Source organism: Platalea leucorodia (assembly GCF_965183815.1).
Source record: "Platalea leucorodia genome assembly, chromosome: 1".
In the NCBI taxonomy this organism is placed as follows: domain Eukaryota; kingdom Metazoa; phylum Chordata; class Aves; order Pelecaniformes; family Threskiornithidae; genus Platalea; species Platalea leucorodia.
The window spans coordinates 82,493,070-82,565,158 of NC_138823.1; the positions used below are offsets into that span (position 1 = coordinate 82,493,070).

The 72,089-nt window shown below is 41.0% G+C and overlaps 1 protein-coding gene across 1 annotated transcript; it reads right to left on the bottom strand.

Annotated features, from left to right (window-relative positions):
* Positions 1-21,708: 21,708 nt before the first annotated feature.
* MARCHF11 (membrane associated ring-CH-type finger 11) lies at positions 21,709-56,042 on the bottom strand (the record flags this gene model as incomplete). Its single annotated transcript, XM_082321940.1, has 4 exons — positions 21,709-22,031; positions 29,172-29,364; positions 54,443-54,598; positions 55,737-56,042. The coding sequence occupies 4 exons, from the start codon at positions 56,040-56,042 to the stop codon at positions 21,709-21,711; spliced, it is 978 nt and encodes a 325-aa protein (XP_082178066.1).
* Between the last annotated feature and the right edge of the window lie 16,047 nt (positions 56,043-72,089).

The window sequence follows — 72,089 nt, forward strand, 5'->3', positions numbered from 1 at the left end:
GAAATGGGATCGAAACGTTGTCAGATTTTACAGGTTCCTTCAGAATGGGGTCTTTTCCTGACCAAAAAACCCCACGGTTACTCGACAACTCTGCTTACATACTTTTAATATCTTTTCAAGTCCCCCTGTGATCCTGATCCCCTGTTAGGCCAGCAGCGAGCTGCCGGTCCCACTCTACACTTCCCCACGATCCTGGCTTCTCCTGGAATTTGCTAATAAAACCAGCTCATTTAATACAAATGTCCCGGAGTGAAAAAAAAAAAAAAAAAATCACAATCTGATAAGACCGAGAGAATGAGCAGCTGAAACCTGACTCTGCAGAAGACTGGCTTTCCCTCCCGGCGTGGGGTTCAGCCAACGCACAGGGCGGCTGCGCTGCCGCTTGCTTGAGCACGGGCTCCATCTGCGGGAAAAGGACCAGCATCCTTGCCAAAGAGATGTTACATCCTTGTAAGAAGAAGGGGAAAACCCTCAGGGTTTCTCCTTCTCCAAATGCATTGTGAATTACTGTTTTGCTAAAATGCATTGCCTGCAAAACCCACACAGAAAAATTAACTCTCTGAATCCATGTTCCAGCAGCAAGGAAAGCAAGCTATGTGCTGCTGAAGTGGTGATGCTGATGGGTAAGGATTTGCTTTTTCCGATGTTAAATTACTACAGCTTTAGGGCTTGCCTGGAACCGGTACCAGTACAGGTTGTCTGAACTTTTCATGCACGAGAGCAAACCAGGAATGGTCCTGTAAGTGTCTGTCTGTGTCTGTGTGTGTATGTGTGCATGCACGCAGCTCCCGCTCCATCTACATTCTCACTCTCTTTTTTTTTTTTTTTTTTTTTTTAGTTTGCTGTTGCCACACATGCAAAGCATGGGCATTTGGCCTTGTACCTGTCCGAAGGAACACATCTTCTGTAGGTGTCCCCTGCCGTGGCTGAGTCTGTCCAATGTCGCCCAGCAGCAGCAGCAGCTGGTGTTCCTGGATAGTTTTACAGTGGGAGAGCAGCTTCATGCTGATGCTCCTGGAAATGCCTAGCAGGGTGAACATTTTCTCAGAGCTCTTGGTCACGACAATCCAGCAGGCACTTCCCTATTACTTTTGTTATTACCTCATGTAATTTGTCTGTGAGTTGTCATCTTCAGAGTTTATATGTGGCTAAGTGCAATCCCTCTGTTCAGCAAGGGAGAAACGTGGCTCACTGATAGCTGGGGTCCCTTCTGCTGTTAGGAAAAGGACGGTGTTTTATTTCTGAGGACAGAGACTTCCACTCCATAGCTGTTGTCTGTTATTTCTGTCATCAGCTAGTGCATTGTCCCATGCCTTACCATGCTGGATCGTCTTAGTGGGATTTATTTTTTTTCTTTAGGAGGTCCAAACTCAGTTGTTGTTAATAAAAGAGAGAGGAGGTTTTGTTCAAGGACCCCACACACGGACTTGCATTTTGCAGTCCAGGCTTTGCAGGATACCCACCTGGCTTGTGAAAATGCTTCCTTTGGGCCTTAGAGGCTATGAATCCATATCAATGATCTCTTCACATGAGAATCTTCCTATAGCTTGGCAAACAGCTTAGCATGAGCCCAAGGTCCAGGGACTCCAGGTGAAACAAGAAACGCTGCTGTAAATTTGCTCTGTCTCAGTCTGTGTAACTTTCATGCAGAAAAACAACACACCTATCAAGTCAGTAAATGTCCTTATACCCACAGGCAGCAAAATCCAGAGCTAGCATGACTGAATATGCACAGAGTGTTCAGTTTTCAGAACACATCCTCTCCTACCCGGGGCTGTGCCAGCTGAGTCGTGCCCAGGCGGACTCCCTGCCCGTTTTCTAGGAGGCTGTGCTGCTCCTCTTCCTCATTCAGCTCTTCGCTGGCCGGCCTGGTGATGCTACACGTGGCCTCCTGCCAGCCGCTGGTGGGTCAGGGAGCAGGATCCCACGTGTACGTGGAGGGGCCGAGCCAGCGTTTGGCATCGGGGTGCACGCTAAGGCCTGCAGCACGCGTCGTGTTTCCATCCAGATATTTCTCTGAGCATATTGGTGGCTTGCCCAGGAGCTGGATGTTGAACCAAGGCTTCCCAGGCCTTTGTTTCAAGAGGATTTTTCTTCCTTTAAGTAGACAGTGTATTTCTACCCAAAATTTAAATAAAAATCTGGTAAGTAGCCATGGTTAAGGCATAAAAGTGGTAGCTTTTTACCTGAAGCATTAGCTGGAAGCTCTTGTGCTTTAACAGCAATCCTTTTAACTCCATGGATTATTACAGCTGACAAAACAGTGTCTCCTAATTATTAGCCATACGCAATTCCCTCTGACTTTAATAGGAAAAGGTCTTTCCTTGCTGTAGTAGGTCAGTTTCTGAATTATTATTCTTTTCTGGTTTAAGTTTTCTTATGAGACTCATCACAGAAGAGGTAGGAAATACTTTTACTGCTGTCCCTCTGTATAGATAACTGCTTGCTTACGTTGTAAAACATAAAGGCTATAACCATTAGCAGCGTCACTGCACCATTTCCCCCCTAGTGTTACCAAAGTAAACATTTCCATAATAGGTATCACGAAAGCTCCCTAGGGAAGAAAAGTATGTATTGTAATGTGGGAAGGTTTCCTTTGCTTGCTTTCAGCACTGTTAACACCATGTCCTTGCCCTGCTCTGATTAATTGCCCTGCTTTTATCGTGATTGGCACATTTACCATTAGGCTGGCCAGCTGCCAAGCGAAGTTCAATCACAGTGGACAAGCGCAAACTGCCTTTGTGATTTTATATTTCTAACTGATCATCCCAAGAAGATATAAGGCCCAAATCTCACAGTGCTGCTTATTCTGGGCAGAAAAAAACCTCCTTCCCACGCAATGAATAGTACTGGCTTAATTAGCCTAACTCGAATAGAGTATTGCACAACAGCAGAATTGAAAACTGAATCAAATTTATTTTCTTTTTTTATAAGAACAAATTGTATGCAATTTGGATAGCAGGATTGCTTATGCACCCAGTATTCAATTACATCTGGCTCTAGAGGAGAAAACACTTATTGGACAAATTGGATATCGCTTTGCCTACTTCTGAAATGCGCACATCGATATCGATGCATAACAGGAAGGTGGGACACAGGGGAGAGGGAGTGAGGAGCTGGTTTTCTTACAGGGCTTTGCATCACTGCTTATCACTGCACTTGTGCAATGGAGAGAGCAGACACAACTGTCATCCAGAAGTGTCATTTGAAAAACAAGCAAAAAACCCAAACATCCTCCTCTTTTTTTGGTGGTGGGGAATGAATTCTGTGTCTTGACTGAGATAATCCTGCTGTGATTTGAGAAAGTCTCAATCCATGACGTCAGGTTCCAACCCCTGTATTATGCAGCAGCTCAGCACACATGTGCTTTCTTTTACTTTATGGACCATCTCACCTGGTGCTGCTTCGCTATGTCGCTCCTATGATTTTTCTCACTGCCGCTAGTGACCTAATTCTTCTTTTCAGGCAAAATGACTGGGGAATGCATAGGATATTGTAGTTTATTGAAGTTAGATATTTTTCAGATTTCAGGGATAAACAGATGCGTGCATGTACACTGGGAGCCCAGTCAGGATTTCATGAGGAACCCCTTGGTCATCAAGTAATCCGATCTGCTTGAAGACTGCAAAGCCTGGACTTCGATTTAGAAATAATACCAGCAAAGAGAGCTCCTTTGTGGAAAATTACCCATTCCCCTATCATCTGTAGCAAAATTTATATTTTAACACTAGCTAGTGTTCAAATGTCTATATAAAACAGCTGGTTTACAGGGGCAAGGGAGGAAGGCTGCAGCACATCTGCTCTTAGGACATTGTTGTCTCTTGCTGTCTACTAGTTTCCCTTTTCCTCTACTAAAACGCAAGCTCTGTAGCGACAAATCAGTTTCTGAGCACTGTGCATGAAAGAAGAATAGACTTTCAATGCCAGAACAGCAACTACAGTTTAAGTCCAATAATTTTGATTTCTAGAGAATTAAGTAGGTTGAAACAGCCTAAAAAGTACAGTACAGTTGACATAGCAGAAGTATTTCACTGTCCCAAAGCAGCTGCTATACAAGTGGCTGGATTTTTACAATTTTTGCTTGGTAAAAGTTGTTAAGGCCTGAGCTCATTGCAACAGGGACAGCTGTTGCTCTCCTTGACACTTAGAGATAGCTGACATGGTTTTTACCAGGTAAGCCAGATGAGAGTATTTTCTGGGTTAAATAAGCCAGAGTTGTACCCTGCTTGTTACTAGCGAAAGTCACTTTTTTTCTTTTTTGGTACATGCCACCATTATGATCTTCTAGATTGAGATGTTTTAATCCTTTAGCTCCCTCCAAAAACAATAGCCAACCATTACTGGTGGATTTGCAGTGTGCACATGGAAACTTGTATGAGGTGCTTCTGTTCTTCTTTTCTCGTGGTCAGAGTCAGTGTCTGGCTCTGAGCTCAGGTTCCTAGAGGTGTATTTCTCTATTACTTGGTCCTCTTTAAATAAAACTTGCATTTAAATATACTGTGATTTAATAAAGGCTCTCCAGAAAAATCTAACCTTTCCTCTGTAATGTTTCTCTCTTCTGCTCTAATTTCTCCTTTAAACAGCAGCATGCAATTCACTGGCATTAATCTGTGGACTTTACACTGCAGAAGAGGACAAATAAGTGACTGCTCACAAATAAGTAGTTTTCCCCTTTTCCAGATGCCATCAAGGCTAATTTATCTAACTTGCAGATGAGACCAAGGAAAGATTAGATTGTAAAAGTGAGAATAGATTCTCTTTTATACAAGCAGAAAAAAACCATTTAATATCATAGCACACTTCTGCTCTGTGGGTTGTAGCTTTCTCAGTGTTCTGGGTTAAAATAGCATGATCGCTTGCTTTTGTACAACAGCAGCATCCTCGGCTTTAGTTTTGCAGCGGAAACATCTACATCATTGTCGATGCTGAGACAGTACATACAGCATAAGTCTAAGACTAATAGCCCAGAGCAAGCGTGACTGTAGAGAAACAACATATTAAAGTAGAGGAGGAAACGTTGCATAGAGGAGGCAAAGTGCTAATGTTTCTATGATTAATAATCACCTACTGCCTGTTCCACTTTACCAAATGCTACTGAAAATAATGATGTACCTTCAGCATAATGAATTTCCCTCAGCTCATCTGAAAATCTCTTTATCTGGGTATTTTGGCTGTCATCCACTTTGGCTGAGTAGAACTGTTTCGTCATTGTGAAACCACTTGAGAATTTGAGTTGAACAGGACGAAAGGAAAAAACAAAAATCTGAAAGAGCAAATGGCAGCTCAGTTTGAAAGAGAGTTCATGTAAGCAGAGAGGCCCAGGCTAGCAAAAGCTAAAATGCTACAGGGTCTTAAGTTTCTTTATACAATCTACATGACCATTTTTTTCAGAAATATGCCTTTTCTTTTATAAAGGAAGGCTCTATAAAAATCCTGGGGGTTTTCTCTTTACCAAATCTGGCCTTAAAATCTTAATCACTGGCTTTATATTTTCTTTTTAAACTTAGTATACAGCTACAGTTTATATTGTAGGGAAATATATTCAAACCTAAAGCCATACTAAGATGAATTAAGGTTTCGGGTTGACTCTAGTGGCCTGGAAACTTGTGATTCTAGCCAAAACTGCATCCTCAACTCATCCTGTTCTGCTCAAGCACCTGGCCTCTACGGTTTTGCACTGCCATTTCTCTGCCTTCATTTCTGAGAGACATAGGAGAGAGGTCGTACGCTTTCCCGCAGGTCTGAGCTCTCATGCCGTGCCTGGCCAAGCTCTGGAGGGCACTGGGGCCTCACTGGTGGTGGGCTGCCTGGCTGGCAATACACACACACATACCCCTACACTTTTCCCCCTGGATCAAAATGATGGTGTTTGAATACATGCAGCAGAACCAGAGTTTCAATACTTCCATGTGTTTCTGTAAATATTTTCCTGGAAACAGTAAGTCTGGCTCACTGAATCTGCATATGTTTTTCTACACTGCATCTTTACTTATCGAATTAATTGAATTCAAGCCAGTATCAAATAATGGATTCATATTTAGTACGAGTTTAACATTATCCTGGAGATTTAGAGTGAGTATGCTGTTACATTACATTACATATTACATTTACATAGGCTTTAAAAGGCCCTGCTGGAGAGCAGAGAGTCCTTGTGATATGCTATGTATCCATAGTGAGGAAGCAGTATATTAAATTTAAAAATCTAAGAATCTAAAATCTAACCTAACTACATAAAGGATGAGGGGGATCCAGGCACAGAGAAGCAAAGTGAGTAAAAAGTTATCAGCAGAACTGGGATGAAAATGTAGGTTCCTGTTTGCCAGTGTCCCTTTCCATCAATAACTCTGTTTGTCCTGTACTACCTTGGCCACTTAACAACTGAACTGAAGTGACTTTGGGCTTTATTTGTGATTTCTTCAACCAGTTAATGGTTCACACTGTCAACATGCTCGAGGTTTTTTTAAATATGTAAATACCAACCTTACTAGAAAGTTAAGGATGGAATGATATTTTTTTAAAAAAGAGTCATCAGGTGATGGGCATCAAATGACTTTCAGATATGAAAGGAAGTACATCCTAAACAAATTGTAACCAAAAGGAATGTAAACCAGAAAAGGCATTCTTGTATTTTTTCAAGGAAAGATAATTCCACGCCCACCCCCCAATTTTCTGCTTTCTTTCAGCTGATTCAAATTTAAAGTGAGAGAAGTTTCTGAGTTTAAGGAGGATAGCCAAGAAGCTAGATAGCATCATGTACACCAAGGGCTTAAGAGTTTTCACATGCTTTCTTGCATCATACCCAGAAGTTATTGGATAAGCTGTGTTATGGGACATGGAGAAAATTGTATGCGTGGCAAAAAGCCAGTGAATGCAACACTGCAACAGGGATATTGCCTCTAAAAATTGCCCAGTTCTTTATATGTAGTGAAGTATTCAAGAAGATGCACTATAGTAGGCTTAAATATTAATATTTCACTTTACCATAAGATACAATTTCTAAAACTGGGTGTACTGATCATCCCAAGTGTCTATTTTAAATCATCTACTGTCAATGCATTTTTCACCCTGGCTCTACTTTTAGCAGTCCTTTCCAGCTCTGTGGTGTTGACATCTGGGAATCTTTATAACAAGATCTACAAATACCCAGGATCAATAATGCGTTTCTTCTGGGCAATGTTCTTATCTAGAAAGATATGTAGGGAGTATTATTCACCATGGGGTTAGTACACATTTCTCAGTTGCGAACAAACTGTAGGTAAAGAGATCATCAGACAACAAAAATGAAGTTACAACTGGTCCTAAAGATGAATCACCCTGCCTTCTAAAGGATTAATTTTATCATACATGAAGAAGAAACAAAGAAAATAATGGGAAAGGAAAAAAAAAGGCAATACAGAAATACTAAATGAAAATTTAAAAGGACTGGGAATCCTACAAGTTTGGAAGCTCCCACATTTGGGCTGCTTTGTGGCCTACTCAAAAAAATGGATGTTCTGCTGGTGTGAAAAATTCTGTGTTTTTCAGGTAGCTCTGTATTTTAATACACACTACAGATTGGAGGGCTAGGCCCACACAATAAATCAGGTTTGTAGCCTGGTAGTTCTCAGAAAACCTCACTTCAAAATCAATTTTCATGTGTGTAAAAGCATGTGATTTAGTAGCTTGCATCTGTTTCCCATGGAAAAATCCTTTTTATAATGGAATGCCTAAGGAAGCTTCATTTCCTTGTTGAGAACATACTCAAAACTAGACAAGCAAATGTTTTATACAGTGTTAAGGTAGCAATGAATTGGAGAATCCATAGAAAACAGTTCCTGAAATATCTGAATTAGTTTTGCAATAAATAGTTTTTCAAAAGATTTGTCTTGACATTGGGTTTTTTTTTGCAGCTGATATTACTCGGATGGGCACACTAGTTGCATGCATCCTTTTCATGGCCTTGCCACCTCCAGGGCAAAAATGGAAAGCTTTGCAGCATGTTCAAGACTTCTCAGCAAAAGAGAGAGTTGCATCCCGGCCTCCTATGGCATGGAGGAGTCAACTAATGACGGAGCTGCCAAGTGTCCTTCTGTCATGCTCAATCTGGCAGAGAGACTTTGAGAGTGTTTACGTCCTTTGGCCCTACATGTGAGGGAGGGAGACGAATAGCAACCTGCAGGTTGTGGTGGGAATTATGGATAAGCTTTGCTGTGTTGCTGTTGGTAAGTAAGTGATGCGATTTGGGGAGCTGTCAGTGTGTAAAGGGACCTCTCTGGCAGCGACCAAGGTAGCTCACCACTCTTATATGATGGCTGAACTGAAATATTTTAGACTTGTATTAAAACAACAAGACAGACTTAGCTACCTGCTGTGGCAGTATTTAGGCACCTGAGATAATTAGACTCTCTCAAAGCTCATTATGAGCAAATCAGGTTACCGTCACCATGGATGAGGCTCAAGATTTAGTACTGGGACCAGGGACTCTCCTACAAACCCGAACCCCACAGCAGGCAGACTCACCGTGGGAGTGCACTGTCCCCTGGGCCAGGCAGCCACCAAGTCTGGGATGAAGCTGAAAAATTAAAAGGTTCTCGTAAGTGGAGGAGAGGAAAGGGGAAAGCAGGCTTGTGCTAGCTGTTAGGAAGTTGCTTGCGAGTAGTAGTGGAGAAGTTAGAAGAGGAGATATATAAGAACAAAATGCTAGAAAGAGAAAAAGAAACAGTTATAAAAAATAACATGATGTATAAATCACAATATATGCAGCTAGAAAATGAAAACAGGTTCTTAAAATCAGAACTGTGGCCTCACACCACAGCCAATTCTCATGTGCATAGGGATCATTTACCATGGTCTACTCAAACAGACCCTGTTAAAGTGATGGCTGCTATGTGTACCAAGGACAATGGATAGTCAGGAATTGTCTGTCTTTAACCTGATTCTCTTGATCTTCCTCATGGTGATGATTCAGGTGATCCAGGACATCAGGAGGCCACTGTGATGGCCACATGGATGGGCCACCTCTGGGATGCCCCATGGACTTGACTGTGCCACTTCCGCTCTCGTGCTTGGTGTAAAGCCAATCACTACCTTTAGGGTCAGGAAGGAAATTTCCCCAGGTCACAGTGGCTGGGACAAGGCAGGTTTTTCACCATCCTTTGCAGCACAGAGCAGTAACTGCCTGCCGCCGTCACTTGGGTCCACCTTCTTCAAGTCACTCTCATCTAGGTGGGCTCCTTGTGCCCTGCTCCCATCTTGCCTCTCTACACCTCCTGCATCTGCCTGGGAAGAGATTTTTCTCTTTTTTATATTGTATTTTTATGTCAATAAAAATTGGTTTAAATTTGATTTGAACTGTATCAGTTAAGAGTTTTTTCATTCTAAGAGATTTGCACTGTCAATGTAAAACAGTATCCAAGCTTAGACATAAGACTCCAGCCGGCAGTGCCAAAATGTCATATGTCCATGCAAGCATTACCACTGGAGGTGGGGGAAGCAGCTGAAGCGCTACCATGAATGTCAGGAGAATTAATTTCTTGCACTCTGATGCCAGAGGAGGAGGATGGGACACCATAAACCCATGCGCTGTAAGCGTAGCAGCACGTTGCTCCTCAGGAGAGCCTCTCCGCTCTCAGTGCGGGTAGTGAGGGAGCTGAGCCCAGGGTTAGGAGGTTGGGTGTCAAGCAGGGCTGTCTGCTATGTTCATCAGGGTCCATCTCATTCAGCCCTTTTCCTGGCAATCAAGAGGCCTCAAACAATGGGAGAATTCATGTCCTCCCACGGGTCACTGGCAGAGGCTTGTTCCTGCCTTCTTACACATTTTGCTTTCAATAAAGGAGGAGTGGAAGGTAAATCAAGTTTTCCATTTTGGACAGCTGCAGGATGTCTTTTAAAGGGAAGCAATTCTGCAGCTGAGACCAACACCCTGCACGCAGCAATGCCTTTTGCTCCTGCCAGGATTATCTCCACAGGATAAAATTTCCCCTGAACTTGAGGAGGGAAATGGTCAGTGAACAGCAAAAGATCCTAGTGGTGTGGCTAAGCCAAATACCCCAAAGGCATCTCCATCTGACAACTGCCAGCTCTGCATGCTTCAGCATTTTTGAGCCCTGGCATGCCAATGAGGCACTGGGACAAGAGAAAGAAAATGTAAGAGGGGTTAGCAGAACAGAGTTGGGCACAGACACTGTGCCAGCAGTGAACTATAGCTGAGACGTGATGCCAGGCCTCTATTCCCACATTACACTGAACATATGGTATGTCCTATAGTGAATGCTGGCCATTGCTTTCCTCACCCAGAAGTGAAAGAAAGAGCAGGCAGTATCCAAGACCCACGAATGCAGGCACTCGGGAGATAGATAGTTGTGACACTTTGCAAACAGATTCAAAGAAAATAGCTGATCAATGCCATTTCGCTGCCTGTTTCCACTCAGGACTAATCCCAATCTACTGCAGCCTTGCCTGAAGTGGCTTCTGCTAGGACAATGTTGTGTCTCTCCTGCTGTCCCCGTACCTCTGCCAGACATGGCCTCTCCTTCTCTGCACATAGACTCGTTTCCAGGCAGGAGTTTGGTTAGTGCCACCTGTGTTTTCTGGAAAGCTGCAATAGAAGAGGTGAAGCTCTTTCCCCTCCCACTGGAGACAGTCAGCCGAAGGGGCAGGCTCTGCTGGTCGCAGAGCAGGGCAGTGAGGTGTGAGGGGGTCCCAGGCGCAGGGGGGAAGGCCAGCAGCAGAAGAGCTGACCTGTGCATGGAGGGAGTGAGGGAATATTTGAGCATCCTTAGGCTTGGAGTCGCTAACAAGGTAAGAAAGCAGTCCATCCACTGCCAGGGAGCTGTGTGACCTTCCTGGCAGGGCGTGCCTGGCTCTGGCTAGTGGTGGTGCAATGATATCCAGCCATGTCCTGAGGACTGGGCTTTACATGCAGTCCCTCTCCTGAGGGACTCATCCTCACAGGCTGTTTTTTGAATTCACAGAATGCAGCAGTAAAAGGACGCAGCAATGTAGCCATCACCACCCCTTCTTGCCGCTGCTGGAGGGCAGTACATAATGAAGGGCTTGGGCAGGAAAGGGAACAACTTCTATCCCCAAGAAATCTGGTTACAATAACTTTCCTTTTTCCTTCTGGTGGGGCTAGTGTGTTTTTTCCACCCATGGGGCATGATGAACAAGGCATCTTGATGAGAAGGGAAAGGCAGAACAGGGAGACATAGCAAAAGAACGAAGACTTGTTCAGCTGAACTGTGCAACGGGTGGTCATGTTTTCTGTGCACATAACGGGACGGCTGCTGCCCTCTAAAAGTTTTCGTAGGGCTCGGGGCGTCTCAGCTCTTGAGGTTGCAGTGGCATGAGCAGAGCCCATGTCAGCTGGGGAAACAGGGGCAACTGCTGACACACAGCTCCTTAACTACAGGGTTTAGCCCATCTGGATGATGCTTGGGAGGAGACTGTCTGACCTCTGCCCCTTCCACCAACAGGGTGAAGGCTCGAGAGCTGAATGCTAGTTTGACCTAAGTGGTGAGTTTAAAGCTGTCCTGTCATGCAAAGCATACACCTTTCAGTGTGTGAGGCATGGTGTGTCTGGGGCTTTTCTTGAGTGATGGGTTAGAAACTGTCACAAAAAACATGTCAATTTGGGAAGAGGACAGGAAAACGAATTTAACCCTATGAATGACTGGAAATGGTGGATTGGTCATTAGGGGTTGTTACTTACCATGAAATTGTGTTTGCATTTTTTAAAAACTTAAACAACATGAAACATACCTTTCTCCACTGGAGTAAATGGGTGTTTTATTCAATATGTAAACCCCAAATTAACGTCCTGCGAAGGTGATAAACACTTGATGTGAGGATAAATGTTGAACGGGTCTCTTAGAAACTCTTGTTTCATGGACAAATGCCAAATTGTCATTAGCGGCAAATTGGGATGTGGATAAATTACCTTAACATCCAGGAGTGAGTGATAGCCCACATGTGTTTACTGGGAACGAATGCCCCACCCCAGTGTGTGCTGAATGTGAGGTGCTAGCTTGAAATTTCTTGCTAATATCTGCCCATATACAGAAAGTTTCCATTTCAAAGTGTAAAAGCTTCTATAGATACTTTTCTAAAGTTCATTAACACAAACTGAATCTTTATGGGACAAGAAACAGCAAAGTCTAACAAGAAACACTACCCAGATGGAGCCAGTCTGTGCCTGGATGATAGCTTTTCTTATCCTGTTAGGTCGGCGTGGGAAGCTATGTATGAGGGGACAAAACATGTTATATTAAAATTATTTGGGCCTTTTTTTTGAGTTGCACTTGGGGGAAGGAAGGGACGCCTTTCTCCGGGACAGCTCTGCTGGCAGGGGTGTCCGAAGCGGAGCAGAAAGGCGAAGAGGGGCTGAGCCCGCTGCAGGCGTGCAGGCGGGGACTTGCCAGAGGCCCCTGCCTGCAGCAGAGAGCGGAGGCAAAGCCAGCCCCGGCGGTGATGGAGCCCGCTGAGGTTTCCCAAGGACTGGGTCTGTTCCCAGGCAGCTGGTAGGCAGCGCTGCACTAGGTGAAGCCTTACTGCAGGGGCGTGGGGAAGCGGGGGGACATCGCTCACATTCAGTTTGTCTCCTACAGCGGAGGTCAGTTTTCCCCTCTTTAAAGGCTTAGCTGCTCCAGTTCAGCTTTTTGAATTCTAGCAAAATTTGGATGAGGAGCATGTGGTGACTTTGATATGATCCCTTAGAAAAAAACAAGTTCCTTGGGTTTGGCTGCATTTTTTCCCCCCTTTTTCAAAACTGGCAGGACAAAAGTTGCAAACAAGGGAGGGGACAAGTACTCTTTCCTCGAGAATTAGTGGTGGTCAGGCCTAGAAAATGGGACCTGTGGACTAATTATTCAACATAATTTTTCCTTTCACAAGTTTGGCTACTCCTCTTCCAGCCTCACATGTAGGACAAAGCAAGGTTTTGGGCCAGGAAGGAACTGTGGAAGCTGGAGGAAGTTCTCCAGGTCACCAAGCCACCGCTGTCCAAGCCCCTTTCATTTACCTTAACTTTTGCTCTTGTGGCGACCTCGGCGGCTTTTCTGGTCTCTGCCCATGGCTGATCCTGAATTCTGGCACTCAGATGGACTTGCCAGCACAGACCTGATTCAACACTATTTGCTTGGACTGCTGTTAAAAGAAGTTCTGTGGTTGGCTCCAGCAAGCTGCTTCATGTTGAAAATGTCATTTTGGTGAGGCTTTTACAAATTTTCAGCCAGCTAATACACCGTTTATCCTTCAGAGGACAGCCTCTCAAGCCCACTGCCAACATCTTCTGAACTAAGGGAGCAAATGGTGACAAATCAGGGTCAAATTCAGCTGGAGTTAGCACATGTGGAGATGTCAGGGGAAAGGATTGTTTTAGTCTGTCAGGCGAGAACTCATTAAGTAGGGGGACGACCATGGGTTTTTACATGCCTGCAGGATACTTGACTGGCCACAGCAGGGAGAATTTATGCTACCGATTGCTATTTTTCTGTTATCTGCAGGTGATCTTTGAAAGGTGTTTATGCTTCTCAGTGACCCGTCTCCTAGTGTTTCCTTTTTATTTTTTGCCATATGACTGGTTTTAATGTATGCATCACCTTTAATTCAGACTGTGGTTGCAGTCTACAGTGCATTATAAATATCTCTTCTTATATCCAGGAGAAATGTCAGTACCCATCTGACAAATTTCTGAATGTAGAAAGATCTGAAACCTCACTTCTGATTTTAATAAAATGAAATACAAGTATTCCCAGTTTTTAAAGATTTCTCTGGTGTCCTCTCTCATCCCTGAACACTGCTTTATCTCCTCTTACACAATAGCTAAGAGGTGATTCTAGGAACTGTTTTTTTGAAAAAACCCGGGACACTAGGGTTTTTTGAAGTTGTTATGAGGTTTATGAAAATGAATTCTTTCATGTAAGGCAAACAAGAAAGATGAAATGTTTTAAAGAGCATCTTCATTTCTCTTCAGAAAACCTGCTAACAGTGCCTGTTTTTCAAGCATTAGAAAATTGTCATCTTTCTTAGTACATAATTATTGGAGTCACAGATCTGACAGATAATAACAAACTGTTTTCAAATTTAGTCCACTGGAAATCTTCGGTTCTCTTTAAAACACCTGTTAAGGTTTCAGAGGGAGAAATACGCTTCTGAGCATCGTAGCCCCTGCTTGTATTGTCCTGTGCTGGCATAGGTAGATTTGAGGTAGATTTCAATATTGGTAATCATTCCTTGGGTATGTCATTTACAGAATAATGATGCAATAAACTAGAGATATTATGTAATTAAAAAAACCCAAAACATTATCAAGCAACTAGTATGAAATGTCACCAACCAAATCACATATATTCTTTCCTCAAAGTTTCTGTTGCAGTGGAGCCCAAGTTGCAAAGCAATTCTTGAGCAGCTAACAGCAGTTTGCTTTGCAAACATGATGGGTTCAATGGTGCCTTATGAATGGAGTCAAAAAATTCCTGTGAAAGTGTTGTGGCTTGGTCTGGAGTGTAATCAGACTGGCAGAGCTCAGTAAGCGTGCTGCCTATTCCATCGCAGTGCTGTTTGAACTGCTAAATTTTATTTACACACCAGAGCAGGCTAATACTGATGATACGCAGTTTCAATATGTGAAAAGGTTTGCTCTAAATATTACATGACTTGTTTTAACAATAAGTTGAATTTTAAATATAATTCCAGAGCAAAGAAATGAGAATGCAGGGAGCTATTCTGTAGAGCTCCCATCAGATTAGTCTTCTGTGGTCAAGAAACTGTTTATGAAGCAGCTTTATTTTGTATAATTGTTTCTATGTTTTTAAAGTAAAAATGGGCTTTCCGTTAGTTTTCTTGTTGATATTCAAAAGGGTTCTTGAGTGTCTCCAGTCCAGGGACCTCTGCTGAGTTTGAGTCCCTAAACTACATGCCTACAATAGTAATCTAAGTGTTATAAAACTGCATTTTTTTTTTACTTTAAACACTTTAAAACCTTATATGTACAGCAGTGACTGGAAATGGCTTTGTCATTGAGAGCCCTGGAAATCTGTGTTTTACCACTTACAGTTTTTGGCTACTGATCTTTAGTTTAAGCAGCAAACACCACTCTCCTTGAATGAGCACAGTCTGATTCCTTGCTTTCCTGATTTCCTTGCTTTCAAGTTGATAAGAATGCATGGGCCATTTCAAGCAGAATTCTTGCTGTTTCTCCTGGGTCCCAACAGGGAAACTCCAAAGTTGCCCTTGCACTGCCTGTAGGCCATTGTTTTACTGACAGTGGGGACTAATGCAAGGAAAACAGAAAAAATCTGACTTTCCAGAGGTGGTGGTGCAAAACCTTCAGTTTGTGCTACACCTTGATTCTCTCCCACTTGCAGTTTTAATAGTCAAACAGGATGGTGACTGAAATACAGGTTTTTACAAGAGGTCAGATTTCCAGTGTTGTTTGTTACTCTGTCTGAAACTTCAGGCAAGACCTCACCTCACATCGTAATCTGGCTCTGTGGTTGGGTCAACAGTGTTTTTTTGGTGTCCATTACATACATGCTTTTTACATAACTTGATTAACTGCAAACAAGTTTAGTTGTTTGGAGGAGACATGGAATTCTTCAGAAGAGGGGATGTATGCATTTTGTGTACGTAGAAATGAGCATGGAGAGGGAAGGGTATTAATCCCAGTCTTCTGCCACCACTAGTAATAACATCTTAATTACTTTCATAAAGTCATCAAACTCCCTCTGAAACAGGTTGGATGTTTTGTTGTTGCTGTTTTTATTGGGAAGCTCTTCCAGTAATTCACTGTGGCACTCTCAGGAAAGACAGGCAGGGAAGAAGAGGAGGGGGGACACTCCCAGTTCGAAGGAGCAGCTGGGATGTATGGAGCTCTCCTGTGGGATGGACAAGGATCAGGTGAGGGCTCATGGGTCAGATCCAAAGGGAGGCCAGGGAAGGCGGCAGCGTGGTGGGGAGCATGTTACCAACCACAGACTAAGGGTGAGGGAGTGGACGTCTGCCTCAGATCCCTTGAGGAAGCCTGGGGAGGGCAGAGCCTGGTGCTCCTGGGGGCCATGAACCTCCCTGTCACCTGCTGGAAGGGCAGCACAGCAGGACACACGCAGTCGCGGAGATTTCTGGAGGGTGTCAGGGACAACTTCTTGTTGGGGTCTGGTTGGGCCAGCCCAGGGGTTGCACTGATGGATCTGCTGTCCCTGCCAAGGAGGCACCGGCAGGGGACGTGGTGACCCATGGTAGCGTTGGCCATGGTGAGTGTGAAAGAGGGGAGATGAAGATCCTGAGGGGAGGGAAGGAGGAGAGTCACAGAGCCCAGATGTGGGGCACCAGGCAAGCAGCCTGAGGCTTGTCCAGGGAGCGGACAGCTGGGCTCATAGGGGAGCAGCTCTGAAGGGTGAAGGAGATGAGGGAACTCCCAGGTCTGTACAGGCCGCGTCCTCCAGATACGAGAATGGACCATCCTGATACCCAGGAAAACAAACAGGTGTATCAAGATTCTGGCTTCGCTAAATCAAGACCTCATCGCACAGCTCCACTGCAAAACGGCCACATACAGGAGGTGGAAGCAGGGTCAGACTTCAAAGGAAGGCTTTAGAAATATTGCCCAGGCATGCAGGGATGGGGTTATGAAAGCCAAAGCTCGGCTTGAACTGCCAGGGACATCAAGGGCAAGATGAAGAGCTTCAGCTTCTACATGAGTAGTAAAAGGCCAAACAAGGAAATGTGGGCTCGCTGCTTAGTGAGGTGAGTGATTTTGTGGCACTGGATACAGAGAAGACCAGTGTCCCTAATGCCTTCTTTGCGTCCGTCTTCACCACCAAGTTCTCACAGCCTTCAGTGCTTAGTTAAAGGGCTCAAGGAGGATAGTAACATTGACCAGTGGGTAAAGACTGAATCAGGGATTGTGTGCAAGAACTTGTAGAGATCAAGGAGGTCCCTGGCAACTGCACAGAGCAGCAAATGTCTCACCCACCTTCAAGAAAAGCCCAAAGGACAACCTAGAGACCTACAGGCTGGTTGGCTTCACTTTAGTCCCTGGGGAAATTATGGAGCAAGTCCTCCTGGAGCCCATTTCTGGGCACATGCAAGAAGAGGAAGGTTGTTGGGAACAGTGAGCCTGACTATTGAAGGTTAATCATACCTGGCCCACCTGTTTGCCTTCTGTGTTCAAAGGACTGCATTTGTGGTTGAGGGGAGAGCAGCGGATGCTATTTGCCTCGATCCCAGCAAGGCTTTCCACACCCTCTGGCACAATAGTCGTCTTTCAAAGTCAGGACATTGAGGTCTGAATGGCTGGACAATTTGATTGCAAAAAAGCTGGCTGGATAGTTGGGTCCAGAAGGTGGTGGTTAATGGGACCTACACTGCCTGTAGACCAGTAACAGGTGGAGTAACGCAAGGGTCTGTGCTGGGCCCTGTCCCATTTGACATCTTTATCAGTAACCTGGAGGAGGTGACAGACAGTTCTAGTCTCAAGTTTGCAGATGATGCCAGATTGCAGGGACACACAGGTGGGTCAGGGCTGCCATCCGGAGGGACTTAGCCAGGCTGGAGGAATAGACCAGAGGGAAACTCATGAAATTCATCAAGGACACATGCCAAGTGCTGTCCCTAGGCAGGAAGAACCGGTGCAAAGACACAGGCTGGTCCATGCCTGCCTGGGAGCAGCTCTGCGGGAAGGGACCTGGGGACCTTTGCAGACACAAACTGAGCATGAACCAGGAGTGTGCCCTGGCTGCAGGGACGGCCAACAGCGCCCTGGGCAACCCAGTGCAGAAAAGACATGGAGCAAGTTTATCAGAAGACCCCCAAGCTGGCTGAGGGCCAGAGTGCTTTTTCTGTGAGGGGAGGCTGAGGGATCAAGTCTTGCTCAGCCTGGAGAAGAGATGGCTTCAGGGGAGGCCTAACAGCAGCCTGCCAGCACCTGCGAGGGGCTTATCAAGAAGGCAGAGCCATCCACTTTACAGTGGGGCGTTATGGGAGGATGAGAGACAACAGGCATAAGTTGGAACAAGAGGTAGGATAGAACGAAATACTTTTTCACTCTGGGGACAGTCAAGAACTGGAGCTGGTTGCCCAGAGAGGATATAAAATTTCCATCCTTGCAGAATTTTAAGACCTGACTGCTTAAAACCCTGAGAAACCTGGTCTGACCTCAGAATTGACTCTGGAGCTTGGACCAGATGTCCTTCCACAGGCCCTTCCAACTTGAATTGTTGTCTGTGATTCATTATATGAATATTTTAAAACTACCTTGAACTTCCAGCTAAATTTATTTGTGATCTATTTGTGTCCTTGAGTTCTTCTGCTTCTTAGGCTGGTTCTTTGCCTAAAATAAATTTTATTCTACAACATATTAACTGAGAACAATAACATTCACTCTCAACTTTTGTTAAGCAGAACTAGCCACGCTCTTCTAACTTCCTCATGTGAAATAGAGTCCCTACTCCTTTTTCATCCTAATATCCCCTCTCTGCACCTGTTCTGATTTGAATTCATCTGTCTTGCATGTAGGTGATCACAGCACTGCAGTACTGCACAAATCCAAATACAAAGTCAACGAAGAAATACTCATATCCTGCACTAGGCACTCTTGCTACTGAAAACACTCCACAGCACAATACAGCCATAGATTTAATTCAATTTTTTTCTCACAGCTGCACCCTGCCCATACAAATCCTGTCACTGTTTATCATTTCCCGATCTTGCTTTATATATATAGAAACACGGAAATGCAGACATATGCAGAATTATTGTGCCATAGAAATGATTAATGACGACAAATCCTACTATTAAAAAGGCTTTTCTGATATTTGCCCTAAACAATTCTCTCACCACTAATTTTCATTACTCTTAATTGGACCATTTTTTTCACTTGGAAGCTGTTAAGTGTTATAGACCCAGATGTCTTTCAAGTATTTGTACACAGGAATCTTGTCCTCTTTTAAATCACATCTATTGATCTTTTCTGGTGAGTCATTTTTTTCCAGCACCCTAATTATTTGGATGTGAATGAAAAAGATTTCTTTACAACCAAATGTTTTCATATAGCACTCAATTTTTGTTTTTAGGATCCTGTAAAAAGATCACTGAATAAAAATAAAAGAATAAAAATATTCTTTAAAACCGAGAGATCACAAGTACCTAAAAGGTGTGAAACATAACCTTTTAAGTACATTGACCACAGATACCTTATTCTCCTTGTATTACAAGTGCTTTTGAGATACTAACTCTGATTCCAATTTGGTCATGTGGATTTGTGGTCCTTCTGGGAAAGCAGGCTTTATTTAAGTAGTAATTAAAAACAAGAAATTCCCAGCGATACAGCAGGTTTCCCCAGTTATAGTTTCTCTCATCTTCTGTTTCTCCACAAACTCCTCCTTTGGGAAATTGTCTAAAGCTAATCTGGAAGTGAATTCTCATAGCTTCTCAATGAGATTGCCAGTCGTGTGATGGTAATTTGCCATGCAAGAGAGAAATTACCTTTTTTTTGAGATACCATTTTGTTGTTCATGGCTTATATACTGCTTTTCACATTAATTGTTTAAAGAGCAGTAAGTCATCTGGAGATTTAGTAAGTGTAAATTTGAGCTTGTGAGAGTGTAACGCAGAATGCTGGGCCCTCTGTAGAGTTCATTGGCTAAATGTTTATGAATATGTAAGGAGTTCTTAGCTCCAGTGCTTAAATTATTTCTATCTCCCTTCCAAGTGTAGTTGCAGAAGCCTCCTGTGTCTGGTCTTGGCACGTGAGCTTCTTGTAAAGGGAAAGCATGCGCTGATTCCAGCAGCATCCTGTTGATCCGTGAGAGGGAATTTTCCAGCCCCAGCTCTCCAGCTACTGCACAAAATGACTCTTACAATTTTTCTGCCATTGGTCGCCACTTATTGTGAAACAGAAAAATGTTTAAGTCTGTACTGGGTGCAGGGGTCCAGGTGGGAGTGGGAGCTGCAGGGGCGGCCTCTGTGAGGAGAGAGACAGCCAGTCCCAAGCAGAGATTCCCCTGTGACCCTGGAGAGGTCCTGGTGGAGCAGGTATCTCCTGCAGCCCATGGAGAGGACCATGCTGGAGCAGATATCCACACTGCAGCCCCTGGAGGACCCTACACAACTGCAGGTGGACGGGCCCTGAAGGAAATGTGGCCCGTGGAGAGCCCACGCTGGATCAGGTTTATCCTGAAGGACTGCAGCCCCTGGGAAGGCCCCGGGCTGGAGCAGGGAGAAGTGTGAGGAGGAAGGAGCAGCAGAGAGGAGCTGCTATGGGCTGACTGCAGCCCCCCATTCCCCATCCCCCTGTGCCGCTCGGGGGGAGGAGGACAAGAAGTTGGAAGTGAAGGGGTGAAGCTGAGCCTGGGAAGAAGGAGGGTGGGGTAGAAGGAAGGTGGTTTAGCTTTTGTCTTTGTTTCTCACCATCCAACTCTATTTTAATTGGCAATAAATTAATTTTCCCCGTGTTGTCTCTTTTTTGCTCATGACGGTAATTGGTAAGTGATGCCCTTGTCTTTATCTTGACTCACAAGCTTTTTCATTTTATTTTCTCCCCCTGTCCTGTTGAGGAGGGGGAGAGAGCAGCTGGATGGGGATCTGACAGCCAGCCAAGGTCAACCCACTACAAACTGTTTTAAGTAAGCTAGAGCTCTCAGAATAATTTCAGCCCTACTTTTTCATCTTGATCTTCAACAGACTTAATTTTTAACTTGGAAATTATTTCCATTTCCATTTGATTAAATGACATTAGAATTTTTGCCATGAGACAAAAACAGAGATGCAAACTTCACGGCATTGATTAGCTATCATGATAAAGATGACTATTGGCTCATTTTTAATACCATGATTCGTTACCTGGCAAAATTAAGGCTCTGAATTATTTCTATTTCAGTTTCCATTAGGATTTATTATTATTCCAGAAGTTGTAATGTACATTTCTTCTTTTTTTTCCAAAAATATGGGATGTCAATGCCCTATAGTTAGGATGGTACTAGAAATTCACAGGCTGCTAAATTCAGCACCACTGCTTGGAAGGTAATCTCATTTCTGTGCACAGGCACAGCACCAGCACTCTGCAGATCTTAGAGACTGGAGAGGAAGTGCAAGACTCTTCCCCTGCTGGTGTCATACTTGTGTCTGACATCTTGCACATCCATGTGGGAAAGCTAAAAGAAGAGTTGGCATCTTCCCTCATGTTTTGTAGAACACCGACTGGACTTCTGCTTGAAGGCAAGGGACAATATATCCTTTGCTTACTTTCATACACGTGAACTGAGCTACAAACAACAACAAAATAAAGACAGAAAAGGAAGAATACTTTACTTGTGTCAACACTCTTTTTCTTTTTGTAAGAAGGTTGTTCAGTTTAATCCTCATGAAAGTGGGAAAAATAACAGTAGTGGATTAAAGGCAGAGTTTAAGAAAATACATTTAAATATTTTTTTACTTAAAAATGAGCTTCCTCATCATTCAAAGACCTAAGAGTTAAACTATATTGTATACACCTCAAGTACAAATTGACAAAAGATCTAATAAACCAGACTATATAAAAAGCAAGAGACTTTTTTTTTTTCAGAAAAATGTATTTGTGTTTTAGCTGATCATATAAAAAGCATTAAATTTTTAAAAAATGTGTATATATTTTTTCAAGTGTTAATGGTTTCACCATTCATTGTAACTACATTCCAAAGTCCTGTAACATCAGGGCACATTAGCTTTATCTGTGTAGCACAGTGAGCATCATGTTTACACTGAGGTCACTCTCATCACTACTTCCCCAGAGCCATTATCTTCTGATGAATCTTCCTGAGGTCTCATGCGGTTGAACAGATGTAACAATACATAGCCACATTGAAATCTTGGTGAGGTTAACTGTGTTGGATGAACTAAACTTCTGTTTCTAAATGCAGTCAGCGGTAACCACAATGTCCTTCCTGCTGAGGGTTCTCCTCGATTGCTCTCTTCTATGTCTGTGGCTTTATCATAATTTAACACATCCCAGTGTAGATTCACAGCCCTCCAGCGCTTAAACACTCGATAAACAGATGCACCTTCGTGTACTATCAGCCCTGAAATTAAGAAAAAAAAATTAGTTTGTACAAAATGTCACTGGATACCATTTTGAGAGCAAATACAGATGTAACACATTGTAATGAATCTGGCAATTGCCAGAGCCTATTAAATTACTTGTAACTGATAATTCAAATAAATTGTACATATGCATTATGACTGGTTATTCATGTGTTTAAGATTGAGAGAAGGGAATATGCAGAAGAAATAAAATTGCTCTGAATGAAAGCTCAACATAACAAATACTGGAATAATCTGAGCATGCCTAACTAAATAAAGTATTTAGGCTTAAGTAAAGCAACATAAAAGAACCTTACTGGCAGATTTGTAAATTGACCGTTTATTCTAGTGTTAACCTTGTTCATGGTAAGTACTATTTACTGAGATTTGTAATCGTTTAAGTAGATCTTTAACTAAGTTAGACCTGTAATGAACAGGAACGTCTTAAATTTGTTTAAGTGTTTTGCAGAATTCAGAAGACACAAACAAATTTAATTGTTTTCACATTCTTAGTTCAACTTGGGAACACAGAAGATTTATGAAAACCTGAAACAGCTGCAACTATAATGACTTTCCTGTCTTGCTTCAGTAGAGCAAGAAGAAATTAAATGTTATTATTAACTATGATGAGCATGGCAAGGATGATAGGCTTTCTTCTTTCTCTTCAAAATTCAGTAGACAAAAGTTGAGAAACATCTTTTTTGTTGAGACCCAGGAAATCTTTTAAAAGGTCCTTCAAGGAAAATACAGAATATCTAGAGTCCTCAACAGACCAATCTGCTTATGAGCTTCCACATAATTAGTATTTATGCTTATTGTATGCATGCAAGCACTTTATTTACTTAAATGAAACTCTTCATTTTTTGGATGTATGTATATATGTATATGTATTTATACACACACTTAAGTATTTCTAATATGGATTTACTGGGGAGACACATGGGGCTTCAGCCTTCTTATTAGGTTTTCCCTCTGTTCCTCAACCAGCCTGGTAACTTACATAGCTGGGAGCAATGTCACGTTTCGTCTGACTCTCTGCTTTGGGAGGAGAGCATTCTGCCTAGCCAAATGCATTTATAAATTTTTTGTCCAGTGTGTTTCTTGCCTAAAATTTTCCTATACATGGGCACATCTATAATATGATCTGCGGTGTCACAGGCTATAGTCCTTTATCCCAAGAGATTGTGTATCACCTGTTCCTATACAACGAAATTGTGATTTAAGTGTCTGAGGTCTCCTCGTGGGGTTAACTGATACCAGAAAGGAGACATTCAAAGAAAGATGACACAAGCAGAAAGGACGATAAAAACATTTATATGAACAGCAAACCTCAGATTCAAGTGCAATGATTTCAAGATAGCAATGCCTGCTCTTAACGTATTTTTAAAGATCATTACACTGAAAGATGGAGAAACAAAAAGATTGCTTTCAGAAGGACATGATAGCAATTGTAGCATCTCTGTAAGGCTTTCAAGTTGCCTAGAATTCGTTGAAGCATCCAATACAGCAAAACTAACACAATATAAACTTAATTAGATGTTAAATATTCTAAATGTATTTTGTATCAGCACAGCATTTTAGTGGAAAATTTTCTTGATTGCAAGATGTCTACCTTATCTCAGATATATATAGTGCAACTGTCACAAAAATTTAGCAGCCATGTTAATATAAATGCACCTTCATGACTGGCTATATTGTCTTAAAAAGGATAAATGTGTTCGATCACGTACAAAATCTACAAACCAAATAAGCCATGGTTTTATTGCTGTGACAAAGATGCCCCAACTTTTTTTTCTGTTGCATTTCCTCTAGAATGATAAGGCAGATGAGCATAATTTTCCCTCTACCTGTCACTGGATCATAGTACTCTTTGGCCCAATTTCCCTCAAGACTGTGATGAAGCAAAACTGAGAGAACCTATTTAAACCAATGTAAACATTTTTGATACCTGCCTGCTCTCTATTCGAACCTGAACAACGTATTTCAGAATAGAGAAGGAAGCAGTTGAGAAAGGATCATTGAGGCACATGAAGTACATTTAAACAGTCAAATATATCCTCCCAAAATTATGACAGAAAAATTCATAGGATTTCTTCTTTTAAGGAGCTCTTTTTTTACTGTTTTTGAGCTTTTAGGATTTACTGAAATTATGTTTTCAAAGTTTTCTCAACAATGGCAAGGAAGAGAAGTTTTCTTTAAAATGAAAGCTGTTATTCACATGTGCTCTAAAAAAGGTAAGGAACAAAGGATCAAATATTGCAGAGCTTGAATTAAAGTTGTCACATTTGGTAATGATGAAGGAGAAAAGGAGTTCTTTCATAATTCCTCCCATAAAAAGCTTTAGTTCCCATCTGATAAAACTACAGATTGAAAAACACCTATGTAGAAGAGGCAAAAGAATTCCAACAGATCTTTTGTCTCTTTGAAAGATATTTTCCAGGGGCTGGGGGAAAAAAATTCTCGGCACCAACAGTTCCAAGATCACAAACAAGGGAAAATCTGTGTAAGGTTTAAATGCTGGAGATGTTCCAGTTTCAAAGAAGTTCTGATGCTCAAAATATAAGTAGTTAGTCACTAAAGTGAAGCGGTAAGAAAATGGCAATGAATCTTCTTTTTCTTAAGAGTTCCACAGCAATGAATGAGGATACGAGAGAGAAAACAAGGATAAATCCATGAATAATATTGACTTGTTCCAAATACTGTGGTTTCAACAGCACAGAGGACATAGTTGCACAGTCCTAGGGAAAAAAAAAAATGACTTGTTTGACCCAGATGATCCCAAGAAAAAGTGTTAAAATTCACTACTGTTAGCTGTTCTGATGTTCTGTCCAAATATTACCTACAAGGAAGAGAGTTTTGGGATGACGGACCTGGCAAAATGTCCTAAAGTCTCTAAAAGGACTTTACCTTCAGGATTTATTTGTAAGATGTTGCGATTGTAGTGGGATCCAGACAATAGGATTATGGGGAGATCATAATTTTCTTTTCTTTTATTGCCGAGTACTATGAGATTCTTTCACTCTATCCAAAGGATTTCTTACCCTGAGTCACAAGAACACTTGAAATTTTTCATACTGAATGTCTTTACAAGAAGGTAACTCCTCTTAGTTCAGATGTGGTATTAGGTTCCAATATCGCCTTATTTATCACACTAGTCTTCGTTATAATCATGTAGGAATGGTCCTCCCAGAAACATCATAAACTTTTACCAGGGAATAAAAGAACCTTTTCAGAAACAGACTTTACCACTGGACAAAATGCTATCTCTTAATCCTATTCTAGGGTCCACAGATAGAAACAAATGCAATAAAGTGCTTAAAGCATTAAAGTGAAACATGTCCACTCTGAAAGTAGCAATAAAACTCTCTCAAAACTATTTAGAATTAGTGAAAGACTGACTTTCTGAGTAAAGAAATATTAAGTGCAGCTAGATGCGCTCATTATAAATAACTTCAATCTGTACATTTTTACAACTGAGGGAGTGACATGAAAGCTGCTAGGCATCAAGTTCCTTGGTGGGGAAGAAAGAGGCTTTCAGAGGGTTAGTCACACCTCACGTTGGCTCCCATCTCTTACTCCCTTGCCATAGCACTGGTACCGCTCCTGTTTCTGGGGCAATGTTACAGTTGCTTTTCATGCTCTAAAGGAGCTGCACTGTTGTCCTGGGATTGCAAGTGAGCTGTTACTATTTGTGAGAGGTTTTGTTCATGTTAGAACCATTTGTGACCAGTAGTTATGATTATATTCCAGTGAAAATAAACAAATTTATATGACCTCACTGTTATGAGAAATAATTGCCCGGTCTACGAAGCAGAATGGCAAAGACTTGGTGTATTGTCCTTCAGTGGCTAGATAAGGGTTTTATTAATTCTTTCCTTTCATATTAACTCGTGAACTCATTCCCTTTGGTAATCCCTACACGGATGGTCTGATCTTAGCACTATCACTGCAGTAGCTCTGGGTTTCACAGGCAGTAGTTCTACTTGATTAAAATGTTCAAGGTTTGCCTTAGGAAAACTTCTACCATCAGCAAGTTTCAAGAGAGAACACCTTTACACCCAGCTTAGATGCACAAATGTACAAACTAGTGACTTGTAGGATAGAAATTAACACTGAGAAGTAAAAAAAGATGATCCTGTTAGGAATAAACTAGAATTCTAGAAAAATTCAGAGTGGAACAAGAAAAACAATGGGTACCAATAAAATATGTATGCTGGCATGAACAGAACATTATATTGGTGATATGTAACCATTGGGATATTTCTTTTGGTAAGAAGATAATCAAGACCAAAAATTAAAATACAAGTTACATGTCATTTACTTGATAAGAAGGTGGGTGGTGTGCTACCTATGGTATATAAATCACTCATTGGGAAAACAAATTAAGATATGCACGTTTTCAAAGATGTCATATAAATATGTCATTACCTTTGGGAAAACTGCTTTTAAAAATGATGGCAATAAAACATTTCAAAAAGTACAAATATTTACACTTCACAAATGACCAAAAATATTCATATTGTTTATGCAGAGCTATAGGGAGGCATAACCAAAGGCAACTGGAGTAAGTCTTGGTTATACCACCAGTAACTCAAGCACTTGTCTTGAAATACATGCTGCACAGGAAAACCCATCTGTCTGCATAGATTTTTCATTGAAATAAAGAGAGATTCCAGTGGGAGTATAGGTATTCACTCACTGCAAATCCTGTTGAAATCTAAGAGAATGCCATGGATGACTAAACACAAATGAGAGGAGATAGTAAGTGAGAACTGTGGCTGGCTGTAAGCATCACAAGCTTTATGATAGAAGAGTTTATATATAATATGCAATGGTAAAATCATATGTTAATGCCTTTAGGAAGTCATCAGCATAATGGACAGTGTTGGGTTTTTTAAAAATCATTCATGAGTTATAATTATATCCATCTTTTAGAGAACTTTATTTGAATGTTTTAGATCAAAACTATCAATCTAAAATCCCCCACTTTATGATGAAAGAAAAAGATAAAATTGAATATGTTTGAATTACTAATAAATATTTTCAAGAGTTACAAGAACTCCTGGTCTTACAAGCTTACAGAATGCAGATTACTTGAAATTATATGCAGAATAAGTGGGCTGAATGAATCTGGATCATCAGAATTCTGCAATTACCAAACCTCCTTCATACAGCTTTCTGAATTTCCAGATATAGTTTAGTAAACTGTTAAGTCATATCTGCACCAAACTTCATAATTACAAAACAGTGTCCAAATATGTTTAATTATAGGTTGTTTTACATAAAAATTTCCATGTATTATTTATGATAGGACTATAAAATATGCATTTATGTAATTACAGGCAAGTCAGTTTATCTGGTGGGTGAAGACAGCTGCACGCCATCCCCTTTGCTCCTGTGTGGTGCCAGCTAGGCTAGGACCTCCGTAGCCATGCGAGGCACTTGTTAGTTCAGTAGCTTCCAGCCCAGAGGGAGGCTTGAGCCCGGCTGGCTTGAAAGGCAGCTACATAACTGCATGTACCAATCTATTGCAGGCTCACCTTAAAATAGTTTACTTCTACATATAAATACACTAATATTTCTGATCACCCACAGATGTTCTCAGTTGATTTTGAGATTAATTTGGTTTAGGTGTTTTAACAGTCAAACAAATTGAAAGAAATGGAAATAGTTTGAAATAACAGGTTATTCCAACCAGTTGATGCATACCAAAGTAATTTTTTTACAATTGTAATCATTGTAAAAAAAAACAGAATTCCATATAAATTAAAAGTTCAGAATGCCTGGAGCACATTTTGTCTTCACTTACTGTTTTTTTTTTTTTAAAAAGCAAAAACCTCAATATTGAGTGTTAAGCTGGAAAAAGCGGTATTCAGGAATCAGCATGTAAAAGGACATGTAGCTGAGCCCTTTTTTTTTTTCATTTAAAAGCTGAGCACTTGTCCAGGATATTAGAGACCTAGTTTCTGTTCATTTTTCTGTCTGAGAAGATTTGGGTTCACAGAAGAAAGCCTCTGTTCTAAAATATTCCAGAGTGGGCTCCTCTTTGAAAAATTACAAAATAAACAGAACTGCTGATCCAGCCGAAATATAAATACTCTTACAGTAATGGGATGGTTTCAATAAAAGATGATATGGCTTTATGGTTGGAGCAAAAGCCTTGACATTAGGAATCACTCTGTTTCTTTGCACCTTATTGAGCAGAATTCAGCACTGTCCTTCTGAATTCCCATATATGAGATTGGGATAACATCAACATTTATCACTCAGAAATCTCAAAGCAAACATCAGATAGCATTTGACTTCTGGATTTTCTTGGAATTGTGATTGTAAGAATGTGGTTTAATGTTTACTGCAATTATGAAATTTTCTCTGCAAATAATCGTAGCTATTCTAACAATCAATTCAAGGTTGTTTTATCAAATACTAAAGGGATTTCTATTTAATATTTCTGGGTCCAGTGTATTTTCAGAAATTTTAAAACTGGTCAAAATAGCTTTGCAGTAAATTGCATTTTCTTTTATAAGATTTCAGCTAGAGTTAAATGACTTGAGACTTTTTAATAGTATAGTAAGTTATTATAGTTAGCACTGTTAGAGTGTTTCATAACTGTTTACGATGTACAAAGAACTCACGTCTGTCTTCTCTGTTCTCTTCTATGACTAGCACAGTGACCTATATAAGTCTGTGCAACTTTATTTTGGATATGCAGTTTGATGAGATCCTCAGGGGCTTCTTCTGCGCTTCCTGATGGTACAATCTAATGCAAAGTGGCATCAGTAGAAGACGTGACAGCACACAATTTTACTAATTATTTTAATAATGTCTTTGTTATTTTCATGTATTTTGGTTCTTCCTGAACTTTGCTAGCCATCTGTTTTTTCAAGAAATTGAAACTGATCCTGTTCTCACCACTAAGATCTTGGGGAGACACTTTGATGAATCTGAGAGTAAAGTTTCTTTGGTTCTTTCCTCTTTGCAGTATTTGTAACACTGTAAAAAGCAGTATTTGCCAAAGGTACCAGCTGCGAATAAATCTGCAAAGAACTGGAGTGATCGATTAGAGTGACCAATTAGAAAAATAGATATAGTCACAGTCTTAAACCACAGTCTGTGCTGTTTAAAGATTTTGAGCTTACCTATGCACACTAGATCCATAAAACCATACATTCCATAGCAGATTTGAAAAAGGATGTCCTTTCTTTGCCATACTGCATAAGGGCTGAAGGCTGACCATAGAAGCCAAGTCACACTTGCTACTAAGAACAGAGATCCTAGGATTACAGCAACCATCTGCACTTTCTCAACCAGTGTTATAGTAATGCTTTGCCACTAAAAGAGAAACAAAGTTGTATAAGATAAAAACGTTATTTTCTGTGATTGTACATTCAACTCCACTTTTTTCCTGAAATCAGAAATTATTTGAATATTTATACATATCTTCATAGATCTTTACTAATATCCTCAGTACTGACATTTTATATATATTTTTTTTTACCTATTTCACTTTCAGTTAAAGTGAAACTAATAGTTGCTTCCCCATCCCCTCCATCATCACCATCTAGCTGTGAACTTCAGAAGAGTTAATAGTTTTATTTCTGTTTTGAATACATAGGCAAAAACAGATTTAGTCTTAGGAATGGAAGTCAGCCTTTCATATTTGTAGGCTAATGAAGAGAATAAAAAAATGTTAGGAAGACAATCTTAAGTATGTTTTATGTTAGTGTGACAAGTTGAAAGGGACGACTTTCCTTTCCATCCCGCCCTCCTCAAGTCTGAAGCCACTTTCCACTTTCCTGCTGCTCATCAAAGAATTTCCAGGCTATCCCCAGACATACCATGGGAGTTGGGTTAACGAGTGTTAACATTACAAAGAGACACCTGCAGCCTAGTATGGAAGCAACCTGAAGCCTCAGGAGGAGCCCTGAATAGAGGGAGCATGAATATTTCTTTTCAGTGCACCTCAATTATGTCCGCCTTTCCAAGGAAGGCTGTATCCTCTGTATGTGAGGTGACTCAGATTTATAGTGTGACAAGGTTTAAATATAAAAGAGTATGCTTACTGAATTCTGTCAAGATAAGAATAGAAATAAAATTTTGTTAAAACAACGAGTCACAAAAGCAAAACACAGCACGAGGAAAAAAGCATTCTAAATTACCCCTAGCCATAATCGTCTAAATTAGCTTGGCAGCCTCCCCAGTCTAGCCCCATCACCTCTTCCAGAGCTAGTATGCCGACTCTGTAGACTGCCACCTTTCCTGTTCCTAACTTTGAACATACCTGCCCCCTTAAACAGTTGCAATAGGGAACAAGTGGAGAAAGAGCTACTGAAGTAAGGGCTCTATTACCTCTTTTCCCATCTGGCAATAATTTTTCCGTTTTATTGTTACTTTATGAAAGCTTTCTCTTTTTACCAGCAGTTGGGTACCCAGTACTGTATGATCGTAGGATGCTAGAATAATTCAGGTGGCAAGGGAGGTCTCTAGTTCAACTTCCTGCTCAAAACAGGGTCAGGGATGAGATCAGACCAGGTTGCTCAGGGCTTTATTCAGTAATACCTTGAAAACCTTCAAGCGTGGAGACCGTTCAGCCTCTCTGGGCAACCTGTTCCACTTTTGACTGTCCTCAGGTTGAAAAATGTTTTTCTTAAAAAAAACATTTTTCTTATATCCAGGCTGATCCTCTTTTGTTCCAACTTATGCTCTCTTCCTCCCATCAAGTACCACTGTGAAGAGCCTGGGTGAGCAATGAGGTCCTCTGCCCCTTTATTCTCTTTCAGCTTTTTCCATTAACTTTTCTGTTGTTGCCTAATTGGCACATCTGGCACTGCATGCCTTCTCTTGTTGCAGCCTTCTGAATATAATAGCACAAAAAGATAGCTGTATAACAATTTGTAAATTGTCTGTCTTGAAATACTATCCTTTTATAATGAACTTATTAAACTCATACTAGCTATTTCATTGAAGTTCAGGGTTTGGAATGGGGCTATTCGTATTAAATAATACCGTTTTTACGGTAAAGCAACTATGGATACTCATTTCCTTTGTTAGGAATTTTTTTTATAAGGTCAAGGAAGGTCATTAACAAATGATGCATGACAGAATGGTGTGAGCTTCTCATGACTCAGATATTACTTGAATACAGGATTTAAATGTCAGGACTGGAATTCATAGAAGTCTCTTTAGACTCCATAAGGATATGTTCAATAAAATTATTTTTCATTTCTCAGCTGAATCTACATAGTGTGACTTGGCAGAAAACTGTCAAAAATGCTATTGGTTATGTATCTCTTTCTATCTTCTTTCATTATCAGTGTGAGACAGACCTGTAATAACTTTGTTCAGAATCTCTGAAATCAAAATACATTTACATGAAGTAAAGCTTTAACTGTCACAAAATATTAAACTGTCAAATTCACGGAAGAAGCTGGCAATAAATGGAAAAAAACTGTTATATCACTGAAATAAACAGCAGATCTTTCACAGTGCTATTTCAGCAATGCAGAAGTTCCTAAACTTACTTTAGCTTATTTGGCTTTTCTTTTTTTTTTTAACTTAGATTACTCATAATTATTCTGCAAAGATAGCACTGAACAGAAGGAAAAATAGTCCAAACATTTGGGATAAGTAATGTAGCATGCAGTATAGATATAAAGCCCATTCCTTATTCTGGTGGTGTCTGACAACCAATTTCTATTCCTATCTCCCTCTCCCAACCAGAATCAACTACTCCTACCATCTTTTTCCATCTCATGAGGGCTTTTGTTAGCTTACCCAAACTTCTTCTTTCTAGAAAAACTTGACCTTGAAAAGTCCTAAGAAACATAGATATGATCCTCATCTCTTCCTAGCATCCTCTCAAGAATGTATTCTAGTTATTTTGCTATTCTCCTGATAAGATGAATTGTCTGTCAAGAATGCAAGCAACTGCATCTCTCAACCTCGATAAATTCAGTAATTCCAAAGATTCAGCATATGAGCATGCTACCAACCAGGAAAAGGAGCCACCCCAGTTACTGAGAAAATGCTCAAGCATTCCACGTGCTGTAGTTCCTAACTCCTTCGCCTTTAAAAATCAAAAAACAGTTACAAAACAAAGCAAAACAAGAACCAACAAAACAAAGCAACCAAGAACCCTGAAAGGGGGTTGGATGTTTTCTTCTATTACTCATCTACTTTGGCCCTTGTGGTATTCACTGCCTGTCTTCTACAAAAGAAACTGTAGTCCTCCACCTTCCACAATATGAAGGCCAGCAATAGCCAAGCAATTTAAACATTTTAGGGAAGTTACCTCCCTATTAGTGTAATCTGTATATTAAACTAATTGATGAGATCCCACAACAGACAGAGGAGGAAGGGGTGTATGCATAAGATGGAACACATTCAAGAGGCCCAGAAAGTTTTATGCGAAACTGCTAACTTTCCTCCTAGTGCTAGGCAGTCTGCCATAAGAATCCAATGCTGCAAGAGTGATAGAGTGGGATCGATTGGTATTAAGCTCTAACATGTGATCAGTTTGGGAACCTTGGTTTCTGTATACATTTCCCCATCTTGCCCCCCTCCAATCAGTCTTGATTCAGAACAGTCTGAGATTGCCTTTTGGGAAATGAATGTCTTGACTTTTTTCCCATACATTTTGACACAGGGTTTGGTTTTTTTTTTTTGAGACAGGCATATTTTTCACATAATGAAGAAGGTATTCTGTAGTTATGACATTATTCACATGTAAAAAAGTTTGGAAGGTTCAGTTCTTCACTTATCCATGGACAGTATTAGCCATTAGGCAACAAGAGGAACTACATAGGCCTGTATTGTCTGGTGGCATTGCATTTCGTAACAAGGCTTGTGAGGAGGAATGGGAGTTGCAGTCACACTGTTTTCTTCTACCTGAAGTCTTACAGCATAGCTAATACGTGTGAGCACACACTCTGACAGACACCCAGGAACAGAAGACTCCTCTTCTAAGAGTAAGATTCTTTTTATAGTATCAAAAGCCAGTTAAACTTTATTTGATTTCTCACCATCATTTACCTTATTGTATGCCCTATTACATGTTGTTATAATCACTTCACCTTTTAATGTCAGATTAATGACTCACAATAAAGGTCACAAAAATAATGCAGTAAAAATAATTCAGAGATAGCTAATGTTGAGAAATTGCACTTAGAATTTAACAGACTGAATTATTTAACATTCCAAATTGAATGATCTCATCATTAGTGCGTCATAATTTAGATCCATTATTTCCATAAGTGTTTCTCATTTTCTTCATATAACTTGTCTCACAACTCTTAATTGCTCATGATTATATTATAATTTTATTTTATAAGTCATAAATTATATTATGACTTCCTAATTTGTTTTTGTCATTTGCTGACTATACATTCCATAATCAGTAACAGTTCTTTTAGCTAAGTATTTTGCCAACTCAGAAAAGATCTATACAGCCTTTTAGTATCAGCTTCTGTAAAGTACAAGACCCTAAAAGAAATGTTATGAGAAAGATTACCATTTTTGCTTAAAACGTAGAAGTTGAAAGAAAAATTTTAAATATTTTGTATCTAGATAACTATAATAATGTGAGTATTTTTTCAGATTCATAAAAAAATTCTTATTTAAATATCTACAAAATAGGATCCTGTTTCATATTCCTTTGCATCATATCTGTAGTGTTATGATGTACCACGCCATCCCTGTTGCCCATGAAAAGAATGCATTTTACTTTAAGATACTATGATGAAATCTTCCTTTGAAAATGGTGCCTTCATAAACAAAATATAATTCATGCATCTGATTTTAATGTAATACAGTTTGTCCCTTGAAAAATTCCTACACTTTTACTTCTACTGACACTTCATTATGTTTGGCTCTTTTAATCTCTTATTTACCACTGGTCTTCCTTTCATAAATCATTTGGGAGTCTAGTACATTAATGGTACACTATAGTTCTAATGCTGACCCCAGAAACATTGCTCCTTTTTTCTTCTACGGGCTCTGTCAAGAAGAAATACTGCATAATTTCTTATATTTTGAGGTTGAGACTTCCAGAAGTTGAAAAAAAAAATATGGCTTTGATGGATTAATTGTTAAAGAATAAAGTTAATACAGTTATAACCAAGTCCTTACTAATGCAAAGATGGATATAATATTCAAAGATCTGTCATCTTTGAGATAAAGTGATATTAACTTGGCTTTTTTTTAATCGTGCCTTGTAAAAGCCCATTGATTATTGTAAAATACATGGCAGAAAAGTGATCTAAAATGTACTGACTGAGACTGTGCTTGTACTTAGCATACATTACATGAAAAATGTCTGCAATCAAACTAGAGGTTTTCTTACATCCTTCCTAAAGAACATATGAAATTTCCTTATGGCTCCCCCAAATGTGTACCTGCTTCAACTGTCCCTGTTTGCAATCTACCAAAATTCCTTAAACCAAAGAGCTGTTGGGGGTTACTGTTCTCTCAGAAACACAGCTTATTATGGACACTGCTGACTGAAGCCTCCCATTCCCTCTAGTCTTTCTGGAACGCATGTTTTACATAAAAGTAACTAAAAATCACTGGCAGTGACCTATTGTAATGTAACATGATTAACGTGAAGACATATCAATTATATGACTTCAGAAAGTTTTTGTCAAATTGCAGTAATTGCTCTCAGTGCTAGAATCAGACAGCTCTGACAAGAAAAAGTTCTTTCCTACTGTCATTCATTATGCATAATAGGATTTGCAATCTGTGTACATATGAATAAAACTCTTTCAGAAGCAAAAGAACACAATGATTTAGGTCCAACAAACCACTTTTGAAATGCCTGTTCCTTACTTTATCTTGTTAGTAGTCTAGATGATTAGATAATTAAGGTTTCTAACACGTTTTGCAGTAAGCACACATTGACTACATGATTTAATACGCAGTGATATTGTTAACTTATTGACCAGCCTGGATAGAAAATGCATAGTTTTGAGTACACACACACACACAAACATCTGAAATGTCATTTTTGGCTATAGGCTTCTATTTTTACGTCTTTTTTTTTAAAAGAATCAATGCCACAAAAATTGGAGCTCACCATTAATGCTTTCCTATTTTGATAAATTATTAACACATAGAGAGCCTGTAGTCATAACACCCATTATCTTTTCATGTATCAGAGAGCTTATGAATGCAGATAGTTTGGCTTGTATGTAACTTCCCAGTCTCCTTGGAAGGCTGTACCAATATTTTACTTGGGACATTCTGAAAGCATAACATTTACTGTGGAGATACCGTCCATCCATGTACCACATAAGCAATTTAGTTGACAGTTCTTGGAAGCGTTGGCTTACTTCATGTACACAACTGAGTAGAACAGCTACACCTACAGTAGATGCATCTTGGATTTCTGAGTGCCCAGAAGCCTGGACATCCTGAGCAATGCACAAAATCTTCAAATTCTCTTACATTCATTTTTCAAAATCTTACTATTTATTGCACGTTCACTGTTAAGCAGAATAGTTTAACATTTTATGTTATGATTTTTTTAAATGATGTTAGAATCAAGATCTGAGACCACAAGCAGAGCTGCAAAAATTATTAGCGGTTATCTTTTGCTGCTGACCAAAAAATAAAAGGAATGAGGCAAGACTGCAGGATTTTGTGGCCATTTTCGCTCTCTGAGAGACAGAAAATGGGTATTTAGTTTTAATGGCACATGGAGATGAACTCCCTCTCCACTTTGAGGCATTCTACAAGCGGTTGGCTGAAGTCTCACAATCCCTAGCCCTTGTTCTCGTGGGAGACTTCAGTTTACCAGATATCTGCTGGAAATACAACACAGCAGAGAGGAAGCAGTCTCGGAGGTTCCCGGAGTGTGTGGGAGATAACTTCCTGACACAGCTGGTAAGCGAGCCAGCCAGGGGAGGCGCCCCGCTGGACCTGCTGTTTACGAACAGAGAGGGTCTGGTGGGTGATGTGGTGGTCAGAGGCTGTCTTGGGCTCAGCGACCATGAAATGATAGAGTTTTCAATTCTAGGAGAAGTAAGGAAGGGGGTCAGCAAGACCGCTACCCTGAACTTTAGAAGGGCAGACTTTGGGCTGTTCAGGAGTCTGGTTAACAGAGTCCCTTGGGAGGCAGTCCTGAAGGGCAAAGGAGTCCAGGAAGGCTGGATGTTACTCAAGAAGGAAATCTCAAAGGCGCAGGAGCAGGCTATCCCCATGTGCCGTAAGCTGAGCAGGCGGGGGAGAAGACCTGCCTGGCTGAACAGAGAGCTTTGGCTAGAACTCAGGAAAAAAAGGAGAGCCTACCGCCTTTGGAAGAAGGGGCAGGTTACTCAGGGGGATTACAAGGATGCTGTGAGGATATGCAGGGAGAAGATCAGAAAGGCAAAGGCGCAGCTGGAACTTAAACTGGCCACTGCTGCTAAAGACAACAAAATAAGGAGGGCCAGGGAGAATCTCCCTCCTTTGTTGGATGCAGAAGGAAACATTGCCACGAAGGATGAGGAGAAGGCAGAGGTACTTAATGCCTTCTTTGCCTCAGTCTTTAATAGTCAAGCTAGTCATCCTCGGGTTTTTCAGGCCCCTGAGCTGGGAGATGGAGATAGGATGCAGAGTGAAGTCCCAATTATTGAAGAGGTGACAGTCACCGACCTGCTCCTCCACCTGGATGCTCACAAGTCCATGGGCCAGACAGGATCCACCCAAGGATACTGAGGGAGCTGGCAGAGGAGCTGGCCAAGCCACTCTCCATCATTTATCAGCAGTCCTGGTCAACCAGGGAGGTCCCAGATGACTGGAAGCTAGCAAATGTGACGCCCCTCTACAAGAAGGGTCGGAAGGAGGATCCGGGGAACTACAGGCCTGTCAGCTTGACCTCGGTGCCGGGAAAGGTCATGGAGCAGGTCATCTTGAGTGCCATTATGCAGCAAGTGCGGGACAATCGGGGGATCAGGCTCAGCCAGCATGGGTTTATGAAAGGGAGGTCCTGCTTCGCTAACCTGGTCTCCTTCTATGACAAGGTGACCCGCTTGGTGGATGAGGGGAACTCTGTGGATATTGTCTACTTGGACTTTAGTAAGGCCTTTGACACAGTCTCCCACAGCATTCTCCTGGAGAAGCTGGCTGCTCACGGCTTGGATGGGTGCACTCTACGCTGGGTTAAAAACTGGCTGGACGGCCGAGCCCAGAGAGTGGTGGTGAATGGAGTCAAATCCAGCTGGCGACTGGTCACGAGTGGTGTTCCCCAGGGCTCAGTACTGGGGCCGGTCCTGTTCAACATCTTCATTGATGATCTGGATGAGGGGATTGAGTGCACCCTCAGTAAGTTTGCAGATGACACCAAGTTGGGCAGGAGTGTTGATCTGCTGGAGGGTAGGAAGGCCCTACAGAGGGACCTGGACAGGCTGGATCGTTGGGCTGGGACCAACTGTATGAGATTCAACAAGGCCAAGTGCCAGGTCCTGCACTTCAGTCACAACAACCCCATGCAATGCTATAGGCTAGGGAAGGAGCGGCTGGAGAGCTGCCTGGCAGAAAAGGACCTGGGGGTGTTGGTTGACAGCCGCCTGAACATGAGCCAGCAGTGTGCTCAGTTAGCCAAGAAGGCCAATGGCATCCTGGCTTGTATCAGGAATAGCATGGCCAGCAGGACCAGGGAGGTGATAGTGCCCCTGTACTCGGCACTGGTGAGGCCGCACCTCAAATACTGTGTTCAGTTTTGGCCCCTCACTACAAGAAGGTCATCGAGGTGCTGGAGCGTGTCCAGAGAAGGGCAATGAAGTTGGTGAAGGGTCTAGAGCACAAGTCTTACGAGGAGCGGCTGAGTGAGCTGGAGTTGTTTAGTCTGGAGAAGAGGAGGCTGAGGGGAGACCTTATTGCTCTCTACAACTACCTGAAAGGAGGTTGTAGTGAGGTGAGGGCTGGTCTTTTCTCCCTAGTAACAAGGATAGGACGAGAGGAAACGGCCTCAAGCTGCGCCAGGGGAAGTTCAGGTTGGATATTAGGAAAAACTTCTTCACCGAAAGGGTAGTCAGGCACTGGAACAGGCTGCCCAGGGAAGTGGTTGAGGCTCCATCCCTGGCAGTATTTAAAAAAAGGGTAGACGTGGTGCTCGAGGACATGGTTTAGTGGTGGACTTGGCAGTGATAGGTTAACTGTTGGACTCAATGATCTTAAGGGTCTTTTCCAACCTTAATGGTTCTATGATTCTATGATTCTATGATTCAGAGTTTCTGAAAACATCAACTCCTGTTGATTAAAATAAGGATATTAATCCTGTCTATTAATCCTCCTGTCTATGAAAATAAGGATTGTAATTTTATCTAGTCTCAAAAGAAAGGCTGACCCTTTAATAATGATCATACTCGAACCAGGAATCATTCCACAGTAACTAATATAGTATTCTCAACACCTAAAAGCATATGAAACTAAAACATGAAACCTGCTAAATGTCCTATTTGTACCAAGTAGTATTTTTTTCTAATTCTTGATTTCTGCTTTTCATTAAGAATTGCCTGTCAATCTACCAGGATCAAATTCTGCCCAAAATATATATCACAGAATACTTAAAAGACACGGTGTGTTGTGCAGATGTATTTGTGAGAAATATGTAAGGTTAAAGTGAATTATGCTCAAGTCAGCTTTTAACTTATATGAGACTCTAACCAATTAAGTTTAGCTTAGTGGCTTAGTTCACCAGTATTTTGACCATTCCATGGACACGTGTATATTTGGTGAAAGCCAGTGTATGAAAATTACCACTCTATGTGAATAAATACTATTCCTACTGTAAATTTCTGTTGCAGCTTTATTGGAAATACTGAGTTTCATTGCAACCTAGCTGTACTCTTGATAGCATTATCTGAAAACTAAATATGAATGAATGGAAGAAATGAAAGCCTGCCATGGTTGTTGCCTTCTCTGTAAATTCATGATGATCTGCAAAATTAAACTGAAAACAGCTGAAGCATGTGATGTTATGGATAGGTGAGAAAAAAACATTTATTCTAAGTCCTAATATTTATTCTAATTCTAACTTTTATTCCAGTTGCTGAGCAGAAGTAAGTCTCAGTAAGATTATAAACCAGTTGTGTGAAGGAGGTATTAATAATTTTCATGCCATCTAGTCACTCAGGAGGGTTAACCATGTTTTGCCTATCCAACTCTGTACTTCTCTTTGGACACAAACAGACGGTATCAAAAAGGGTTCTGGAGCTGCTTTTTCCTTCTCTGCTGGGAAAGGAACTGTTTGTAAATTCTAGCTAAAACTGTTGAATGCTTTGAATCTGTTCTTGATGTCTTCTCATCTATCTTATTGAAAGTATTCAAGTATTCATTCCAGTTCATTTACTGAAACTCACATTTCATCTGCTAGCTGGACTTTCTGAAAGTGCTGGCTACTCTTTCTCTGTCTTTTTGACTCTATGAATAATTAAATAATTTTTATAACCCATACAAGAGGAAACACAGAGGGTTTATCTGAGAATATTCTACACCTTAATGGTTGGTGCATTCCCTTGTGAAAGACCTTGACTCAAACCCATTCCTCACCTGAGTTAAAGCAAGGTTTTAAACTTCCACCTCTGAAGATACTATTTTAATAACTGAGATTTACATGGTATTCAGGATATTCAGTAGTAGAACTCCTCCAAAGTACTTTATTGGAACACTTCCAGTTCCCATACAATACATAGATGTTCACTGAACCAAAGAGAAAGCAAATGAAATTGATTCCTCTATTCACGTCACCTCCATAGGGATGAGTGGGGAGATGATTTTAGTATGCTACAAAGCATCAGGACCTATTTCTGACACTGGCCTATTTCAGTGGGTTTTGGATGCTGAAAAAAAGGTCATGGAAAGGCCTTTCTTGGAAAAGAACCATATAAATGATGTGAAGGTGGAAGAAATACCATGTAATTGGAATTTTAGAGTTCAAAGTTCCCAGTTTACTGTAAGATAACTGAAAGAGGACTCTTCTAAAGCATTTAAGTACTGTAAAAGGAGTAGAAAATGCTAAGTATTAATGTGCTTTTCCAATCCAGGCATGGCTAATCCAGATGGTTAGATGATGGAGCCAAAGAATGTAGATGTACAAATTCAACTGGATAAGCACAGTTAAGAAGTTGTAAAGCATGAATTACCAACATTTTCTTTAAATTACACAGTATTTACTGCTTTCTACTATCTGCTTCTAGGCAGTCTATGAATCCAAAGACATGAAATCAAGTAGTGCATCACCATCTATTGCATCCTGCAGCAACGTTATTCACAGCTGAGAATCAGGGACTTCACAATAGTTTTGGCACAAAACAACTCTGTACCCTTGGTTAGGCACAAAGAAGCACCTTCACTGTCCAGTCTTCTTCCTATTGCTATGTGCAATGATGTGTTTCAGCAGTGAAGGGTACAACCTCACCACAAAACAGCTGAGTACAAATATTGGCCTCTAGCCTTTTGGGCCCTGAATAAAAACTAATTCACAGAATGGGATCAGAATTTTCATGTGAAAATCTGGAAGACGCACAACATGAGGGAAGAGACAATCCTGATTTCATGTGCTTCTTTGTAAGGTATAAAACAAAGGAAACTTCAGATTTTGAGGACAACAAAAAGACTAAAGAAACATATCCTGAGTTCAAAGGTAAGATTGTTGCCTTGTCTAATCCCTAAGCAAGATTATGTGTATCTTGGGCGAAGGTTAAAAGGCTGGATGATAAGAATACCAAGGTATTATCTACTAGCATGTACTCATGAAGAAGACCTTCCTGGGTTCTGGCTTGTACAAAATCTGGCAGAGCCTGCTCTAAAAGTCAATTAGAATGTAATTTATTAGATTAGCAAATCAATTAGATTGATTCTGTAATCAATTAAATTAGCAATGAATCTTCACTTGAGAATTTAGTCATAATTATAAAATTTTAGACTGTGCAAATGAATATGGTAAATAACATACTGCTTGAAAATTTGTTCTAATGGAAGAACTAACTTATTTATTTATTATAATTGTTTTATATGTTACATATTATGTATAATAATTACAACTTGATAGAAAAAGATGCACAATACATTTATAAATATTAATATAATGTATGCTTACTACAATTAATAATTATTATTTTAATTATTAAGTTATTAACTAAAAAGGCTAATAAACAGCAAAATTTAAAAAGTCCATTGCCTTAGTTTTTTCAGGTACTGCTAGATAATCACAACTACAAACTAGTTGGTACTGTTTGAATCAGTAATCACATTTTTTCTAATAGTTTGGGGTAGCCATGGTTTTGATCACCCAGTTACTTAAAAGACTCCATTTTTAAGATTTGAAAACGTATAAGATGTACTGTTTAATTACAGAAAGTGGCAATTTAGATATTATCATCAAATATGGTAGTTCTATCTGTAAAAAAAGAAAATAGTTGCCTTTATAGTATACACTACACCAGAAACTCTGTGTTTCTCTCCAACCATATCATGATTATGACCGAAATCCCTTGGAGCAATTACATTAAATTGCACAATATAACTGATGCTTTTGAACACTGAAAATAATACCCAGCTTTCTGACTTCTTATGTTGTGCATCAGCATTCATAGTACTGCAAGAAGCAATGGTTATAATATCAAAACCTGCAATATCCATTCATATCATTGTGTTTGAAAGCCCCTAAACTATAAGCTGTTCTTGGCTTAATGATGCTTATATGACTTACACATAACCCATGTGCCATCTTTTGCAGTACAAATACAGATATAAAAATACCCTCAGTTTCTCTCATGTATAAGAGGCATCTAAGAGAATGAAAGGTAGGTACATGCTGTCCATATGGAAAACACACTTATCAAAGAACCACTTACTCTTCTGCAAATTGTTGCTTTTCAAGTTTATTTCTATACACGCAGTCACATTTTGTTGTCTCTAGACAATAGTCCCCTCTTCACATTCACTAATTACGTATGACGGAGGTATTGGTGTTCTTTTCAGAACAGCAGCTCTCAGATTGCTCTGTCCTACAGTCAGCACTATTTCTGGATTCCTTAACAGTATTAATAATGACACTTGAGCTCTGATGAAACCAGTTTAGGGCACTCTTGGAAAAACGCTCTAGTGGTCCTATAGGAGGTAAGTCTTGAAACAACTTGTTACCCACTTAGAAAATTTTTTGCACATAGACTGCTGCTCTTTTTGACCTCTCTGGAATGGATAAAAACAGGCAAGTAGATCTTCAAATGGCCCTGGTTCTGCCATTGTAGTAAGACAAAAATTTCTTGATATCCAAAGTTTGTGAGCAACTCATCCTTATACAGACGATGCCTAATGAAAAAAGCAGGGAAGGTTTCTCCATCTCAGATGGATTTCTCACTCACTCACTAGACTCTTGAGAAACACCAAGACTGTAAGCTGAGAAAATGCAGAGCATCTAAGACAGGTGACTGCAGACAAAGCTAATGGAACATTTCACAGCATTGTGAAAAGGCTAGTATAAGATCTCATGGCTCAAAGCACGCAAAGAGATAACTGGCTTAGACATCTGGTAAGAGGAGGACCTAATACCCTTCTTCAGGTAGGTTTGCCCAGTCAGACCTGGCTGACTGTTAGTAACTTATCCAGCATCCAGCTCTGAAGCAGAGAATATCGACTATGGCTCAGTATTCTAAAAAACTATGAAAAAAAAATTCAGGAAAATGGTGAGTATTCTGACACTGACATCAGACAGCTTTTGCTATACTGTAGTAAAGAGGACCATTTCTGCCATATTGGCGTTAACTCATAGAGGATTCTAAGGGAGAAGAGAGATTGAAGGAAGGAATGCATTATTTCTCCAGTCAGGGATCTGGGAATGAGTGGGCAGCCTCAGTGCTGAAGGAGAAAGGTTGGTATTTTTTTGTGACTATGAAAACAAGCCTCAGCAACCTTCCAACAGAAGAACAGCTTTTAGAATGTCACTTTTGAACGTCTGCTCACGGTCCATCAAAGTGAAGCAGCTCAGCATCTCAGCCAACACGTTAATCGAGTCCAGTGGTGCAATTCTCCAGCAGGCAGCTGAGCAGCTGCTACTTTGGACCCACAACACCCTGCAGAGATGCTGAGTGCCACAGGCAGACTGAGCAGTAGAATTGCAGCCTTCCAGCACATACAGAAATTTTCAGAAAGTGCTTTGCTTTATTAATGAAAATAAACATGAGAGATGTAAATTAATCACCCCTTTGGAGCAATGCAAATTCCCACATGACTTTGAGTTTGCAAATAAAGTTACTTAACTTTCTAAAGTAATTTTCTTTTTCATATCATAAAACATATCCTACAAAAACCTATACCCCCTTAAGGGGGCCTTCAGGAAAGATGGGGAGGGACTCTATCAAGGAGTGTAGTGATAGGATGAGGTTTAATAGTTTAAAACCGAAAGAGGGTAGATTAGATATTAGGAAGAAATTCTTTACTGTGAGGGTGGTGAGACACTGGAACAGGTTGCCCAGCGAAGTTGTGGATGCCCCATCCCTGGAAGTGTTCAAGGTCAGGTTGGATGGGGCCTTGAGCAACCTGGTCTAGTGGAAGGTATCCCTGCCCATGGCAGTGGGGTTGGAACCAGATGACCTTTAAGGTCCCTTCCAACCTAAACCATTCTATGATTCTGTGGTTCTATGATTCCCCTAAAGTGAATGGAATTAGGTCTTGATTACCAGAAGAAAAAAAAAGACAGTGTAACTCCTGTCGAAGTAGGTCTCTATCCCAAGAATCTTCCTGACTTCTGTCACAATACTGGAAAAGGAATAGTCAGCATAGTTACTGAGGGGAGTAGAGAAATAGTTACAAATTTAATGTCATAACCAAGGGTCACATCCTTAGGGATTCATGTCAGAGGCAACAATGGTTCAGTACTTAGATAACCTGGCAAGGTTAGGGAGAGCAAAGTTAGGGAAAGATCATCAGCAAAGTTAGGGAAAGATGAAAAAGGAGAAAGTGACATCGGGACAAAGACATAGCTTCTTATTCACACTTCCAATATGCTAATTCGGGGTCAGAGGACATAGCATTGTGGAAATGCTAGGTGATTTTTAAGTAAACAGACTTGAAGCCTGTACCTCTGAACCCAAAGAAGAAAGAAAGGAACCTTTTGGAGGTTATCATGAGGACCTGATGCATGAGAGTTGTACAATGAAGAAAAAGATTCACTTGTGTCACGTGATAAGCACCAAGACATATGAGAGTAACTTTGAACTACTGAAACTACTTTCTCTTCTGAAATACTCTAGGCTAGAAGACTGAAGGCCTTAGATCTTGTAGATCCTAATTGCTGTGGCTAGGTTCATAGCAATTATATTAGCGAGATCTACGAAAGCATGAGGGAAAGGCCCAGAGGAAAGATAAGTTTCTAAAATCCCCACAGCCATAAACTCTTCCCAGTGAATGCACAGCAGATTTTTCCACAAATTTCTAAACACATTCAAGTACGTGGTAACCATATCAACTCTCAGTGGTGAAGCTCTGAAGTAGCCACACTTCCCTAGAATAACCAGCAATTTCACATATTTTCTAGATCTTTTACCCAAGGCTATAGGAAGGAAAGAACAGGCTGAAGTAGAGGATTTTGAAATCCCCAAGACGTATTTGATGGTCCCTCTCCTTATACTGAGTAGTGAATGATATGAAGCTCTTCCTGTTAAGTCTGACAGATATCAGAAGGCATCAGTAATTAATCAAATAATTACTATTTGGTGCAAGCATCCAAAAAGCAATGAGATGATATGATAAATAGATGATACTCTCTAAATGCTGCTTGAGGAGGAAATGACCCTCTTTATTAAGTCTCAGGAGGATTTAAGTCATCAATGTATATTTAAATACAGGCAGTGTCCTTTTTGGAAGGTGACATCGAATGATTGGAGCTTCTGATGATTCTTGTGGTCACTACAGAAAGAGGTTTTGTGGAGGGCAGTGTTCCAAGTGCAGGAAAAGGCTGTGAGTGTAAGACTCTCATATTCTATTCGTGTTATTCTGATGTGAGCCAGTGAGCTCACATCAACTGTTATGCTGATTCCTTCAAGTAAAATGTGTCATATTGCTTTCCTCCAATGAAACAGCAGCCCTGAAATTGAGATGCACCATTTAGTCATCCAAGGAGGAACGCAATGTGCTGAGAGTAACCACAAGTTATAGTAGATTGTAAATTGCAGATTGCTGAGATAATAGCAATGAAAGAAACATAAAGCATTCCATTAAGAAGTAGATTCTGTCTGTCCTTGCCTGATGAACAGAGGGAGATTCCTTAGCATGAGAGAAGGCATACTGAAGTTTACTCTCATTTTCTCCAGATACAGTTTCCTGGATGCCAATTTTATGGAATTTGCCTTTTTCAAGATCCTTGTAGTGCTTGGAATAATCTTCTTCCAGTGTTTGCAGAGTAGCTAAATACACATGAAGCTAGCAAGTATTTCGTCTTGATGGTAAGGTTCATGACTTTCTGAAACTACTAAGGAATTATTTTTTTAATTCTATCTGTTGTTTGGGCATAAAAGACCAGAAAAAATTACCCTTAGCTCAGGAAACGGCCTTTATCCAATAATATAGTTTGTGTAGGTATCAATACAGTGTATTCCTGTACTGGGAATACGCTTGTCACAGAAATGGCAAAGTTTAATACTGCCATGGAGGGAAGACACTGCCAGAAAAATATGCAAAAATATAGGGGAAAAAAATAATAAGGGAAAAGGAAACAGCAAACATAAACAAAATGTAAACAAAAGTAGCATGAAAAAGAAATGCAGAAATAAATAAAATAGGAAAGTTGAAATAAATTAAAACAAAAAACAAAGAACCCTATGGGAAAAGAGTCATGCAGGCAAAACTCCCAATGCAAAGAGAGTGCTCTGACTCAGACAAGTACTTCAGAAGAACTGAGGTCAAACTCTTGTTTCACTGTTGCACTATTGGTATGAAAGGAGGCAGGGCTGTCCTTTGCAGAAAAAGTCTTTAGCCTGAATACCAAGCATCCAATTTGAATCTACATATGGGACAAAAATTCAAAAAAATGTACATGCAATAGGTTGAAAAACTGTCTCCCCAGCTGAGCAATTTAAGAAAGAAGTAAGTTAGCATGACTGGCAGCCATTTGGATGAAGCACTGAAGACTTCAATGCAAACTGACCAACATACAAAACCAAGAAGCATTAAAAGGAAGTTTCAAAATTAATTCAATAAAGCCAACTTTCTTTGACAAAATTCAGTTGTGGAAAAAACTACAGTGGCACTTCACAGTTTACACAGCATGACTGGCAGAGAAGTCAGGAGGTTATGACAGTATTTGGTGCCCAGGGCAGGCTACTCACATTGCCAAATAAGCATCAGATAAGGAATAATAGGCAAGAGGTATAAAAGCAGTACACTATCAGTTATTAACAAGTTTTCATATTAAGAAATAGAAGAAGCATGCTGAAACAACCAGTACTTGTCTGCAATGTTTTTCACTAATCTCTGTTGATAGGAATGAAAGACCTGAATAATCAGGATTTTGGCCATAAGACAAAAAGACAAACATTATTTGTAAGAATCACAAATCTTTCATCACTAAATAAATTTAATCAATTTTAGGCTAGAAAATCAAGCTAATGGGAAAATATCCAGTCAAACAGACAAAAAAATGACAAAAACCAGTAAAGGTTCCTGAATGCACGTCCCACGCCATATCTTAAGCCTTGCATTGTTTACTTAGATCTGCTAAGCATTTAAAACAGCAGTAACTGTGTATGTACCAGCCCTGATTCCCATTCACACTGCCCTTAACTTTTGGATGTATTTTTCTAATGGAGTCTGTTGTAAATACGTAATTTATGCTTATAATTCCAGTAACAACTTTTATTCAAGGTATTTCCTCTGAAAAACAACCAGGCACCATGTTTCATGCTAGTCATTTTGCCCCATGAAAATCTTAGGCTCAAAGGAATCCACTTTTTTTCTCTGAAGTAGATAACCCACTATTTAATACACCAAGATAATGACGCTCTTTAAATCTATATCTATATATCTTACCACTAGATCAGGATGACACCTGTAATTAAAACTTTATTTCCAAGTACAGTTCACAGTTTACATTGCACTGTTGTTTCACACCATTCAAGCAGTCAAACTGCCCTGGGCACAATTTGCACATTTCACAAAATAAAACAAAAAAACAATTGCTTTTTTGATAAGCTACAGAAAATAAGAGTAACATATGAGGGGCACACACCTATGTACTTTTAATGCTATTCTTTTTTAAAAACATGCTCTGTTTTATTTATTTTGTGTAGTTATTTGATTACCTTAGTATATACTTTAGAAGCCCAACAGAACTGCCTAAGTGAACACAAAAGAACTAGTTTAAAATCACTATCGACATGTTAGTACAAAATTGTTCTCTATGCTATAATCACCATTTCTTTGCCTAGTCTATTTTTTACTGATAATGCTCTATCTTAAATAGACAGATGTGAGCACCAGAGTGGCTTGTCTAGCTCCCTGCATGCTGTAGCTGTTGCTCTGACAAGAACAACAGATTTCCTGAGTTCTATCAGTTGAGATGCCAACTTTGACCAAATGTTCCATCTAGCAAAGCCTGAACACACAGAGAATCAGGAAAGCAGATCTCAGGTTTTTGCTAGTGGCACTCCAACCATTGTAGCAAAATTCCAAATATTAACTACACCTTCTAGGTCACTGCTTCAATCTTCATCCGTTCCAACCAGTGAGAAAGCATAATTTTTGCCATACAATGTTAAAATCATGACTAGACTAGGAATATCCAAGATTCTGAACTGAATCATAGGTTTCAAACATTTGGTTTCCAGTTTTTGGCAGTTCTGACCTAAATCTGCCCCCTTCCTCACTCTCAGTTCTTTCATAGGACTCTCTAAAGCAAAATCAATCTCCTTCCCCCTTTCAATCTTCTATTTTCTGTGCACTTAACTCCTTTCTACTTGATTCTTCCAATTTCAGTTCTTGACTCTATAATCTCCCATGTTCCTTCCTGATGGCTTCAGCTCCCATGTTGATGACTGCTCTGACCTCTTAGATGAATATCATCTCTCCTCATTGGACTTACAAATATGGTTCAGTGTTCATCGTCAACAAAACAGCCATTCATTGCTTGGATTAGCTTTTCACCTAGGTCTATATCTCGCCTTTTTTATTAGTTCTTCTTTATCCCTACCCAACTATCACAGTGATATCATTGTGATAGAATCAGTCTATTTGTTCACAGATTATTCTTCATTATTTCATGACTTTCAGATCATTGGTATTGATGACTCTTACATCCCCTGTTGCCTCTTACCTGTCATTTGTTACCAATTCTCTCCATCCTTCTAAAGCGCCTACAGTTGTTCCTTCTTTCCACTGTAATGTCCATCTTGCACTCCTTCAGCTCTGTATGCTAACAGCCACATATTTTGCTCCTAGGATGCTAGTAGTGCACCACTGGCCTGCTCACTTGCTCCATGACAAATTTATTCTCTCTTCTGAATGCCTAACCAAATGTATTTCTCAAGCTTAACCGACTTTTGTCTCCACAGCTTTTGCTGCCTTTATTTTCCAACTCTCTACTCCTTTTATCTTTGAGTCTCTCTGTGCATTAATTGCAAGAAAACAACGAAAACATAATACAACATGAAATTCATTATCCCCTTAGCATTTTCTCTCTGATGCCTTCTATTTTTGCAATTCTGTCCTTCCTGTCAATGGTGAATTTTTTACTGTCCTCGCTTCTTCTATAATCTCTCTACTTTGCACCAGTGACATCATTTTGTCCTTCCTCCTGCTCGACTTGCTTACCCCAATTCTCTTTTTCAGTCTCTCGCTTACCTTCAGATCTTTCCCAGAAAGTACACAGGAAATGTATTTTGCCTTTCCCACCACAGAAAAAACCACAAGTTTGACACCACTGGCGTCTCCAACAGCCCTGCTATCCTTCTGTTTCTAAACTCATTAAGCGTGCTACTTCTTAGAACTGATCGTAATCACCAGCTTCTACCCAGTGCACGTCACTGAAACAACTCAAAGTGTATCAAATCAGAAGGTCTATCTAGTCCAGTAACTTCTCCCTAGAAGTAGCCAAAAGTAGATGCTTAGGAAAAGAAAGAGTGTGAGAAGTACAACTGCTATATCTATGCTGGTGACTGACAGATCTACTTTTCTGTTTCAGACCTCTCTCTCCTGTCAAAACCAAAATATTCATCTGTTTCTACCACCTTTTGTATGAATCTTACCATACATTTAAGTTCATTAAAATCTCTAGTAATTTCATGTCCCAGCCTTCCTCAAGCAGTATGGATTCGTCCCCCAATCCATGAATCTGTTCTGTAACCCAGGAATTATCTTAAATTTAAATATTTATTTGGATCTTCCTGTTCACAATATTTCTAAAACTTGCGGGTGCTTTCTATGTAGCATATCTAAGATATATAGCATATCTAAGATATATAAAAATTTAATTTCTCATCACTTTCATCTTATGTCTCAATTACTGTAACACAGCTTTTAAGCTTATGACAAATGTAATTTTCTTAGTGAACACAAGACTGCTTCAAATACAAATTCTTTTTAGTCTGCTACTTTGACCGTGTTATTGCCCTTCTTTCTCTGCTATGCTGGTTCCTCTCTTCCCCATCACATCAAATAAAAAAGACTTGACTTGATTTTTAAAGTCCTTCCAGGCTTTTACTGACATATTAGTTACCTTCTAATGACTACTCAGACATTGAATCTCATGTCTGTTCAGTTCATGATACTTATCTCAGCCAAGTATTTTATTTTCTAACAGCCCTTCCATACTGCCTTCACATTCAAAGGGTGCCTGCAAAATTTAATTATTTTCTTTTCAAGAGGCATCTTAAAACTCATCCCATTTGAGATGCAAAAACTCAATAATAATTAAAAACAGTTAGTGTACAGAGACCACTGGATTTATATATCCCCATAGACTTGTCCGTCATCTCTTTTTCAAACTTCTTTGTAAATTGTCCAAGACTGGGACAATCCTTTTTGTTCTTTGTGCGTGTTGACATAGTGAATAGCACAATGTATCCTCTCGGATCTTCACTGCAGGCAGTTTAACAGCAGCAACATTAGTAGATTGTTGTTAGTACATAGTATAGTTTAAAAAGCACAGTTGGAGATTTGAGCCCTCTCCCTTTCCCCTTCTTAGTTATGCATAAAAGAAGTAAATGCTTTCATCCAGCTGAGCATAGTCATTAGCAATAGCTTTTACTAAACATTTACTACACATTTTTTCTGGACACTTGCCTCCATATTGAAGTATCTGAAGAACTTGATTTTTGCACTTTTTCATCTATCATCTAATGTGCATATACATACGTGCAGTCTGCTACAAAGTCTTGCTCATGCTTATCTAATTGATGCCAGTCAGATTACTCAAAGGAGTGAGGACTACTCACATTAACAAGACTTGAAAAATTGAATACGTAAGTCACAAAAACTGTTGAACACAGTACGATGAATATCTCAAATGCTAATAATCACAATTCGGGCCACTGAAAACCCCTGAACTCATGAGCCACATTCCACCTCCAGTAACGAGATACTTGCTTAAATAATACTAAGCACGACCTTCATTTTTTCGTCTATATTCAAAAATCAGACCTAACAATTAAGAATTTACTTTTTAAAATAACTTCTTGCTTTGTGATTTTCCTGATGTCAGAAAAGGTGTTGAATTGCCATGCAATTAGCTTTTAAATTAGCACACCAACCTACTGTATTACTTTTGGAATAGGTCTAGTTCACCTAAAGTACCAGAATATTATGTTTTAATGAACAGAAGCATAGGGTCTATTAAACATCTAACATACTAATATTTTATGACAGACTACAGTCACAGTTTAGAAAAGGCTACTGTCTAAATATATTTATTGCTGACTTCTATAGAAATGATAGCACCAAAGTACATTTTCTGAACCTCTGCATAACTATATTCCACTTTTAAACATTACTTCTGAAACTTACAAGAGAATCGACATTCTTCAATATACATTCATGTTTAATTGCAAGTCTAGTGAACTAATTTACTAACAGCTTAATAATTCAATAGCACCAATAAAAATAAAGCAATCTGTTTATATTTCCTTTAGGAAGGAAATCTGTACAAATTATAAAGCTTAACAAACTGATATAAAAAATATTTCTGCTTGTGCTTTCTTTCTCTTTGTTAATCTAAAATGTAATTCTAAGTGGGTTTAACTTCTAAGTCAGACATGTAAAGTTTCTCCCTCCTTTTTAAGTTGTTTCAAAAACCTTCCGAAACTCTCTGCCCAACCCAATATTTGTTCCATCTCCCCTCATTACAGTTTGGGTTTTTTTCTAGTTATTTCTTAACATAACCTTGTCTATTATTGGATTGAATTCCACCCTGCTGTAAGGACCATGTCCAGCAATGTGAACATGTGCTTTCATTGATGGACTAGTGCAAGGTTAAATATGTCTTTCTGATATGATCCTGAGAAGGATACTGAAAAAAATGCCTCAAATTGTATTTCTCTGTGAAACACCATATCAAACATCATCTATTTATTTGTGTGCTCATCTTCCACTGTTAGGCCATTGGTTAATTTATTATTTTTTGTGTTTTAAGATCTATTGCTATATTAGAAGTCTATGTGTTCCCAGGATTGGGCTCTTAAAAGTGAATTAAGTAGTAGTTGCGGAAATATACAAAGTGACACTGGAAAAATTTCTATTGGAATAGCCACTTACCATTGCAAATTTTGTTCCTTGAATGTACTGCCTCCAAAGAGGCCCCCCTTTGGGATTACTTTCCCTGCCATGAAGCAACAGAAACCATAGAAAATGTTAGATATTAAATGGAATATTCACATCTATTCCAATGTTCTGGAAGAAAACAGAAAAATCTCCCACTTCTTAACTCCCTAAGCATTGTCACATTCCATAAATACCTGAGGTAAAAGTAAACCTGAGGAGCTGATGTAAATCTGCATAGACAATTCACTTGAGAAAAAGTTATTTTGGCAAATAGCATCCTTTTTCTCTCTTATGACACTGCCTACACAGATCTAATAAGTAAAAGACTGGTAGAGACAATTCTGAGAACATGGGCTGAGGCAGACTACTAGTTGTAGAGAGAGTGAACTACTCCTGTCCAAATATTGTATCTAACGTAATGCAAGAAGTCTTGCTTGCTTGGGAACTTTGAGTACATTAGCTACCTCAATGAAGATGTTGTCAACTACTTCTATATTGGAACGGTTTAATCTGTAGCTTTTCACCAAACTTGACCAAAAAGTTACCTTAAAAAATGCTTTTGTGTAGTCAAAAAAATTATTCAGAACCTGTCCATAAGCTTAAACCAAGACAGCTGTTAAAAATGGCCAATACTATTATAGTCAAGAATACGGGAGAGGAGTGAGGGCATTTTAAGACTGATCACCCTAATAAAAATACACAGACAACTGCAGTTTTGAGAGTTCCTTTTAGATTCTGTAACTACAAGAGGAATATTCAGTGTAGGAGAATGCGAAAGATACCACTGCGACCCTCTGAAGAGATGTGTGACCTTTTGGGTGTCAGGAGCTTTACCCTAGGAATGTATGTCTAACTTATTATTTGAGTATGCAACTCCATGAAATCTTTTTGCATGCTACTTTGTCAAGAATAAAAAAGGACAGACCTAAATAATTTACATAAAAAAAGAAAGGGTTAAGAATAATCAAGTATTTTTTAAGCTATCGAAGGAGAAACATGAATCTAGTTCCTACCCTCCCCGCCAAAATGTGCCATAACTCATGAAGAGAATGGCATTTAACTTTTGGCTCTTCGGTTTCTTTCTACTTCACTTGTAGCTTGGCCAAACATTGTTGTCTACTGTGTCACCAACTGACACTTTCTTTCTTCTTTGCTTGTTTTCCACAGAAACTGAATAGTTGTTCTTCAAACCGGGGCTTGATTCTGTTGTCCACAGATAGGTGTCTAATGACGTTTCAGATTCCTTCAACATCCCGGTTGGCCTCCAGCTGCAGTTCCAGAGTCTCTCATAAGTTGTGTCATATCTGCTATCCTGTGCAGATATTTTGGCTACCTTGGGACATCTCAAACAGCACTAGATGCCTCTTTGCAGGCAACTGTGTCACGCCCTTGCTGTCAAAAAACTAATTTCATAGACTGTCATTGCAAACTGATGATAATGATATAACCTTTTCTAGGAAAAGGATGAGATTGCTATGCATATACAGGAAATAGAGATTTTTAAAAGGTTAAAAAAAGCCAAAAGGATCAAACAGAATCCCATGCCAAACCACCAGATAAAGCATACCTGGAAATAGAATCTACCACCTTAATTTTCTGGAGCGTTTTACAAATCCATGACTTCTTTACATCATAAAGGTTCTATCCAGGAAAGCTTATCAAAAAGTTTCCTTTGTGGGTTCATAAAGAAAAAAAACTTGAAGTCACAACTGGCTCTGAAAGTACTTGCACCTCATCTGAACAGCTGTAAGCAAATATTCCAGAAATCCTACATCCAAGGAATGCTTATCACGCTCACACAACTGCCGTTACCATCCAAGCATGTCTTTTCTATAAAACTCCAATCAAGCTCCGGCGCAGAAAAATGACACGAGTGCTCTGGCCTTTGAGAGCTCCATCATCTCTGAGCTCATAGGATCAGAACCAAAAAAAAAAAGATACAATTATCTTGCTAAATGCGTTCCTCAGAAGTATGAAATACAATTTCTAAGATGGAATTTTAAGCCTCTAAAGAATTCTGATATGCAAAGTGGTATTAAGGCTTCCCTAATAGATCTGCTAAAGCTTTGAGTTTCCCCTCCCCTCTCCCTGAACATGCTACTGCTATAATATTCTAACTTCGAGCTGCATGTTGTGGTGCTTTTAAAATGTTACTGCACATTTCAGCTTCTGAAACAACTACTGGTGGACAAAACTTAAAAAACCTTCTGCTACTCTGGATTGTGCCAAGACTGAAAAGCCACCTCCTTTTACTTTTTTACGGGAGATGAATACACAGACAACAGAAGTTTTCTTTGCCTCTCTTCTCTGGACCCCAAGCTTGAAGAATGAATGAAATCAACCTTTGACTGAGTCTTAAACTATAAACACATGTTTAAAGTTTAGAAAGCGAATCAGGGAGATCTAACTTGTTCTGCCATGTCTCAGTATGACTTATCTAATTACAGAATTTAAAAACCTCTGAAGACCACTTCTATGGCAAGCCAAAAGCTTAACAATCAAATGACTCCATATTTTAATACACAACTGGTCTTAAAAACTAACTTCAAGTGGGCACAAGTGCTAACTGGTGAAGCATATAGGCTCTGCTGCTGCATTTTCCAAATATCTTGAAATAAATGTACCATTTTGTTTTTAAAAATGACTGGAAAGACATATTTTTAAAAACAAACAAGTAAATTACCTGGCAAGGCTTCTTCATTTTAATTGCTATAACATGGTATCTGTAACAGCAGAGTTCACAGGTCCATGACCCTCTTTCACTTATCCACTTTAACAGGCAAAGCTGATGTGTGTACCGTACTGACCCATCGCAGCGGCAAGGATTTAACAATTCACCCTGAAAAGGCAGCACAGAAACATGAATTTTGAAGGAATCTGTTATGTACATGTATACTCGATACCAAAATATTTACAGGTCTGTAACAACGAACTAGTCTCAATTTCAATGCATGAAAAAACATGTGGTTTTGGCTATAAAAATTCTAAAAAATTAAGCTGTCTTAAAAACATCTAAGTGCTGCTAGCGAGTCAAAGCCAGGTAACTGTCTATGCATGCATATGTACATATGGGAAACAAGTGAAAGATTACCGTGCATCAAACAACAGTAGCATTAGCCCTTTCAAATACCTCAAATGGTACCGAAAGTGGTTAGATGTGTTTCTCCAACAGTTATTTGCAGTCATCACTAGGAAAGCAACGGGTGACGTCACAGAGAACCGTGCTCTCGGAGCAGGGTTCTGCGCTGTCCAGCCAGCCAGCTGTCGGGCAGGACCTCAAATAATGTAAATAAACAGTTCCCCCAGTAGTTCACATATTTCTTTATTACGTAAATCGGATAGTCTCTTCTTTAGTTGAAAAGATTTTTTTTTTAGCTAAACTACAAGACAAGCTACAAAATGCTAGTTACGGCTCCATGGCTGATACTGTGCCCAGTAATGTAACGAGAGAGAAGATACTTGGAGGTCTTCTCAACATTACCTGTAAGCTAACACTCGCATTTTAAAGTCTGATAAGACACCCGAGAAATTCGTACTGTTTAAAGTCCCTGAGGGGCGAGCCAGTGAGCGTGATGGCAAGAAGAGGCGCGGTGTGCCAGCCAGCCATCGCAAACCTCCGAGCTTCCCCCCGCTCTGCGCCGGCTCGGCACTGCCCGGGCGTTTGTCACAACCACCTCGCAGAGCAGCCGGGCTCGCTGCACCCCGGGGTGCCGGGGAGGGCTGTTCCTGGCAGGGGACGCCGGGCCTCCGCGGGCAGCAGGCGGCCGCGCTGGGCCACTTTCCCGCCCCGCTGCCGGGCGGCCGGGGCAGGGGGGCCGGGGGCCGGGCGGGAGCGGCGGCGGGAGGCGGGCAGGCGGCGCCGAGCCCTGTCCCCGGTGCTGATCGCTGCCCGCCGCCGGCCCGCCCGGCCCCCGCCGCCTGCCGCCTCCGGGAGCGGGAGAGGGGCCGGCCCGTCCCCGCCGCCCCGCTCTCCTCACCTGCTCGGGGCCCTGGAAGCAGATCTTGCAGATGGGGCCGGCCCCGCCGGGGTGGCTGCCGCTGCCGCTCTCGCTGCTGCACACCGAGCGGGTCTCGGGTTTGTCGCCGGCGGCGGCCCTCGCCTCGGCGCGGCCGCTCTCCGAGCCGCCCCCCCGGCCCTCGCCGGCGCTGGGGCCGCCGCTCTCTCCCTCCTCTGGGGTCTCCCCGCTCGCCTCCCCCGCTCCGGCCGGCAGCTCCAGCGGGGCGGCGGGGTCTCGCTGCGGATCCCCGGCAGGGAGGACGACGCTCCCCCCGGCGCAGCTCATGCCCGCGCCGGCCCGGGCCACCCGCTCACCCGGGGCGGGGAGGGCCCGAAGGGGCGGATGGCGGCGGGGCAGAGAGCGGCGAGGGCGCCCTTCTGGCTGCCGGCGGCCGGGAAGGTGACCCGGCGTGGCCGCCTCCCTCCTCCAGCCGGGTCCGGAGCCGCGCCGGCGGCGTGTGCCTGGGAGTGAGTGTGCGTGGGGCTGGAGGCGGCGGGGCGGAGCGGGGTGTGGGGGGAGGAGGGAGGGGCAGCTCCGGAGAAATCCCTTCCCTCCCTCGGACGCCGGGGTCCCGCCGGCTCCCCGCCTCCCTCCCCTCAGCAACGGCTCCCCCCAACGGCCGTGGCGGCGGCGGGCCGGGGGACGCAGCCGTTGGGCCCTGTCCTTCCTCCCCTGCGTGGGAGCGTCGCCGTCCTCCTTTCCCCCCTCGGCCTTGGGTCTGGCCCCGGCCCTGGCCTCTCACAGGTTGTTTCCCCTCCTCACCCGTGAGCAACCCCTGATCCCGCTGCCGGCACCCCAGCCCTCACGGGGCTCCTCAGCCCTGGCACCCCAGCGCAGGACCCGACCCCTTAAGATCTTTTTACTTTATTGGGTTTTTCGTTGCAAAAGATTGCACTTGTAAAAGCTCAACAGAACCAACATCCAACAGTTGTTCTTTGGCTGTGAAACAGTAGTCCTCCTAAGTCTTTCGTAGCTGGCCTTTTTTTTTTCCTCCAAATTCATTACATCACCTCATTTTCAAAATTAAATCTGCTAAAAACATCATGATCAAATAACTTCCAAAAAAAAAAAAAAAAAAAAACCACAACCACCACCACGGCTAGAAATTCTTTAAAGTTTGGCTGGGGCTGCTAAAGGAACGTATGTGTGAATTTCAGCATCAAGTATAACACCAGCGCACATTTCATCTCGTGAAAACGACAGCAACTGTCTGCGCAGAGAAAGAGAAAAAAAAAAAAACCTCAAAAAACAATTGTGCAGCCTTATGCTCTTCCATAGCCACGTTTAAAGTCAAAGTGTGGTGAAATCACCCGTTGTCTTCATTGGCTCCTTCATATGTAGTCTCGAGATGAGGATGTACCTGGATGAACTCAGCCACTGCTGTCACCAGCCGTGCTTTGATAGTAGTGGCTTTCTTGGTGTGGACATTTTCTCAGAAGACCGAAGAAGCGCGCAGAAGCAAACGAGCACTCCTCGGCCCATGGTCATGCGGCCCTCAAGCTCTCTGGAGAGGCTTGCTGAGGGTACACCAAACACCTGGTCCAACCCTTCGGCCTGGCTGGAGACCAGCCCAGGCAATATGCCGTCTGCAGAAAAGCAGCAGCCCCACATTGCAGGAGAGTGACATTCAAACTAATTAGGGCACGGTGCAGTTAAAGCCCTTTTGGTCCTCCTGCAGTCTGCGTCTGTTACGGAGGCCATGTAATAGATACGTTAAGGACAAAGAACACCACTGCTGCTTACAGCATTGCTCTAAAAAAGTGCATATTCAGAGGTTGTCTTCCTATAGTGGAATAAGAGGTATGTATCATTATACCTTTTCTCATCATCCACTAGTGCCTATTCTCATGAATCACGGAATCATAGAATACCCTGAGTTGGAAAGGACCCACAAGGATCATCGAGTCCAACTCCTGTCCCTGCACAGGACAACCCCCAGAATCACACCTTATGTCTGAGGGCGTTGTCCAAATGCTTCTTGAATGTTGTCAGGCTTGGCGCCGTGACCACCTCCCTGGGGAGCCTGTGCCAGTGCTCCACCACCCTTTGGGTGAAGAACCCTTTCCTGATGTCCAAAACAAAACCTCCCCTGGCATAGCTTCCTGCCGTTCCCTTGGTCGCCAAGGGATATCTTTGTTCTGACGACTCTGCATTGGCTAAGCCAGCGCTGGCCATTTAGCTTGGCGTTAGGACAAGATGCTCCAACCCTAAAATTACTTTTGTTCACAAGGTGGTTGTTAAGTAAGTAAGTAACATGGATTCGTCCAGGTTTGGTAAAGTAAAACAAAAAATGTCACATTGACAGTGACATTTTGATGAACTACAGATGCTGTGGAGTTAAGAAATTCTTCTCCATACAATTTTTTCATAGCAAAGTAATACCTGAAGGGGTTGCCAGAGCGACTAAACAGAATTGGAGACAGAATTAATCAAATAGACTAATTCTAAGGAAAGAAGGGGCAACCACAAACAATGAAAAAACAGGAAACGTCAGAACAAACAGATGAGTCCAAAACACTGGGTAGAAGAGAACTAAAGCAGAACCAGAAGGAAAAGACAGTGGAACTAAAGTAGTGAAGTGAGAAATGAATGCTGAAAATTTACTCATCTGCATCAGAGGAATACAGCACGCCCTTGCCATTTGTTGTATGTGGGGGTTTATGCCATTTTTCTTTCTCATCCTTTTGTTTGTCAGCAAAAATTCAATAAATAACACGGTTTTTGGAAAGGATATAAAGAGAACATAAAAATGTCAACACAGAAATGGAATGACTTCTTAATGTCAGGACAAGAAGGAAAGATGTGACTATAGGGAATAATAGAGTGTGTTAAGAAGGTCAATCTTTTCTACTTAATCTTGGCCAAAATAAATGTATAACGACTCTTAAAAGGGAACACATCTAATACAAATTGGAAGAATGTTTCTTTCACGTATATGTAATTAATTCGGAGAGCTGATTGTGAGCGGGTATTTCATAGACATGAGTTTTTTAATACATCACCTGTTTGCATGTCTACCAACCGCTACTGGCACGCTAGCTAAAATAAAATGGCAAAGGCTATCGATCCCGGCGCGTCGGGGTACGTCAGAGTTGCTGGGCACGCGGGGGGTGGGAGGAGGTGCCGACGGATGAGCAGAAGGGGTGGAGAACGTTGCATAACGCAGCCTCCAACCGAAGCAGCGTTCAGCCTTCTGCTGAGCGAGAGAGGGGGACAGGAGCCAAAAACAAAGATTGAAACAGAAAGAAGGAAAAATTAAAGCAGGAAAGGATATTCTGCTCCGTAACAGCAGTAGTGTAGGTGGTTGGGAGAAAGAAAAAACTGAAGCTGAAAACAGGAAGAATTAATTTGCGATTAAGACAGTGAACTGGAGCTCATGGGATTTATGTTCAAGCACAGCTTTGCTGCGCGCTCCCTGAACAACCTTGAGCAAGTGACCTCAAGTGGGCTGAACATGGGCACCCGGTTACCTAAACGCCGGCAGGTAGTTGTACTCCCAGCCGGGTGTCCAACGGCCTCCAGAGGACTGTGGCTGTCACATCTGCCGTCTCTTTTGGGAACAGTGGGACATTCAAGCTGGCACTAGGCTCCCAGATGCGGGCACATCTCCCTTAGTCTCTGTCTCTGTCTTGTTCTCTACATAAAACTGGAACAATAATGTTTGCTTTCTCTGTTCTTATTCCTGCCTCTTCCATTAGAATTTGCAATATTTTACTGGCAGATTCAGGCCATATTTGTACAGTCTTGATCTTGGCTGAGGCATCTAGGCATTATAACAAGACAAATAATAAGGAACAGTGATACAGATAAAAATAACACCGAGGTAATAAGACTGTAGGACAGAGAAATGAATTGCATTTTCAGCAGGCAACGGAAAAGGCAGAAGTACAAACCCCAAGGGAATGGAAGTTGTCTCTCCTCTATTTTCCTCTCGGTTCTGCTCCAGGTACGTTCTTTTTCCCACTACACCAGCTCAGCACTGTGCAATTTTTTCCTCCAAATAAACTAATGAAAACTCAAGCCCAATTTTTTACCTGAGGACGATCAGCTGTAGGTAGAACATCCAGGAAGAAAAAACAGAGGAAAGCATTTGAATGGAGGGGAAATGTTCAGGGAATGGACAGAACAGGTTTTTGATTTTTTTTTTTTAATTATTATCTATCAAGATAAACACTGTAAGTGAAGTTTTATGTACTGAAGAGGTTGCACAGGAATAATGTATGCAGGTAACAAACTGCTCAGGTGATATTGTAAGAATGGAAGCACTGTGTTACTGCACATTTAGAAACCGACCCCTGCTCTTCTTTTTTCTCAAAAAGTTTCCTTAATGCATTGGCCTGTACCATAAATACAGTAACAGAACAGCTCGGTGATGGGTTCATTCCATTTTGCTGCTTCCTGTATCTCTGAGGAAAACAAGATGATATAGTTTTAAAATATTAATAAAGGAGTAAAGACAGTAATTGCCAGTGTACTACATTCAAAACAAAATACAAATGAGATAGTAGAAAGTGAAATCTACTTAAATAATAATACAGACACATTGTTATTCTTTTTACTGAATAGCATGTATGTGTCCCTTTCAGAATAAAACTCGGGTTGGTGGAGATCACCTGTAAACAAAAATAAGGCATTTTGGCTGTAAGCGATGCTTCAGTTTAATTCGAAATGCGCTTTACATGTTTAATGCAACATAAAATGTGCTTCTGAGTAATATCCCCATCTGTTAAATTTCCATGTTCTACTTTATTACACTAAAAGATCCGCGCAGATGGTTAATAGCCATGCTAGCGACTGTGTATTATTTGCTGGTTCACTGAACGTGCCCGATTTTTGTTATGAACACACACTCATCCTGCAGTCGAAGCTGTTACAGTTACGCCAACCAGTTAAATCTCATGCAGACAGAAACCTATTGTCTAATGAAAAATCTTCATTTTCACACTGCTCTCTTGCTTTTTTGGAAATGCGTACCTAGGTTCCTATCCAGCCCAGCATTGCTCCACACTGATACATCTCCGCATAGCAAAAGCGGCTCGTCTTAGCAGCCGCTGGCGTTTCTTCCTCACACCTTCGCAGGGATTTCCCGGCCCTGCTGGGGCCCTGGGTGCGTCCCCCCTCGCGGAGGGCTGGCTCCTGGGGCTCAGGACTAGCTCTGGGAGAGGGCGGCCGCAGGCTGTCCCCTTCCTTCCTTCCGTGACTGGGGATGGCGGGGGAGCCACAGCCGGGGCCAAACCCTGCCCGTGGGAGCTGCTTTTAAGCTGAGCCTCTGCCGTTTGGCCCCCGCCTGAGCCACAGCTCCCGCCATGTTGTAGGCCGCGCCTGGCCGTGGCCACACCAATCCGGGCCCACCCACGGGCCCACGTCCCGTCCTGGCCTCATCCCCACCCCAGGGAGGTGCCCGATGCCCGGGGCTGGGGCTGCTCTGGTGCCCCTGGCTGCCCTGGCTGCCAGGCCCTGCCATCACCCACCGGGGAGCTCCCGGCACTCCTGGCACAGGAGCCCACCGTGCCCTGACGGTTCTCTGTAGCGCCTTTTCTTCTCTATTGTCCAAGAAATGGTGATTGACATCCTTTTCCTTTTACAGGAGACTTAGGAAAACATGCATCCACTAATTATTTTAATGTGCTTTCAGATGCTGACATGGATGATGATATAAAAGTTTCAAATTTTTTTTTAATATAATTTTTCTTCTTGGAGCATTATGATACCATTCATAATTACTGTGTTTTACTTACTGAATTCCTGTCTTATTTGCCAGTATGCTGGTCTTCTTCAGAGCTGCTAATTTATTTTTAAAGCATTTGAAACTACCTATGAATAATTTTTCTCCACTGTGAAATATAGCTTCCTGTGAAATATAGTCTCCCATTTGATCTTTAACTGTTTGGAAGTATTTTTTTAGCATTTTTTCTTGTACCAGTTGTTGAGGGGGAAAAAAAGGCTAAGCATGGCTTCCAGAATGAGGTAATCTTTGTTTGCAAGTAAATTTAGTTCCTTGGTTTATTTTGGAAATAGATCAGCTGTCACAGATTCTAGAGGGCGGCATCACTGAGTTCAGTTTATTGAAACAGAAATGACAGAATGTCAATTAGCTTTTCCATTACATGTTACATGAACAAAAGCTACTGTGCAAGGCCAAAGTGAATTTATTTTAGTATCAGCTGTACAGATCCCTTTTAATCTGTTTACAAAGAAAAGAAAAACAAGCCTTTCTTTTTAATAAGCGTTTTCCTTATTCCTCAAACCTTGAAAAGTAGTGGTGAGACATCAAAAATAATGTAACAGCTTCCCACATCCTTACCCATTGGCTTTTAGTCCATTCTGTACACCTCCAGAGTATGTCTGACAACTTAAAAAGTTGCAAACTGCCCAACGTTTGTAGCAAGGCAGTGAAATGTGGCTTCTACTGCTGAAACGCCTTCTGGGGGATGGCACCATGAGCTGCACCCTGGTGTGGTCAGGACTTCAGTACGCACAAGGCAGGAGAGAGAACTCCTCCTAAGCAGTTGCAGGCAAGAAGGAAACGCAACAGTGAGTTTGTGATGGTGGGAACTGGAGCTCATCATACTTATATCATGGTGTCAAAACTCGCATCAGATACCCATTAAATGAGAATGGATGTTCTTCTTGATAAACCAAAGGGCAACAAAATATGTATTTTGCTGAAATATTTTACTGCTATTTACGTGGTGAAAGGAAAAGGGCATGCATCCAGGTTTGAGGTGTTCATTCCCGGCTGAGGAAGCATTGATCTGGTTGTTTCTCACACCATAGGCAGTTCTTGACTGTTTTCTCTCCAAGGGCTCAATCTCATTCTGGAAGTAAAAATACGAGCCCCTGTTATTTGAACTAAAAACCGGATTTTCCACCCTTGATGCAACAGCAGTTGTAAACTTCTCTGTGTGGTCTAAGCCATAGAAGGTGTCACAGCTATGATGAATCAGTGTAACTTACAAAATTACCTCATCTAGTAAGTGTTTTCTGAGAAACTGTGGCAAAAACGCCAGCTGTCAGGTTTGCCTCTGGTTGGACTGGGAGATTTGCAGCTCTACAAGAAATGACTTGTGGAAATTATCAGTTATCTGTTATATAGCTGCTAAAAAAGAGATCAGCTCCTGCAGATATGAAACTTTGCTTCCTAAGGGGTTCCAAAACGTTAATGTGAGTTGATAGAAGTGCTGGAGATAGAATTTATAATTTCAAGGTTGCCGCTTGAGTGTGCTTTTCTGTGAAATAATCTCTTGTTCTCTTTATCTTGCTACCCACCAGCCCTCTCAAAAAGAAAAAAAAAAAAAGAAAATACTATCTCATGAGATTGCCCGTGTGTTTCGGGAGCCAAAATTCTGCTTCTTGTGATAAATTTGTAAGAAAATATGTAATAGTCACCACAGGCCATGCTGGATTAGATTAGGAAAGTGTTACATCACTGAAGAGGGTCTTCTAGTTCTTCCAGAATTCCCTGTATTTGCCAGTTAAATCATCTTGTTTCAGAAAGACAGTTATATAAACCAGAAGAAGTGACATCTTTTATGTTTCTTAAAGGGGAAACAGTAAACACTACATTCTCACTGATCCCACAGTCCTGCCAGATGACTACCTTATTGAACTGAGATGTTAGTTAAATCTGTTATTTTAGCTTTTTTGTTTTCATTTGCTTCCTCTGAAGACACTTGCAGAAAATGTGAGGTAATGCAGAAGCATGTAATCGGGTGTGGGAATGGAAAAGGAAATGGTTGGTTTTAGTGGAAGCTCGTGAGTGTTTAATCAAGGTCTGTGGCCTGAAATCTATAGTAAATGAAATGTAGGATTTCCTGTGCATTGGTGATCAGTCCTGGAGGTGAGCGTTGAGTAGAGGTTTATGCGGAGATGTGAAGGTAATTTTTACGAAGGATTCTTTATTATGGCACTGTGATACTTTGCAAGCAAGGTAGGACAGGGCAAGGACAGAAAAGGGAACCATGGACATGCCTACAGTGCAGTAACACCCGGAGCTGGCTTGTGGCAAGAGTTACTGTCTTTCATTGAACGTCTTTCATGCACGTGCTCCCAACACACGAAGTACACAACGGGTAGAGCACAGATCTGTTGGATACCTGCTTCCTTCACTGCACGCTTTTCGCTTTCACTACAGGAAGGCATGCTAGGGACAAGTGTTCTCGCTAGCGGTTATAGCTTCACAATCAGAGTCTGCAAGGTTACTGAGGTTACCGCAAAGAGAAACTGGACAAAATATGCTAAAGAGCTGCAGAACCAGTGGTTCATTATCTGGCTACCCTGGTGAACTCTGCATTGTCCAACCTGAACCTGAACCTGAACCTGAACCCGAACCTGAACCCTGAATTGAATAAAATCTCCTGCAGAGGTGAAGGCATGTGTTAACTACATATGTGACCCTTTTGAAGCACAGCTGCAGGAAAAGGATAGACTGCAGGTAAGTCCTGCAACCAGTTTGAACTTTCTCTGACTGCTGAAACTGCAAAATGAAACATGCCTGAGTGACATAGGACATTGTGGAGGCACTGGGACAGGAGTGGCTTCAGATCCAGTGGCAGACATTTTAGCGAAAACTTTAGGAGTGCTCATCTGAAATCTGTGTCCTTTGGACGCAAGCTATGATTGCATTCCTCACACAGAGCTTGCAGATACGCCATAGGACCTGTAAGAAACCCGTGCCCTTCTGGGGCAGCATCTGGAGGTCTGGAGATCGAGCAGGACACCCAAGAGCATTCAAAATGGCACCAAATACCTATGTGCATGCAGCCAATTAAAACGTGAATCAATCACCTTTAGAGAAATAGGAGTGGGGCAAAGTTAGACTACACTTAAGTGCATCTCAGCCTCTCACTATGTCTCTAGACTTCTTGAGAACTAAAGCATTACCACCCCCACTTCTGTTTTGGCACAGTTCCTTTTCTCTCTGTCATTTGGAGTGGTGACGGTAGAGAAAGAGATACGTGGGCAATGCTAAACTGGATTAACAGCTCCTGGATACAACTTTAAAATGTTCCTAGATTAAGCCTATTGCTAATCATGAATCTACAATTAGTGAACTTGACCCTTGTTCTCCTGGTAACAAACACTTCTTTCTGGAACAATTGCTTGAAACAGCAAGCAATTACCTTCTTCTGTACATTTGATTACTAATTTCTTACCAGAACAATAAAAACCAAGTCACTTCTCTTCCAGTCCTCATATTATAATTTCATGTCTGCTGCCAAAGCGTGCCTGGCTTCTGCTTTGTATATTTGATGTGCAGCTGTGGTAGGAAGCCACAAATAGCAGCACAGCATCTTTAAGAGCTGTGCTGCCAAGGGTAAAAGGACCCTGCAGGGCAGCTATTCTGAGGGAGCCATCCTAACTGTTTGGAAAGTAGCAAATCATGTTGTGATGAGAAAGGTGCAGAATTAACTAGAAAAGTCTTCTTTTTCCAACTTTTCCCATTGCAGGAAAGAAAGTGGCTTTTGGCCAACATACACAAAAGAAATCGATACCCTTTCTCGCTAGTCTGAAAGGCAGCCATAGGCTGCTCTAGCTGCGTTATATATTTATGGAGGCATGGCGCAGTATGGAAGTATTATACCATATATTGCTGTTAATTTTTTTGCCTGCTGTAATAGATAAGGGATACTTACAAAGCAATCGATCTGTAGGATGCCTTAGGATTAACTAGAAGGGGTTTTGTCATCATTTACAATAAGGATGGACACATGGCATTTGTTTAACTGAAGAACCTTATACACTCAAGAGAGGAAGGGAAGCATCCTTAAGCTGTGCGTACTAGAAACTAATTGCTATCCCTAATTGAATTAGAGTGCATGAATATGCATGGACAGCCGTGTCTGTCTTCAGGTGAAATAGGGCAGCCTTTATAAAGCTTACATGACTGCTGTGAGCTTTTAAAATTCTGCATGTCCCAGAGCCTCCTGTCTCTTTTTAGCCAAGTGCTTGAAGCATAGCACTACTTGAAAGATAAGCCTGGGTGTTTAATTAAAATCGGAAGAAGGATGTTTGAATATGTTACCGTAAATTTCAGCCCTGTATCTATTTTATTCTCATAGATGCTTCTCCTGACAGCATTGGCTCTTTTGAAATTGGTCTGTCCTTGTTTATTTATAATAAGCATTACCAACTCTCTCTTGATAATATTGCAGTGAATCATTCAGAGAGTGGAGTGAGTTGGATGATTTGGTCCAGAGTAAATCATAATACCCAGTGATTTTTATCTTTTTATGTCTGGATCATGTTCACCTGAATCACAGGGAAAATGGCTTTTAGCATCTTTAATAAAAAATGTTCCCTTGGGATGTATACCCAATTTGCAATGATTGTAAGTTACAACAGCTGATGCAGGTATGAGAGAAGTTACCAGCTAACCTTAATTAGCACTTTAAAGCTGTAGATCCTGGGAACAAAGTTCAGTAGCACAATTAACTGATCTTTCTGCCTATTTATGTACATTGTCTTCTCATGCCCATATACATTCACTAGTAACTTTGCTATCAAACAAAAAACCTTGTGCATACGTTCTTATCCAATTGCATGCCATTATTGACTTTTTATCAAATTTGATATTGCATTCTGAATAAACATGAAACTGCAGCATAAAAATCTCTAAGGGATTCCAGGGCAAGTACTTGAACAGAAGCCTGTGGTAACTTCAAATATTCATAGGAATGTAGGTTTCAACAAGCCAGAAAAGATCAAGAGTCTAAATGCTGAAATGTGCTGCCTCTGGCGATGGTTAATTAATTATCTTTCAAAGAAAGTTTACATGGCTTATTTCCACACTAGGTCAAGCCTATCTGGGTAAAAATATATGTTCAAATGCTAGTCATATGGGTGATCTGCTTGTGCCCTAAAGCACTAGATTTGCTGTCCTAAGACATTCGAATCTGAGTTTGCTCTTATTGCTCTCAACCATACTCCTTTAATCTCATCTTTGATACCTAGGAGAAAAGTCAATCCAAAAAATGAGATTCCTTTAGCTGAGTGTTTCCACATGATTTCCCTTTATTTATTTATTTATTTATTTATTTATTTATTTATTTATTTTTCATTAATACACTGGCTTCATTATAGGACATGAAAAATTCTAGTGACATACAGTTTAATTACTGTGCTTTTTCTCAAGGGGTCTTTATTGTAATCAGTATCACTACTATTACTGCCTTAACTAACAACTAAAAGAGGTCATGTTCTAGGTTAATAGGCTGCAGTTGCCATGTAGAGAAATCTGCAGTACTAAATACTGCTGTCTAAATAAACGAGATATACCTAATAGTGCTACCCAATAATGGTATTTGCACACAGATGTTGACATTAATCTCAAGTGCCACTACTTAGGTTTATTGTATTTGCACCTACATTGAAAAACAGATCAGGTCTGGAAACAGCATGTTGGTCAAATAATTCTTTCAAGGTGAGGAATTTCTGAAGGTGTCCAGCTGGAGAGAAAGATGTCCAAACCAATGAATTACAGGTGGTCTCAGACATCTTGACAGTCTTCACTTTAGATACCTTTACACTTACTGTCAAAATAGACATTGTGAAGACTTCTTCATCTGCCTGTTTGAGGGAAAATAAATCATAAATCCCACTTTGACTTCAATAATACTTTCAGATTTTTAACAGGGACACTGACAGTGTCCAAAATTATGCTATACTCAGAACTTGTAGAGTACAGCATAGTCAGTCTGCATTTCCTTTCCTGTCAAACCTAATAGCCAAATATCTGTATATATCTACTCAGCTATCAGGAGGGGGCTTATAGCGAGAACTCCATGGAATAAAATAATTGTCCTCCTGTATCTAACATGCCCATCTTGTTCAGTCAAAACAGTTCTCACAGTCTCTTGCTTGTGCCTTCACAATTCATTATTCTACAAACAAATGGAGTCTTTGTTGTATAAACTGTACAGCATGGCCACACTAATGTAGATGATAAAGCTACTAATGTCTTCTGCATTTGCGTTTCATACATGAGAAATGGTGTAGAAAAGTGCAAGAAACTGACTGGAATTTTCAAAATTAAACTTCTGTGCCCCTTAGAGTTATCCTTTAAGGTGGTTTGGGTTTTGGTTTTGTTCGGGGTTTTTTTGTTGTTGTTGTTGGGTTTTTTTTATTTAGCTAAAAGAGTTATAGGAATTTTGGTTTGCATGTTTGTATGTTTTAATGTCTTCTGAGGAAGAACTGCCACCATTTCTTTGTTTATATAGGTATTTTGCAATCCACAATTCCAGCCGTTCTATCTAGTGGTGCATCTGAGATGAAACTGAGATGAAAACATGACTGTTGGAAAAGTGCCAGAGAATGGCACTGAATTAAGAAAGAATGAGATAAGAATGTAAAGAATGGGAGCTATGTTGGATGGAGAGGGAGTGGGATGTTCTTCACACCTACTAACAATGGTCCTAAATGAGTCCTGACACTCAGATGTCCCACAATTCTGGATGTCAGCTCTGATGGTGATCCCTATGCAAGCATGAGGGCCTTGTTACTACAAGCCTCTCTGCAAGTGTCTAGCTGAGACTAACAAGCTTTGCAGCGCACTGCTTCCCCACACCTGTGCTCAGCTACTGCATGTGTAGCCTGGTCGGAGTCTGGAACTACCTCTAGCTCTGTAGGAGAGAAAACTCCACCAGCAGCTGGTGGGCAGACATAGACCTTACCCACTGCACAGTTCCCACTCCACAGCAGAAGAAACAAGTATGAAATGAAAATAAGAAGGGCACTGCACCACTGATTTTCCTTGTCTTCTGTTTTTGGTATGTTTTACAGGTTGTGTTTTGTTATGTAAAAAGCACAACTCATTACTGTTTGCAGTCAGATGATTTGTCTGCCTTGTTCTTTTCCTTTCCTTCCAGACATGATTCAAGGCACACAAAACTATGGTTGCCTTCCACCAACAATTATACCAAAAATCCCCCCAAAATTATTAAATTGGCATTACCCTCTTTGGCAAATGTTGGAAAAGAGCAAATACTGCAAGAGCTGGTTTTGTGGCATGCTATGTAATCAAGCAAGCAAGCATGGAGACTAACATAATATATGAGATTTTATTGAAGTAGAGATTAGCATTCTCATTGTCTGAGAAGTTGAGAAATGCAGCAGAGAGAATAAGATATCAAGAGTATCATTTTCCCGGGCAAAGCACATACAATTGCAGTGGATTATTCATTAAAATCATTGTACCTGGCACAGAAATGAACACATATGGCATTGCAAATTTCCCTTGCCCCCCAGATCCTAGTGTAATATTATTTATATGAGTACTTTCTGGTTGTACAAATTAGTCTGTCGATTTCCAGAACTTTCACCATATGGAAAGAGTCACTTATAACTTTACAGATGTTACACAGAGCACAGATGGCCACACACACGAAAATGGTGTTTGTAACATTTACATCCCAGGTACTTTGGAAACACCACCATCTTGCCGTTAACCTTCAAAATGTGCACTCTACTGTCACTGTGCATCTATCAATCAGGAGTGTAATTAAATTTTCTGTGTGTCTTACAGTGCTGCAATAAGATTTTGAAATCAGTGATAGCAGAAACTAGGAACACAATAGAGTGTTTTATTTCATAGCTTTTATCTCACAAAATAGTCACAATACTGACTTACATCCTGTTGCAACAAGGTGAGATGGAAAACATCACAGTTTATTCAAGCATGTACATGCCTCGTCTTTTCATCATCTTGGCGGCATTCTCTTTACCAGTGAATCTTACATGAGAACGGATGAACCCGCCCCTGCAAGGCCTCAGCAATATATTCTCAGTCCCATTCAAGGGCTCAGACGAAGGGCATGAATGTACCGTCATGGTCTCGGCAGAGTTCGAAAACCCTGTTCTCTCAATGGCAGCTGGTATCAGCATGTTCGATGTGCCCCAGTCTGTCGGTAAATGAACCTCATTGTAGCTCCAGGGACGTCCACCGTCGTCAGACGGCTGATTGACTTACTACTGCTAATTAGCTTTGTTAGCCAAGTGGTCAGTGTCAAGGCAAGTATAGCACCTTTGTGTCCTAGGACATGTACTGAACTGGCTGATAAAATTTCAGCGCTGTTAAAAATTACCTTTGACAGTTTATGGAGAATGAGTGGCATTTCAAATAATGGGAAGAGTAAATGTTGCGAGCTTTAAAAAGAAATGAAAAAAATGCGGCCAGTCAGCAAAGCTTTTGTTTCTGGAAACAGAAGTACTGGAACAAGTAACTAGACAGACTTCTTGGAGGATAACAAGGAGAGAGTAAAAAACAGTGTCACTTTTTGTGAGAGTAGATTACATCAGAATAATCCACTTTCCTTCTATGATGGGTAACAGACACTGCAGACAAAGGAAAAGCAATTGCTATTGTATTTCTTGACTTCAGAAAGGGTTTTGATGCTGTTGTTCATGACATTCTCCTTAGCAAATTAGAAAACATGCTGTAGATGTGTCTAGAAGAGAACAGACACTACCCACATTGGAAAAGCCGTTCTCAGAGACAGAGCTACTGAGGGGCACAGTCAACATGGAAGTTTGTATTTAATGGGTTCCATGAATGTCCACTGATACTCAAATGATATTCTGCAGCAAGATACTGCAAATTAGTTCCTTGGGAAATCTTTCCTGGTAAAGGTAATGATAAAGACGCTAAATGCCTCTCAAGACAGTGGCATTCTCATTAACAGAGCTTTTAAATAACAAATTAGGAAAAAAAGTATGTTGAAAAAATCACAGGTAACAAGCTGAGTATTGTAACCTGTCTTAACATCCATTTTAACTGGTTGTTTTGGTACTCAGAGACCTGGGCAAATACATCTTAGACCCTCTTAAAGGTTCATTTAGCCTAATGCTCTGACTCTAACCATAAGAAACAAGGCAAATATAAACTAATGCATAGTCTCTGTATACGCCTCTGTTGCAGTTTCCCAACTTCTATTAGCTGTTTAAGGCCTGTTTAAGGATTTCTCAGGCTGGAGGTTACATCTAGAGCTGATAGCTTCTAACGCATCATGGATTTTCCAAGGCTGTCATCAACCTGCTTGTAGCTTTGACCTGACACCATGCAGAATTATTGAAATCTACAGTGTAAGTCATGTGTGAAAAAGCATTTCCTTTTGTTTAATTTTAAGCCCACTGCCTGATACTTTCACTGAAGTCATTTAAACCTTATCATACACAGTGAGTAATAGAGGCATGACTTACCTCCGGCAGAGGCGCTGGAGTTACTGCTACTTACCCCAGACTGCAAGGAGAGAACCGGCACGGAGAGAACATCGTTTGTGTTGTGTTTGTTCAACCTTTCAAGAAAAATTAGTGCACACCTGATGGCAAATGTCATAGTATCAGCTAAAATTGTCCCTAATTTTTCAAACTCATTCTTTGCGTTTCTTACTCTTGTGTCTCACAAATTAAAGTCTCTCCCTATCTACAACATAAGTACTTCACCTGTTGACTAGAGCAGTTCATCTAATGGAGTCACGAGTAGCAAGGAGGATCAATTGTTCATTGTCTTTTCCATGGTAGATACTAGGGAATATCAGATGAAAGCAGTGGGTAACAGTTTCAGAGCAAACAAAAGGCAGTGGTTCTTCACACCAAGTATTTACACTGGCTGTGGAGTTCCTTCCTGCAGGATTTTGCAGATGCTAAAGCTTTTACGCTGGTTTAAGAGAGGATGAGTCTATTTCATGGAAGAGAAATCCCTTAAGGATAACTAAATACACAGGAGCCACATTTGGCTTTAGGACTCGCTGACTCTGAAATGGCTAGAGGCTGGAAGTAATACTAAGAAGTATCATATAAGCTTGTCCTGTTCTTATACCCTTCGCAAAGCATCTGCATTTGATTATTAGCAGAGAGAATACTGGGCTAGATGGACCTTTGGTCTGACCCCTTGTGTCTGTTTCTGTTCCTGCAAATTGGTACAAAAGTAAAGTATCAAGTAGCATGGAAACAAATCTACAGTTGGATTTGTCTAAAGACAATGTCTAATAATGTATTACATATTATTTTCTATAACAGCCTTGCTGTTATAGTGATGAGGCATTGAGTCCTGCCCCAACAAATCCCAGACATGACCACTGAAACAACACAGCGGTTGTTTCTGTGCCTAAGGGGGCAAATGCACTCCACAGTGTGCCTCACAGTCTTGGTCTAGCGCTTGTTCAGATCGAGGTGTTTGCTGGTGCGTGCTGTGCCTGCCTTCCTGCCTGCACTCCTGGGCCTTTGCAAAGGAAACCAGACGTGCAGGAGGGGAAGGTTATCAGCCGTGGCTCATCCTGATATGGAATCAGGCTACTCCTGAGAAGTTCACCTTGTATATCTGCCCCACATTGTCAG